The 70735-nt window shown below is 46.7% G+C and overlaps 1 protein-coding gene across 1 annotated transcript; it reads left to right on the top strand.

The window, feature by feature from the left end:
- Positions 1-14801: 14801 nt before the first annotated feature.
- Positions 14802-56004, top strand: RYBP (RING1 and YY1 binding protein). The gene is made up of 5 exons (XM_058032242.1): positions 14802-14988; positions 15803-15928; positions 47842-48018; positions 48133-48231; positions 52127-56004. The coding sequence occupies exons 1-5, from the start codon at positions 14957-14959 to the stop codon at positions 52377-52379; spliced, it is 687 nt and encodes a 228-aa protein (XP_057888225.1). The 5' UTR covers positions 14802-14956; the 3' UTR covers positions 52380-56004.
- Positions 56005-70735: the final 14731 nt, after the last annotated feature.

Raw genomic sequence — 70735 nt, forward strand, 5'->3', positions numbered from 1 at the left:
CAACACCTCTGAGGTTTGAAGGGTGTTTAGCACTCCTTGGAAGGTGGAGAGGGATCATCTGGGCTTGATTTAAACCTGGCCCAGGCTGTAGTTTAACAGCATCCGTGAGACTGCTGATGTGAAACTGCTCCTCATCTGGGAGGAGGAAGAGGAGGAAGCAGCAGCTGCCAGATGGGCACTGCCTGTCCTCTACAACCCCTGGGCCCTTTGAGGCGTGGTGCATCATCTGCTGGGGTTTTTGTAACTGCAGTTGAGTTGTGGGTGAGGTGAACAACACTGAATGGGAATGAGCAATCAAATGTAGCACTCCTTCCATGCTCCAGCCCCAGAATTTGCCAGCTGGGAATCCTTTCCCTGAACAATAATGGGGAAAAAGTGCCTTGGGGATTGGGGATTGTAGTGGGGTGTCACTCTATCTTGCTCTGGGACTGACACTGAAGAAATGTATTGAAACAAGTGTGTTGAGAGATGGAGAACCCTGGGATGATTGATAAACAAACCACACACAAACAGCACAGACTTGGGAAAATGTGCCAGTTAAAGATTTCCAGTGATATAATCACAGGATATTTAAAAAGCTTGATTCTCAGTAGGCCTAATAAAAGGGCAGCTCCTGAACCTCAGCTACAAAGCGAGACCACATGCTGGAACAACACGAGCACTAATCTCAGGCTTTAATAGACTACAAGAGCTAAAAAATGCTCCTGGGACAAGGGCAGCAGATACCTCATGGAGCGAGTGAGCAGCAGAGAGAAACAGGCTCTGGAATCAGCACCTCCCTCTCTTCCACCGGGTGCTGATACAGGAGATGGGGAAACACCAGTGGGATCTTCTGCTTCCAACAGTGCAGCCCCCATTGATTGCTAAAGCAATAAAATCGGCCTTTAGTCAAGCCCTGCAAAGTTGCATAAAGCAGATTTGATGGATTGCACCTATCAAAACTTTTAGCGAGAGGAACAGTTACAATTAACAGGCTGCGAACAGGATCTTCTCTGCAATTTTTTCCTCGACATCATCAGTAATTACCTGCACTAAGCGTGCTGCTGCTGCTTGGAGGGGGCTTGTCAATCAAGAGGAAGCTCAGACCCAGAAGATCATAAATTTGCTGTCGTAAACTTTGCTGCCAGACTGAGGGAGAAGCACTGACAGAAGGGTATGAAGCATCTGCAGGGCTTTACATTCCTCCCTGTGCCCTTGTGATTGAGGATGAGGAGGGAAGTTACTCCAGGGCTGTGCCACACACACAGGCTGAAAATGCCAGTTCCTCCATCTCTCCAGAAGAGCCATCCCACAATTACCTTCTGTGAGCCTGGCAGTTCCCTCCGCTGGAGAGATACAAGGTTATTAAGCAAATATGATTAATGAATAAAAGAACCTCTGGCATGCTGGAACGAGGCCTGTTGGGCTCCAGGAGGATTCATCAGCTTGTGCTTTGGGAACTGCGTCAGATTTCTGCAGTAATATGATTAACACGCTGTGTAATGGGCTAAATCCATCCCCAGCGTCCCTCCAGTTAAGCCTCTGTGTGGACACCTGGGATGAATTTGGCCCTTTTACAGTGGATGCACTCGACAGAGCTGGAAGAAAGGAGGGTACCGAGTCACTACTGCAGCTGGGAAGGGGGATGGCAGAAAGGATGGAGAGGAGGGATGGGTCTGGAAGGGATCGAGACCAGCACAGGAGGGCTGTGGGCTGGAGCAGATGTGTGAGGAGGGAGCCCTGCTCTGTGCCTGCCATCCCCATGGACACAGCCGTGTCCCCGCTGTCCCCGCCGTGCCCGGCCCCAGCAGGCGCGGAGCTGCCAGACCTCACCGGCGGCAGGAGGGGAAGGATGCGGAGCGCTGCCTCCCTTATCTGCCGGGCCAGATTGCGAGCAGCTGCGGGCAGATAACGAGCGATGGGGATCGGCTGCAGGGAGGCGTTCGCTTCCCCGGCACGGCAAACCCGCTCTCCCTTTTCCCAGCGCCCTCTGGCACAGCCAGGCTGCCTGCTGGGCAGGGAATCTTGTGTGCCGCAGGGGTAAAAGCTGGAGGGTGAGTGATGTAAGAGCTGCAACCCGAGTGAGCCATCTCGGTGCTGCTTTATCTCACCCTGCCGGGGCTGCTGCCGCTTCCTCTCCGCCCCAGGCCGGGATGGGTGTCCCCAGCACGCTCGCCAGGCTTGGCCACAGGTTTTGCTCCACTACTGGAATGCTCTTTCATAGGTAGGCTCTGTCTTGCTCTCGTATCCTGCACTGCATTAATTGCAATATGATACTTCTTACTTGTTCCAAGGTACCTTCCATTTTGGGTAAGTTCCATGTTTTTGAGCTGTTTTAATAATTTCCAGCCAGTACCTTTGTTTTCCATCCTTGGATGGTTTCATCTGTGTGTTCGCTGTGGTCTCTTAAAGTTCACTTTAGTCTTGTAATTCCTGAGCAAGGAATGGAACCTTTAGAGGAACTGCCTAGAAAGGGATTAATCGCAGCCAGACCTCGTTAAAATCCCGTTGCCACACCAATTCCCCACACTTACAGAACCTGACCACAGTGTGAAAATTGATATTTATGCTGAGGAGTGTCAATGCACTGCCTGTGCACCATTCCCTGATTTACTGTCCTCTGGGGGTGTGAGCTCTGGGGATGCTGGTGAGATGTGCTGGTTCATTTCCAAGCCCCCCAAAAATTAAATAACTGCCCACCTGGGCCCTTCAGCACCAAATGTGATCAGCACATTAATGCTGCTGGATTCTGTGGATGATCAGCCTCCAGCTTTATTGCCTGATTTCTTACAGCCTGGTTCCTACAACTTGTTGAACTACTGTTGCAGCAGAACAGCCAGATTTTGTGATAGGGACTGAAAATCTGCTTTAAATTCATTTCTATCAGCCTGTGGTCTCCCTGTGTCCTGCTGGATAAGGGGGGACAGCCTTGGCACATTGGTGGCAGATTTCCAAGGAGACCCAACCCATTGGAGAAAGTTTTTCCAGAGGGGACATGACCCTCCAGGATTCCTGAAGACCTGTATTTTCCCTGGACACCACATCCCATGGCTGGCTGAAGAGTGCTCCTTCCCCAAGGTCTGCAATGGCTTTCAGGGTTTGTTGAAACTGATAAAAATCTCTCTTAGCTACCAGGATTATGACACAACAAAATAGAAATTTTTGTGATTTTTCTCTACAGTGGAAAAACTCTGCAAAATAAGTGTCTGTTGGCTTTGGAAGTCCCTCTCTCCAATACTCTTACCAGATGGCCGGCGGCTCGCGGGGATGTGGCTGCTCTGTGCTTGCAACCCTTTAGCTCCCGTGGAGACCTGGCTGTTCTGTCAGGAAACAGCAAGTTCTGCCTGAGATCGGGGCTGGGGCCTCTGTGGCTTTTTGGGGTGCAGGAGGAGAGTGTGGGAAGCCCGCACAGCACACCTGGCAGGGCACAGCCTGCCCCATGAGATACCCGTGCAGCTTTTCCCTGTGGCCTGGAAGAGCATCCTGCCCAAAAGGATGCCGAGGCACTGAGTTCTCATGGTCCTGGTGTGACCAATAATGGATCTGTTAACACAGTGTCTGCAAGTAGGAAAGACAGGCTTATTTCTGTACCTCCCAGGAGACAGGCTGAAGCTATTATAAAGTTATTAAGCTATTATTATACACAGGTATTAAGGCTGAATGAAGAAGTCAAGTGATAGGAGGGCACACAAAAGAGAAACCTCGGAGGTGTGCAGCAGAGTCGGGGAGAGAGCTGGGGAGGCATTTGTGGTGGGAAGGGGCTGGTGCATCTGTGGGATCAGAGGAGATAAACTGTAAGTCACCTCTGAGCTCTTGACAAGGTGTGTAAACCATTTTCTTCTGCCATATGGCTGATTTGTGAGGATTCCTGCAGGGAGCTGAGCCAAAGAGCCCTTGTGCTGAGGACATCCTAGTCCTAAATGCTGTTGTGCTCTGCAGCATGAGCAGGGACCAGCCAAGCTCCAAAACCCCAGGGAAAGCCCACCTGGGACTGCATTTGTTATGGGTCTCTGCAAGGATTAGGTGTGCAAAGCTTGTGGTTTTGGTGTGAGCAAGTGTACAAAGCCTGTAAGGCCTGAATTCAAGCCAGCTGGAGGAGGGAAGCTCAGTGAGAAAGGAGGGTGCCTCAAAACCCAGCGTGGGTAGTGTCCTGGATCCACTCAGAGCTAAGAAGCTCTAAACACAGTGGGATACAGCAGCTGGATCTTTTTCCAGCAATCTGAGCATCCACCACAGGGAGCAGAGCCAGGGCTGTGACAAACAAGTGCAAAATGTTAGTCAGAAAGGACAAATGGAATGTGAAAAACCACCAGAAAGTCCCAAAGTGGGTCAAATTCCTTGATGCATCTAACAATAGATGTAGGGCGGGAAGGACAGGGTGGATTCAGTTGTGTGCCCTCCTGTGCCTCCCAAAATTCGGGCTGCACTGTGGGCCTGAGTCTGTGGTGGTGAAATTCAAAGCAGGTGGCTGAAATTGTGGAAGCTCTGCCTCCTCCACCCGGGCCTGCCTGGCATAATATTATCTTCACGCCTGAGCGGGGAGGACTTGGCTTATTAAACTTGCAAACCTGACTTGTGCTCACCCTCGGGTATCCAGGACTGCCTGGTCTCTGGGGCAGGATGCTCTAATGCTCCTTTTACGCCACGTCTACCGCAACGAGGCCTCCTTAATTGGCTTGTGGTTCCCACCAGCACTGCCAGCACGGAGCCAGCCATGCAGGAAAAGCTGCCAGCCACAGCTCCCGCTCGCTGTTGGTGCATCATTAGCTCGCATGTTGTCTCTCTCCCCAAAGACAAACACACTGGGTAGCCAAAGAGGTCTGTGGGGAGGATGCACACCAAGATCCAAGCACAAGAAGTAGGGGGAGCACAGGTAGTTCTCATTCCCATGCCTCATTTGGTTTCTCTGCTCTGCCAAATCCCAGATTTTCAGTAGCACGGGGGAAACTTGCAGTGAAACATCCTTTTTTTCCCTCTCCTATTTTAAAAAGGACATCCTCCCCCTTCCTTGGTTTAATCACTTTAAAACAACCCTAGAGGAGCAAGACTTGGGTAAATAAATGTGGGAACCAGGGGAGTTCTTGAACTGTTAAAGAAATCAATATAAATCAGAGTAACCTTGCCCTGATGTCTTCCTTATCACCTCTGAAGCTCTACCTGCCTTTGTCTAACAACAATCTCAGTTAATTAGATAATTAATCTAATTATCTAATTAGGTGGAATCGCTAATAGCTATTCCACCTAATTAGGCCAGTGGCTGTATCTCAGCAGTGGTGGTTCTCTCTTTCTGGCTAACCCTCCACCTTCTGCCATGCCTTGAAACCAGGCTCTGACACAATTCACAGCTCTTTGTTTGCTTTAACCAAAACCACCTGGAAGCAGTTTTACATTTTTTACTCAGGCTTTCCTTGAATGAAAGCAAGGTGGCCAGTTGGAAAGTAGAAAAGGAAGCTCTCAGAAGATTAATTTTTTTAGCAATGAATGCAGGAAGCTCTTCATTGTTTTAATCCATTCTCCTGATGTAAGATTAATTTTAGCCCTGAACACAACAACCTGTTATGAATTGATCCTAGGGAAGTATATTGCTCTGAGGCTGGGGAAACAACACAAGTAGCTTTTCCCTCCCTTTATTTGGACAAGTTTAGCTAACTCATGGCTGCAGTCCTAACTCCAGTCTCTTCCCTGCGGAAATGTGGGTTGTGCTCCCGCTGCAGCTTTCCCAATCCGTCCTCTGCGTGACAGCACCAGGGAGCTGGCAGGAATTAAAAGCAGCCCAAGGCCATTGGTCCCCTGGCAGCAGAGTCCCACTGCTCCTCTCTGCAGGGATGCTGTGCTTGGCAGCACCACCGTGCTTGCTTTGGATCACCTCTGTTCCTTCACAAGCTGTAGGTGCCCTCAGGGCTGCAAAGCTGCCATAAGGCACTCGTGGGGAATTTTCCCTTTAATGCCTCAATTGGATTTAAGGGTGTTTTGGTGCATTCCAAAACAAATCATCGTCTGTCTGCAAAACAGCCAGACTTGGCCCTGAGAAGAGATGGATGTGCTCATCCCTCACACCCAGAGCTCTGCTTCCCTGGGATCCCACCTTATGCACCAGGAAAAGCCATTCGACATCTGAGAGGTCAGGAACTGAGACTCTTCCAGCCCCAGGGATGTTTCATGGCTCACTCCATCCCTACCTGTCACAGCAGAGCACTGCTGGATCCCCTCTGGCACCCACAGCCTTAGTGGGTACAACTTGGAGCACCACTCTGTTGGGCTCAGAGTCACAGAGACCATGGGAGCCCTGGCTGCAGTCTGGATGAGGTCAAAGGGCCAGGTAGGTTCTGCAAGAGCATCTCTGCAGTGAACCCCTTCTCTCACCTGGAAATGCTTCCTTCCTGTAGAGCTCTCAGGTTAATCTGCTGCAATAGCATCCAGATCTGTGATCTGGTTCTGGGGAGTCACCTGTTCCTGCCTGACTGGAATGATGGGCAACTCACAAATCCACAGCTTTTCATTTTGTTTTATTCTGTGTTTGGTTGGGTTTTTTTTTCTATACGTATATGTAACTGAAACACCACAAAATGTCTCCTTGGGGTAGTTGGATTTTTCTTTTAAAAAAACAAGTTATGTATTTCATACATATATATTTTTGAGCAGCTTGGAGCAAAGTTGTCTCAGCATTCTCATTTTGAAACCCCCATATTGAGGTGTTTATTACAGAGTCGTGAAAATCCACATTTAGTTGAACTTGGCAAATGTTTTTTGGCTTGAAGCAAGTTTTCTTTTGAAGGAGTTTACTATTAAGTGTTTAAAGGTTTTTTTCCCCTTTCTCTCTATTTTTCTTTTGAAAAAGCAACACCTTCCAGAACTGGGTTCAGAAGCAGAAGGCCAGCTCTGCAGCAAGTGTGAAATCTGTGAGTTGAGCACAGAGCTGCAGCCATTCATGCTTTTTTCTGACATCTGTTAAGAGAATGGGAGGAAGGGAAATCAGCTGTACTCCACGAGAAAAGAGGCTTTTTTGTTGTTGCTGTTTTGGTGAGTCCTGAGTAGCTGCACTCCCCCAGATGCTGCTGATCCCAGTGCCAGCTGCACAGAGCACAGCATCTCTGGCTGCCTGGAGCTGGTGCTTTCACACACCCCAGAGCAAGCCAGATCTGCTGTACCTGGGAGAAAACTGAGCGTGCAGCAGGCTTGTTGTTGTTGTGTGACTTAGATGTGTATTGAACAACAACATTCCTGACAGGGGCTGGGATCGTGTTGTTACAGTTCCACTGGAGTAACACAGCTGCTGCTGCTCTGCTTTGTGCTGTGGCTCAATATCCATGACAGTCCATACTTGGCTTTTCACTCCCAATTTTCTCTGCTTTTTCAAGGTGTGCAGACCCATTGTTTCCAAAGTGGGGCTGTGCAGGTGGATAACCAGGTTTATGCAACCCCTGCCAGCAAACTGCTCATCCCACAGAGGCAGGAGCAGCAGTCACTGGTGGGAAATGGCTGCTGCTGTCCAGGGGAGCCCAGCCAAACTCCTGTGCCCCTTTTCAGCCTGCGAGCTGGGAGATGGGTGAGCATGAGGCTGGCCAGAGCAGACAGCCAGATCTCAGGCTGCACATCAGCAGGACCAGCCTTAGTGATCTTTTGTTTGCTTATGGAGGTGGACAAACATCTCCATAGAGAGCCAGCACCTCCCTGCTGCCTGAGCTGCCTCCTGAACTTGAACCCAAACGGGATGGCTTCTGAGATTCTGAAATACTGTAGACAGAGCTGATTGAGGGTTTTTTTCCCACTTTTTCCCCACTTCCACTTTCTGGCAGCAGCTAGAAGCGTGAATACCAAAGTCTCCAGAGTGAGCCTGCTTTCTCTGGCTCTACCTTGCAAAGTCAGGAAGTTTGAGGAGGTCTGATAATCACCCTTACCTTGCGTATTTACCGGCTTAGTCTCCACCCGAGGGCGTTCCCAGTGCCCTACCTGAGCTGGCTTTGCTCACACCATCGTGCTGGCTGGCTGCCACTGCACTGCTCGCTGTGCTAGGATACACAGCATTGGTACTTTTGGTCCCATCCTCCCAGGCTTTTCCCATTTTTGCTCTCCCATTGGAAATGCTCCAACAAAATGGTGTTTGTGCTGTGGAGATAGCAATGGACTGCCACCACTTTGTATCACAGACAGGACAATTTCACTGCAGTATTTAAGGTGCCTGGCTGGAATACTTGTGGTTGGACAAGTGTGAATTTGATTTTACCTGTACTGGGGCTTTTCAGCCCCTTCCACAATGCATAATTCACTCAGGTGATTGAATTGCAATGTTGACTTCCCTCACTCATGTCATCCTAATATTTAAATACATTTTATCAGGAGTTATTTTTTGACACTGGTGCTCCCACATATCATTGCTATGCAGATGTTACACAGATCTAATGACAATTTTCCATTTGCTGGGTTTCACCAGTCTGTCCAGCAACTTTGTGTGTTTCCTTATCACAGGCTCCAGTGTCCTAGAAACAGCATGGACCTAGGAGATCAAGGTGCTTCTTCCTGGTTGCCAGCATCTAGCCCAAAGGGGGAGGCAGATTTGGAAATGTTGCTTGTTTCTATGGATAATAATCAATAAGACCCATTAGGGAGACAAGTACATACATCACTAAACTTTGACCTCTGCTCTCCAGATCAGTCCCAAGATGCCTATTCATATGCTGGTGACATCCAGATTGTGCTGTTGCAAAAGCCTCTTTGCTTGGGAGGGGATTACAGATTTAAATTGCACAGCCTTTGCTATCTGTAGAGTACAGCATGCAGGATGCTTAGCTAGAGCCTCTAGTTTTTGTTGGCTTTCTTTTCTACTCAGCTGAGTTTTATATTTTTTTAACGCTGTTGCATGCAGAGTGTTTTATGCCTCTCTACCTTTCAGGCTGTTTTTCACTCCAGTCTGTCTGGCATTTTAAGGGTTTACAGACCCTGGAGATTCCTGGCACTGGCTGCTGCTTGCATATTGCTCCTCATCTTTCAGATCCTTTTTCTCCTACGTTGCTCTTCGGCAGGCTGTTTCTGATAGAAAGTTTTTGGCTTGCTTTTTGAAGTTCCTGATAGTCGGCATTTGATCACTTGCTAATTCAGTTCTACAACTTTTTTCCAAAGAAACCATGAAAGACTATCTAAAAATAGATTAAAAAAAAAAAAAAAAAGAAAGAAAACTTTAAAAATACCCTTATTTTGCTGAATACAGGAAGTTTTAAGTGTTCTGGGAGGAAAAAACCCACATACCAAATTTAGAAGCAAATCAGAGATCCCAGGATGTTTGAGAAATCCGTTTCTCGGCACAAAAGCTGGATGAAGAGTTTTCCTCTCCCTGTACGTCTTCCCTTCCCTTGAGAGAACATCCACTGAAATCTGCTGGCTGGGAACAAGCCAGATGAGATCCTTTGGTGTGGGTGGGTGAGAAGGGAGAGACAGGGCTCTGGTGACAGCATTGCGGTCTGACCTCAGCGGGATCACAGGGACTGAGCTGCTCTGCTGGGTGATTCCTTCTGTGAGTGATCAAGGTCCATCTTTACATTGAGTGCCTCTGCTCCTCCCACTGCAAAGCTGTTTCTGTTCCGTGTTCCTCTGAAGGTTAGAAACAGATGTCTAGTTTCCATCCCACATGTCCAGCATGGATCAGTTGTGCTCTTCATTCTTGTCTAAGAGCTCTTGCATTGCTGCAATGTGCTGCCTCCTTCCCCAGGGCATTTTACAGTGGTCATACCTACTCCTTTGTTTCCCCAGGCTGAGAAAAGTTGAGTTTTTAGAAACTCCTTTCATACAATAGGTTTTCCATTCCCCTGACCATCCTAGAAACTCTTCTCCATGCTTGTCCCTGCTTGAATGCATTTTTGTCTTCAGCTGGAGAATTCCAACAAGATCTCGCCTGTGCACTGTTCAGTGGTGTTAAATGCTTCCCTGTCTCTATTCATTGGTACTTCTGACACCCCTGCTTGGCATTGGCTTTTCCAGGAGCTGAGACACCATTGGCACTCAAACACCTGAGGCAGCTCTTCTCCCTCCTGTGTGCCAGACCAATGAGCTTCTGCTCCAGGTGAGAAAGGCTGCTACAAGCAGCCAGCTGCCAAAGCCAGTAACAGAGTATTTCAGCCCATTTCCATTTTGCTCTCTCAAAGTTGCTCTCTTTTTTCAGTGTGACATTCTCATCTTCTCATCTCCTTTTCCTAATGGAGTCACTAAAGGAAATATCAAGTAGTGCTCAATCCACAGGCAGTTTTATGAGGACCTCTACCAATTATCTCTCCAGCTTCTTCTTGCTTCATCCCTTGCCCACTTTGCTATGCTTGTGCTCCCAGCACAACTAAAAATATCCCATGTGACCTTGCATCCAACTCATTCCTGAAGTCTGGAAAATGGAACACTGTGTGGTAACTTCTGCTTATCATTTCCCCACCCCCCCAATTATCAGTAAAGTCTCTGAGTGTCCCTGTATTAAGCCAAAATGGTTGTTAATTCAGTGAGTTTTGCTGGAGCGTGCATACATCTCTGCGCTGCACCAGGGCCATCCATCAGCCCGCTCTGTGTTTATACAATCCCTAGCACAATGCTTTTCCCAAAAAGCTTATGAACTCAGCCTGGGCCATATATTCAAAGATGTTGTCAAATGCTATGTGAGATTTCCAAGAGTAGTTTCCTCCTGACTTCTCTCTGGCATCAGCACCCAAACCCCATGGCAGTTAACGCTGTGCTTTGAAAGCAGGAGAGGGTGCAGTATGTTGGCCACCAGTGCCTCTGGGCAATGCTTGTTTTCTGGTTTGGTATTCTATTTTGTGGTGAACACTTCCAGGCTCTGAGCACAGGCTCTTGCCTGTCTTGCCAAGGATGCTCTTATGTATGGCAAATATTATGCTGCTTTCAGTCTGCTGGCCTTCACACAGCTTCTTTTTCTTCCACTCCTGGACAGTTTCTCCTCATGCTGGAAACCTGTGGAGGTTAAACACATTTAACCCTCTTCAGGAGGACACAGCAAAATGAATGCTGGTTGTCAAGGCGCTCTTGTGTAGCTGGTTCACCATTTCTACCCTCAATTGCTAATTTCCCTTTCTGCCCACTTCTACTAAAAGGTGCTAATTGTGTGGTGATACGCAACTTCCCTGCCCCGGAGAGCGGCAGCATCGCTTCTGATCCTTCTAGGTCTGGCAAAATTAATAGAGAGATCTGTGTCCTGAGCCTGATTCCAACTCCTATATAACAAATTCCTTATTAAATCCACAGCAAAGTAATTTACTAGTGGTTAGACTTTGGGCTGTTCAGGGCAGCAGTCACTTCTGAGAAGTTACGCATGTCTGATGCAAAATTAAAAAAATGTGTATTTACCACAGTGACCAAGGGGGCTGAGAAGCTCAAGTTAATATTTATATTTGGCATTGAACCCTATGCAAAAATAGTGACTTTGGCTGGGTGCAGCATCCCTGTTTATTTTAAAATCCTTTTTATACCCATGGTCCAGGTGCAGGGAATTACCCCTGTGCTCTTGGCACCCACGTTTGGAGGTCTCACTGTGCTGAAGAAGCTGTTAACAGGGTGTTTATCTCAGGAGCACATCTGGGAGCATCTCTGGCCAGTTGCTCTGGGGAGGGAGATGGACTGCCACACTGTGGGTTTGGGCGGTTGCCTGTTTTTAGGGCTGAAGCAGGAGTAGCTGCAATGCCATTGGGGAGAGGGGATGCTGCAGAGGGGAATGAAGCTCCATCTGTTCCATCCCAGCATCTCTGTTCAGATATGAAGGATGTACTGAAGTTTGCTCTGGACCTCCCAGCACAGGCTGTGGCTGCTAGGTTGGCCCAAGAGGTTTGTGGCCTGTTGTGAACCTGCTCTCCCCACTGCTGTGCCCTGGAAACACCTGCAGCAAGGTCTCCTTACAAGGATTTTGTCATTAAAAACCCACGTGGTGAGGGAAGGGTGGGAAGAAGTGGATTAACAGGATCCTCTCACAGATGAGAGTACTCTCAAACAACACATTTGGCATCAATGAGAAAGTGGCATCTTCTGTAGGCAAGGGTGGGAATTCCTTCAGGCGGATTTAGGACCTGCTGAACATCACTGTGAAGTTCAAACCATTTAGCTGGAATGAGTTAGAAAACTTGTGCCATGTGGGAGCCTAGAAAATTCATTCCTTACAGTTTTGAAATCCAGACTACTGGAGTTAAGGAGAAGTGTTAATTAACTTGCCCAAGGCTGCCTTGCGAGGACATGAGAGCCCAAACTCCATTAAAAATCCTCAGATGCTCAGAGGGGTGCACTACCTGTGCCACCTCGGTGAATTTTGAGGCTGGCAGGAAAATTAACTGAGTGTGAAAGAAATACCCCCACCAAGGCTCTTGCCCTTTAGCTTGACTGTATTTTCAGCCCTGACTTCTGCCAGTGGTTCCTGTCTTGGTGTGTTGGTGTCTGGAGATGCCAACAGGGAAGTGCTGCTTGCAGGACACAGCACCCCAAAAGCTCTGTCTGGACCAGCCCACCAGTGGCCTTGGCACTCCTCTGGAACCCTCCATGAAGGAAGAGACCCCAAACTGTGGCTTGAAGGGTGTTTAACAAACTGGGAATGATCACCTCCTGATGGATGCACGGGATTATATGAAGTCATGCTGTGCTTGGCTTGCCAAGTTTTTAACACGTGATGTTGAAAGGGTTATTTGTCAAGGAAGGAAGGTTTCCAGGGGAATTGATAACGAAAGATGTAGCAGGTTTTTGGAAAGAAAACAACTTTTGCTATGAAAACAGCAACCCTGAAACTTTTTTGTGGAGATAAACTGCTTTCTAAAAATGGGCCACAGCTCCATGCTGTTTCCACAAAAACTTACTTTATGCCTGTGGTGGTTGTCACTCTGCTTAACACAACACTGTGGAGCTAAGGGAAACATCTGAGGCAGAAAATGGGAGCTGGACCATGCCTAAGTCAAAATTTCAGTGCTTTCTGCCTTTCTGTGCTTCTCAGATTCTGCACTGACCTTGTCCCCAAGAATGGTGCTGTTCTTGTCCCCACACTCTCCATTGTCACAAAGGTCTGGAAGTGATGGCACACCAGGTCTCTGCTTACCAGACCCCACAAGCACTGCTGAGTTCCTGTTCCCACACAGATTCCCAAAGCAAATGTTACAGCTATAATCTAAAAGAGCAAAAATGTTTGGAAAACAGCAGATGCAATGGGAAAATGACACTTCCTACATGTGATAATTGTGCAACCTTAACTCTGCCCTTGGAGTATGTCTGCATCTTGCTGTATTGTTCAGGAACTTGTGTGGTGAAGAAAAAAGCCAGTGGAAGTCTGTCTGGAAATGAAAGTGGTTGGTGGAGGTGACAGCAAGGGTTAAATTACCTGGGTGGGCATGGGGGGGGAGCTGGGTAGAGTAAATGGATTACAGGAAGCTCTTGAATATGGGAGGTGACTCTGTCAGCATGATTTGACTGTTAAAATGGGCATTGCTGGAGGGAAAAACCCTCTGTGGCTTGTGAGTCCAGATTCCTAAAGCTTTAATGCACAGGACATGGTTATGTTGCCTCTTGCTATTTAGGTGCCTATCCTGCTTTAAGCCACTTACATTGGTTTGCTTTCAAGCAATAATTTTATTTTTTCTCCTTGTACTCAGCCATGGATTAACCGTGCTCAGGCTGTCTCCACGCTCTCCCTGCAGCCCCACTCACCACTCTCTCAGGTACGGCCCTGTGCTGCCCACATCCCTCCTGTCTGCCCTGCGCCTTGCCTGGGGATGAAGTTTGCTGTTCATTGCTGGGAGATGTTTGCCTGGTTTAGTCACCACTGAGAAGGTGGGAAAGCACAGTGAAAGAATGCCTGCTCTGCAAGCTGTGTGTGGCTGTACCAACTTTTTACCCTTCACTCATCGCCCCTTGCGCCATGCTTGCTCAGCTGCTCACGGCCCCCGTCCCCTCCGGCTGCTGCAGAGGAAGCAGCCCATGTGAAAGGGGCTCAGCAAAGGCACTGACAGCTCATGCCTGCCATGTCACCATCCCATCCCTGCCAGCGCTTGCACAGGCCCCAGGGGGCCGTGGGGAATCTCAGGGCTGGACTGCTGCTTTTCGGGAAACGCCACTTTTTGAGAATGCCACTTTTTAGGAAAGCCACGTTTTGCCACCTCAGGAGTTTTGCAGAAGAACAGCCCGTGCTTGGTGGAGTCGATAGATCACTGAGGGACTGATGGGAACATTTCTGGAAGCAGCACTACAGCAGCGCTGTCGAAACACCTTGGCCTCTGGGCGGGCCGCTGCCCTGACCCCGCGCCTGAAGCCAACTCACGGAGGCGGCAGCCGAGGCATCCGTGAGGGCACCGGGAGCCCGTCCCCGAGGTCAGGGCACGCCGCAGGAGTTGTCTCCCTCTGCCCACCCGCTCTGGCACTCCCGGCGCAGCCACCGGCCGGGCGAGCCGGCTCTGGCCGCCCTTCCCCTCACGGAGCGGGCCTGCCGTCCCCCGTGCGCCGCCGTCCCGCCCGCGGCAGCCCCGCTCCCCAGGGGACAGGCGGGCGACGAACCCTCCGAGAGGGCAGGGACGGGAAGGGGCCACCCGCGGGCTGCGCGGAGCCCGAGCCCTCACGGCGCGGAGGGGCCGCGGCGCGGGAGGGGCGGCCCGCGGGGGCTCCGTGCGGCCGGGGGTGGGACCCGGCGGGGCGGCGCAGGGGGCGCTCCCGGGGCGCTCCCGGCTCCCCCCCCGCTCCCTCCCCGGCAGGGCCGGCGGCGGGGCCGCCCCCATTGGCCGCGGCGCGGCAGCAGCTCCGCCCGCCGGAGCGGCGCGGCGCGGGGAGGGAGAGAGAGGGAGGAGGAGGAGGAGGGAGGGCGCCGGGCTGCGCTGCGCTGCTAGTCCGGAGCGGAGCCTGGCAGCGGCAGGATCGGCGGCGCGGGGTGCGCAGCAGCCGGAGCCTGCTGGACGGAGGCAGCCCCGCTCCCCCGCCCTCCCTCCCCTCGCCTCTTTCTTTGTGCGCAGGGCAGGGGCGGCCCCGATCCATGGTCATGGGCGACAAGAAGAGCCCGACCAGGTGAGCGGGGGCGCGGGGGCGGGCGGGGAGAGGCGGTAAGATGGAGGGAGCGCGGCGCGGCCGCCTCTGCCCCGGCCCCGGCCGAGGGGATGGCGGCGGGTAGGCCCTGGCTGGCAGCCGCCGGCGTGTGCTCGGCCCCGGCGGGGGGAGGCGGCGAGGGGCGCCTAAGATGGAGGGAGCGAACGGGGAGGGGGCGGCGAGCCCGCGCCGCCCCGCCAGGTACGCGGGGGGCCGGGGCGGAGGGGGGGCCGCGGGCGGGGAGAGAGTGAGGGAGGCTCCTAAGATGGAGGGAGCGTGGAAGGGCAGCAGGAGGAGGAGTGCCGGTGTCTCCCAGCCTGCCGCCGGTGCCAGGGCTGGTGCGGTGCGAGCGCAGCCATGGCGGCTCCGCTCGCTCGCACTCCCCGCTCCGCGCACTCGCCGCTCCCAGACAAAGGGAGGTTTAACAAGGTGGAGGAGGGAACGCGCCTCCCAGCCCGCAAACTCGCCCACCCACCCTCCCGCCGCGGGCGGGGGGACGCGGGCGGCCCGGCCCGGCGGGTTCGGCCCGGCGGGGCCGGGGCGGAGCTCGGCGCCCCCCGCACCTCTCCGGGCCCGGCCCCGGTCGGGGTTTGTCGGCTGCTCCCGGCCCCGCGGGAGAGCGGCGGTGCGAGCAGGCGCTGGGTTTCGGGGCTCTGTAACATGGTTTCTCATGTGTGTGTTTTCTTTCTCTCCTCCTCCTCCTCCTCTCTCTCTCTCCTCCTCCTGCCGCCTCTCTCCTCCTCCCCAAACACACACGTACACACACACGCTTCCCCTCTCCCTCCCCCTCCTCAAGGCCGAAAAGGCAAGCCAAACCTGCAGCCGACGAAGGCTTTTGGGATTGTAGCGTGTGCACCTTCAGGAACAGCGCCGAAGCCTTCAAATGCAGCATCTGCGATGTCAGGAAAGGCACCTCCACAAGGTACGTCCGCACCTTTGGACGCGGCTCGTGTTCCGTGCTGGGCTGCGCCGACTTGTTGATTTTTTTCTCTGTTGCCTGGATATCGGCTGGTTGCATCCCCTCTCTCCCCCGATGCGGTCCCTTCTGTCCCTGTTCAAAAGCTCACGGATTTTAAAAATTCTCTTTCAAGCGTTTAATTGGAGCTGGAAGACATGTTTCGTGGATGTGGCAGCAACCTGGATCTTTTTGTTCTGTGCCTTTTTTTTTGTTGTTGCTGGTGTACAGAGATCCTTTTGGAGATGCACAGCCAGCCAGAAACGCTCTGACTCGGTTTGGGTCAGATGGCTTTTTGTGGTTTGGGTGGAGGTTTACCTGTGTCTCTAAAGGAGTGGAAATGATTTAGGATTAGGGAGCGAGAAAGGAAACGGCTGAAACTAAAGATGCCGTGAGAACAACTCTCTCCCTGAGATGTTGATCTCTCGGTGACTGTTGTCATCAGAAAGGAATCGGCTTTGTGCTCAGTGTGGGAATGGTGCGGGTTTTTGAAAGCTTTAGCTGTCAGGTCTCTGTGATTGCCTTGCTCTGAGAAACTGTGGAGGTCTTTGTGAGGTGGTGAGTCTGACATGCAGTAGTTAATTTAATCTCAAGAAAGCCCCCAAACTTGCTATTTCTCAGTTAGAGGGTTCGGAAAGTTTGTCCTGCCAGTATCAGTTGTCGTTAAAACAGGCATGTGGTGCTGTGCTTTTCCTTTTTTTTTGGTGTGATTTGTTCTACCATGTTGATTTCTGATTTTGTTCATGTTGTACCTTCCAAATTTGAGTTGCCATTGCAGTGCTCTGCCAAAGAAATAGTCTGGGAGGTTTCCATTGTGAGAGGCGTCGTTTTCCTTGAGTGCAGCTGTGTATTGAGGTGCTCTCATCAGCAGGCTGTTTGCATGACTTGGCTGTCTTGGCTTGATTGACAAAGGAGGTGAAAGCGTGTTGGATTGTTATTGTTCGCACTGTGCTTTAGACAATGTGAAGTGCCTACATTTTTAATGGGGAGCATGTTTTCGGGCCATTGAAACTCTCTGAGTTACAGTAACAGAGCGCTGAAGTGCTTCACTTTGCTTTTTGTGATGCACATCAGCTACAAGTATCTGTGCTTTTTTACAAAATGTACAGAGGTGTTGAACTTAAACCACTCAATAGCGTGGCTAGAGCATTGAGTTAGGTGCAGCTTTGGGACAGCGGCGTTCTGCGCGCACCTGGAGCTCATTCTTGACTCGTTCAGTGTTATTTAGTCGTGCAGCTGAACCTTCCCAGCACGTTTGATTGCTGTGGGTTTCTGCTCCTTGGCTTCCCGGCAGGCTCAGGTGGAATGTGTTCCTCCTGCACTTGCCTGGTCCTGGACCGCTCCTCAGGAGCGTGGCCATGCTGTCCCCAACGCTCCCGGTGTCACACCAGTGCCCGGGTGCCAGTGGGAGCACAGCCCTGATGAGATGTAGGAGCCCAGATGGGATCTATCCTGTATCAGACACTGTTATTTTCGTTGGCCACCATGCTGCTGTTCATTTGGAGAGCAGCAGCCTGCTCGCACAAGCCTTTGCGTTTTTATTTTTTGAAGAGATAATTTTCCAACTGTTTGTTGCAGTAGTAGGATGGTTTTTCTTTTAAAGGGCCATTAAGAGCAATAGCAGTCGATGATTTCAGGTTAAGAGCTGTAGCCTTACTTGCAGATGTGATCCTCGGGTCTAGAACATTGTAATTCTCTTTAGCTTTTAATGGACCCTTATGAATGGCTTCTAATTTTAATTCATTTAATTCATCAGCTTTCTATTCATTTTTGCTGCTTTTAAAATGGCTTTTGTTTGTAGAATTTGAGAAAGTATTTAAAATATTCAATGGCCCATCATGTCTTCTTGCATATTTGTATAATTTATGAATAAATATAACAGAAAGCAGGAGTGATTGAGTGTTGTGAGAGAGCATTGTGTACTGGGAAGTTCTGGGAGGTCAGAGCTATTTGTGGTGGTACTTTGAATTTTATGGTATGTGATGTACGAGTCAGTGCTTGGAAATTATTCAGAATTTTTTAAATAAATGACTGATGTAAAGATACATAATGAGTTATGATTGATAATTTATTACTTGAAATATAAGGTGTCTGATGAGCTTGACTTTTAAGTTGCAATTTGACAAGTTGATGACACTTTTCCACAGTTAAAACTGCCTTGCTTCATTGTGACTTACTTCAGTAACACTTACGGAAATTTATCAAACTCACTTTAAAAAAGAACAAAAAACTCAACCAAGTAGTGAAAGACATGGTGAGGCAACTGTTTTTCATCAAATTATTGTGTGCAATCACAGCATGCCCAGGGATTTTTTTTAAGATCTGGTATGACCTACTTCCCCCCTCCCTCTGCTGTGAAGCCAGTTATTTGTTGTGGAATTTACTTTGGCTGATAAATATTCTCTTATTTAAGAACTGGTGAGGCCCTGAGCTAATTCTCACCGTGTGTATATTTTTTCAGACTCAATATAATCTGTTGGTGTGTGGGAGGGGTGGCTGGCAGCAGTTAGAAGTTTTATCTCCTCAGATCCAGCTATCTCCTTTCCCTAGGATCTTGTAAAAGGAGCTTCAAACAGCAGTGAGTTTTAGAGCTGACCTGCCAAGTCAAAATCCTTGTAGAGGCTAAACAGTTAAATTGCACTCAACTGTTTTTTTTCAAGGAGCTGTTTATAAATATTTCAGGTGCACTTTTAAATAAAAATTAGGTCAAATCCATCTCTGAAGAATTGTTGTGCAAAGATTATACTAAACCTGTAGCACTTGAATACTGGATTTGTTACAGTATGTCACTAACTTCCTTTTCTCACCTGGATTCTTGCTATTTTATGGTTAAACTTTTATTACTTTCTATTTAGGCAAGTATGATGAGTTTTTTACTGTTTCCCTTCTGTGAGGATGATGGCACAGACACCAGCTCTGTTCAGCACAGAGCTCAGCTGGGTGAGATGATGATTGAGCTGGCTGCAGAGTGAGCAGTGGGGAGCTGTTTGCTGGGGCTTGCAGTGCCTTATTCCTTTCCTGGAGATTTTTATTGGTGTCACAGCACAGGGAACTGCTGCTGGTCACCACTTTCACTTGTGTCCTGTGGCTCTTGTGGTGGTTTGCTCTGGTGTAGCAGCACCAGCCCCTGCACTCAGGAGAAGACTGGAACTGCCAGGAAGTTTGCTGCACAGATGCAGGTTCCTTTCCAATATCCATTGCTCCTTCAAACACGGAAGGAAAGTTTACTTTGGATTTCCTAAGAATGTGAGGGCAGGATTTGGCCTTGTATTTCCTGTGAGTTCCTATTTGGGGGTAGGTGATGACTCTCTGTTTCTATTTGTTTTTCTTAGTGGCATTCTTGCTCCTCTTCTCTTTTGGTTCTCTGATAGTTTACATATATTGTGTTCCTGTACACCTCTTGTCACTTCCTCTCTCCTCCCAGGCAGGGCTGGAAGTGTTCCTACATGGGATTGTTTTCAGACTTCATTGTGAAGGTGAATATTTGCTCCCCTCCTCATGATTTCAGGGAAACTGGTTTTTGAAACTTTCTTTTTGGACGAATAGGCAAGTGGTGTGATGTGGTGGAGCTTCTCTGATGGTAATTGTTCTCTAAATTTGGGATGAATGCTTTTCTTTTCCAAACTCCACATCCCCTTATCATCAATGTGCCTTGAGTACAGAGAAATGCACTTAAAGTCAGTGGAAAATGTGAAAGCAACAAATGGATGTCTGATATGCAAATTAACAAAACAATGGGAGCTTTTACTACAAAAGTGAGTTGAAATATGTGTGTCCTCTGCAAGTAGAAATTGAGCGAGCATTTCTGTTTTATTTGTTGCTAATACCTGTATGCTTGAAGTGCAAGGTTTGGAGTTTGCATTAAGTGATGTGAATGTCCACTTCATTGTGGAATGCCCAAGGACTGATGACAGCAGTGCTTGACCTTCTTGCCATCCTTGTTTTTGAGGGGTGGCTGAGCTAAAACTTGATATTTATAAATGAATTCTTTTTTATGGAACAGACGTGTCAGATACTGGCCTTTGTTTCCCTTTAGTTCTGCAGAAAATTTTCACGTTTGCAGGATCTGAACTACCACCTTGAAGGATGCAAACTACTGTCCATGGGACCATGGAGAAGTATTCTCTTCTGCATCCAAGCTGGGCTGACCAGAATAGGCACCAGATAGTCCTGCTATTGCTGGAATGAGGAAGCAGGCTTATGATCCTGACCTTCATACAAATCATATGTGCCCTGCTTATTTGCCATGTGTTTGCAGGACTGTCCTGAAAACTCTTGCAGTGATGTGTGGCTGTGGTGTAGGTTGGAAGCCAAGTGGTTTAATTTGGTTCTCTCAAGTTAGTTAGCTTTCACTTGCATAAAGGTGGGTTTTATTTAGCATCATAGCTGGCCTTAAGATGGCCTAATTTCTATAAAAATGGAATATGTAACTTGTCTAAAAAAAGCTGTTGTGGAAGCAGTGTTGGTGCTTTTACTCTGGAATATTTCACTATTTGTCTGTTTAAATCTATTGTTAAATCATCCCTGTTTTTCCTGTTGATTGCTGAATTTAAGTGGCTGTTGGATTAGCAGGAGTGAGACATTGGCTGCACTGGAGTTGTGGCAGTGTTCCACTGGAGCATCCACATCCTGAGGATGTGTCCCCTCAGGGACTGCTCTTGGGGTAGGGGAGGGTGCAGTGGAGCTGCCTGGGCACTGCTGGAATGCACAGTACCTATTTGCAAAATGTTTGCCCACGTGCCAGGAGTTCTCAAGATCCTTTTTGTCTCATCCCTTATTCACCAGCACTGCCTAAAAGTGAGTGGCTGTTACTTAGTGCATTTGGGGAGTGCTGCTGCTAGCTCTGGCAAACCCACCAGGGCAGAGGAGCCAAGGGCAGGAGCAAACACCATCTGACAAGCAGACAATGCTGATGGTTCACAGCAAACCCTGAATTCTGGGGCTGTGGTTTGACAGCACACCAAGTTTGAATCTGTGACTTGTATTGCTTAACCACATGTGTCTCAGCCACATGGCTTGGAGTATTGATCCACTATGAATGACTTCTGGTACAGATTCATGCTACACTTAGTTTTTAAACCAGCTTAGAGTTAGTCTGTGAGTTTTCAACTGAGCAGATGAAGCTGTTCAGCTTCAGATCAGCTATTATCTGTCAGCCTGGTGCAAGCATAACCCTGGCATAAGAGCTGTGTCTTGTACTTTGGCTGTTTGAAAGAAGTGAGAGTTGTGTCCTGATTTGCTCTCTGCGGTGTTTGGCTCTGATTAATGATCTCATTACCATCACCCCAGGATTTCTCTTAGATCTCAGCACCTCTGGGAAATCATTCTCAGCAGGGAGAATCCTCAGTGTTGACATGCAGCACCAAGGCAATACCCCTTTGCTATGGTTGTCAGCTTTGGGTACCTGAGAAGCTGTGGGTGGCAAATTCAATAGGGAGTATGGTGGTTCCTGTGACTCACTTTGCTTCTATCATATTTTTTCTGAATGTCCTACTAAGTAACAATAACTATACCTGGTTGTTTTCCTTCTTTTATTAAGATAAAGGATCTTTTGGTTAAAATAAAGAATAAAATCTTCAGCATGAAAAAGGGGTGTTGATAATATTTATGTAGAGTACGTTCAGGTTAATTGTGGGTGGTAGGATTTAATCTCTGATTTCTTGTGGAGCCTCTCTGAAGATCTAATGGATAAACTGTGACACTGAGCGTGTTAATACATCACTGATAATATGCAGTGTGGATATTATTCATTTTTCCCTTCCTCCATAGGCTGCTTTTCTGGGAGATGGGAATCTAAATCAAAGTGTGTATGTGTGTGTAGGAGGAGAGGGCATGCAGCTCTCTTCTATTGCTGTGAACAGACGTGGAGTCCACTGGGATGCTGACCCCTGGCTCCCAACAGGTCCTTGTGGGGAACTGGTAGGCAGAGGAATGCAGAGCAACTTTCTCTGCATGCCTTTCTTAATTGCCCTGATTGTTTCATGTTGCCATCAGCTGCTGCTGCTGCCTTTGCAGCGCTGGTGGGTGTGTTTGCACCCTGATGTGGGGTTTGTCTGCTAAGAGGAATTGGTTGAACTGGAAATAAGACAGTGTGCAGTGTTGCCCAGAGTGATAGCTGAGAGGAGGGAAGTGGTGGATGCAAAATGTGGTTCCCTGTGGCATCCCGAGTGTCCTGTGCTCAGTGTTGGTGTTCCCCTGCAGTGTGCAGCACTCTGGGACTCTGTTTTGGCTGAATGTTTAGTTCCCTGAAGAAAATGCATGAGACCCAAGACCCTCATGAGGGGTGAGAGGAGACAAGAAGTGTGTGTGGGCTGGATGGGCTGTTTGGCTGGCTACACCTGGCTTTGTGCTGTGACTTGGGCACCCCTGCCATAACTCTGGGCGAGTTCACTGCTGGTCTTGAATCGGGTGTCACTCCTACTCCAGCTGCTTTGCATTATTGGTTGGCTTACTGTTCCTTGCTGTGGCCCTGCTCCTCTTCTTCCTGCTCCACTGTTCTTGAACAGACAGGTCCTTCCAGGGTCCCTTGGTGAGGGACACAGAAGTTCACAGCGCTTCTGGGGAGTCCTGCTGTCTGCAGGAATATGGCAGCAGAGTGAGACACAGCTCCTGCATCAGGCAGAGCATGTGCTCTGCTTGTCCTTTATTCCATGTGCATCTCTCCTTGTCTGGGGAGTTCTTCTTAGGAGGAAACCCACTGACCTATTTTGTGGGATTTCAGGTGGTTCTGTAGGTTAGTGGGTTCCAGTCCTGCAATGTAGGTCACTGGCAAGGTGTGCTGGAGTTTTGTAATGTACATCTCTGACCTGAAACAGGATTTATACAAACTCTCTCTGTGCCTGTGCCTTGCAGTGTACTTTGTCTCTTTGCACTGGGCTATTTCTTCACAAGGTAAAAGGAGAAATTTGGCCATTTCCAGAGAGAAGGAGTGTTACAGGAGGGTTTATGAGTGTTTATTTAAAGTTGTTTCAGACAGGTAAGGGCAAATTTCCCTTATTGCCACTTTGAAAAGACAAGGAACACTGAGTAGCCCATCCATGCTACCCTAAGCAGATGTCCAGGATTACAGGATACACCAGAAATAATGTGGAAATGCCTCCCTTACGTTTATGTAAGTTCCTTTTACAGCTGACATATGCTAAATACATTGATTGTCTCTGTGCAGACAGATTTCCTTTACATCAAGCAGAGCTCCTTTTTGCACTTTTTTGTTGCATCTGGAGGTACAACCAGATCCTTAACATTGCTCTTCCCATAAACCAGCTATTAATTAGGAGCATGTTCTTTGTAGCAGAGTGCTAATTGGTACACCAGCAAAATCACTGCCTGTTAAACACGGGAAAGATAGTAATTCTGACTGGCTCAAATATAAGTGAGAGAGAACAGCATCACTTCTCTCTGCTGGCCCACTGGGTTTTGTTTGACTGCTCACTAACTCATTGTATTCCAAATCATGTGAATCTCCCGTTCTTCCAAATTTAATTGCTTAAAACTGGATATTGCTTTGATAGTGTTTTATTCCTGAAGTTCTTTCTGTGTTTCTGAAAGTTCAAAGTACACCCCCAGCCAATCTTCTGTTAAATAATAGTAAAAATTCACAAGGAAAAGGGCTTGTAGGGATCTAAGATATGGCTCATGAAACCAGGAGACCTGATTTGAACTGAATGTGGTCTTTTATAAGGCACTGGTCTGGGATTGTGGAGCTCACTCACCCTTATGTCACAAGGATCAAGGCACTGAAAATTCAGAGAGGGAATTTTTGCAAGGGTGTGAAGGGACAGAACAAGGGGAATGGCTTCAAACTGGACAGAGGGCAGGGTTAGATTAGGTATTAGGAAGAAATTCTTCATAGTGAGGGTAGTGAGGTCCTGGCACAGGTTGCCCAGAGAAGCTGTGGCTGCTCCAGCCCTGGAGCTGCTCCAGACCAGGTTGGATGGGGGTTGGAGCAGCCTGGGGTAGTGGAGGGTGTCCCTGCCCAGGGCAGAGTGGTTGGAACAAGGTGATCTTTAGAATCCCTTCAAACCCAGGCCCTTCTATAATTCTCTGTTCAGAAGTTCCAAAAACTTTAGTTTTAGGATCTTACCAGATTGGTTGTCTTTAAATAAAATGGAAGCAAAACAAGTCAGTTTTGGATTTTATTTAGGGCTAAACAAGGAGTAAATGTTTAGACATGTTTTCTCGAGCAGATTGTTTATGGGGATTTCAGAGTTATAATGAATTGTTTGTAACATGCAGAGGTGCTAAGTGAGATGAAATATCTTGCCTGAGATAAAGCTGTCTTCTTCAGATTTATATTTTTGAGTAGACAGAAGTGAGACTGATCATAATCTAAAATATTTTATCTGAACTAAATTATTTTTGTGCATGTGGAACTGTGACTGGGTAATTCATGTGCAGCTTCACGTGGTCCATTTGGGGAGCTGGACAGAGGATTCAGAACTGCTGGGATTTGGTGGCTTCAGTGGTGTAAGGTTGATTAGAAAACTGCTCCCAATGGGTGGAGAGTGTGGGTTACTCCCTGCACCCCAGTCTCAAATGTGCAGTGTTTTAGAAATTATAGGGGTATTTATTAATGGAATAGAATGGCTCTTTTTTGGTTTTTTGGGCTTTTTGGAGGGTTGTTTTTTTGTTTGGTTGGTTGATTTTTTGTTACCTATGTAGTAAATAAATATATGTAAGGATTTATATTTTTTTCACTTCTGTTTGCAGGTGACAGGGACACTTGTATGATGTTAATGTGATTTCAGCCCTGTGTAAGAAATGCTGGAGTTCACCCTTTAGCAAGTCAGCTAGCTAAATATCCTCAGGATGCCATTTTTAATCTGTATGATTATATTCACTGTCTGTGTTATAATTTGATCAAGAAATTTATGTCTATGGGACGTGTTTCATTCCTTTGTTTAATTAAAAAGAAAAAAGATCTAGTTTAGCAGAAGGATGTAAATCTTACTTGTCCTGGGTGGACAAAGCATGCTGATCTGTTCAGATTGCTGGAAATGTGTGTCTCTGCTGAAATATTTGGCTCTCATTCTATATCTTGGAGCTCTTATTCTGAAAGTGCTTTCACTGTTTTTTTGGAAGTGGCACAGAGCACTTTCTCTTCCCGAGATGAGATTTCAATAAGAGAGGCAATACATTGATGGATGGTGGCCCTGTGATGGAGTCACTCAGCCAGTGCAGTCATTTGTCTCCTGGGGATCCAGGGTAGAGCACATCATTAGCAGCAGAAGGGGAGGCTTCCCTCTGTAATGCTAATAGGGCCAGGGAGCTGCTTGGTGCCTGTTTGCTGCCATTGCTCCGTTATTACAGGTGCCTTGAGGAGAAATAAAACCATTTTCATTTGTTATCTATGGGTGTGGATCAGTTTAACAGAAATATTTAATAAGCTTTAGGAAATGTTTGTGATTTAGCATAGCCTTAGCAAGTTGTAAACCTGCATCACGTAAAAATGGTGAATTATTCTGGGGGAATTGTGTGTGTCTTATTGGTTTTACACACAAGCAGCTTGAGTGGTGGAGAAGAGACAAGCAGCTGTCTGATTTGAAGGGCAGTGGGTCTTAATTGGAGGAGAGGTGTTGAAAGGGGAGCCCTTGGGTAGCAGAAGTTACTGCAGCAGTCTGGTGGCTCTGGGATTCTGTCAGAGCACCAGGGAGGGAGGGTGGCTTGAACAGAGACAGCTGGGGCTGTGCTGGTGTGTGGCAGCAGCACTGGGCTCAGGGTAGCTTGGTGTGCTGGGCATCACCCAGCTGTGCCCAGGGAGGGTGAGTTAACCTGCACACTGCTCTTCCTCCAGGGCTGCTTTGCTCCTTTCTGGGCTCTTGGGAGCACAGCAGTGATCCCATAGCAGCAAGCCTGGACTCCCCTCAGGGTGGGCAGGAGTGCTCCTGTTGTGGGATACAGGGCTGCAAACCTTGTGTAAGCACAATGTGTGTCCAGAGGTGGTCAGTTCCAACAGGGCACACATAGAAGCTGGGAAATGTTGGGAGGAAAGTATTGTTCCCAGTGGCTGGTGGGTGTTTCTGTACCCTCCAGCACTGTGAGCAGGGGCCTGGCAGCTTGGACATGACTTTTTTTCCCCAAAAAAAGTCTTAACTTACTGTGAATCTGCACATTTAAGTAACTCACCTGCATATATTTACCTGTCTGTAAAGAAATTGCACTATGAAGTCCACATACAAATTGTAGGAGGTAAAGTTCAGTTTTGGGAAACACTTTAGGTTCTGAAATGTCTTCTCCAAAACTGCATGTGAAGTCAGACTTAACAAACAGTGTTTATCTTCTTTCCTCTGAACTGTATAGATAATGGTTAAAAAAAAAGAGCAAGGGCAGGCAGAAAGCAAGTGATGCTGAGCTGCTGGAATGGTGTACTGGGTACTTTTTGTACCTTTATTTTCTCTTGAGTACAGTGATGTCTTTGCTCCTGAAGAGGAATGGCTCAGCTTTGTGGTACTAAAGGCATGGGTTGTCAGAGTTGTGCAATTTTACATAGGGGTTAGCAGAGCATGCTTTGTCATGGGTCTGGGAATACAGGGCTCTGGCAGCAATTAAGAGTCATTAATTAGGAGTACTTAGTGCCGGATGTGAGTCAAGTTAGTTGTGAGTTGCTTAACTTGTGAGGTCAGGAAGATCTGATGCATCTGAGCCATGCATCCATGGGACTGTGGGGCTGTGCACAGGGATGGGCTGGAACAGCAGAGCTCAGACTGAAATGTTGAGCTCCATGAGATGATTTATTGGCAGTGACAGTTTGGCAGCACCTCTGCCAGCTGGGAGCTCACATTTGCATTCAGAACCTCTGAAGGGTTCCATGAGGTTCCTGGCTTCCATCAGCTGGGAATGTACAAGTGCACACCAGGAGTTTACACTGCTGGGCTCAGACACCTGAATCAGCATTGAAAAAAGCAACAGAGAAACTTTCTGGTGAGGAAAAGCTGTTCTGTCTCTATGAAGGGGATGATTATTTTCCAATAACAACTTAACAAATTGATAGAAAAATCAATGACAAGCAGAACATGGGCAGAATATCATGTGTGCTCTGTGAGTGCATGGGAGATCACAGCTTCATGTTCAGCCTGTGCACTGACAAAGATGTAAAACATGAGGACAATCTCACTTCTTGTGCCTGAAAGAGGCATTGTGCTGCCAGTGGCCCAGCATGTCAAGGCAGTAATGGGAAAAGATCTGTAATAATGTACCTGTTATAGTTCTCAGGCTTTTCCCTAATGTGCAGGGACAGTGAAGGATAGCACTGAGCAGTAGTTTGGTTTTATTTCCATCTCTCTAGTTTTCCTGTCTTGCCATTTTTTGAGTTTTAAGCCAAACTAACTTTCCCACTGGCACTCTGCATTCAAAACTCTGAGCTTGTACAGCTGTGTACTGCACTTACTTGTTTATAAAAGCTGTCACAAGCATGAGTGGTTTGTTTTTTTTGCCCCACAAAGGTGTAGTGTGAGGAGCAGGTTTATTTAGTCACGGCTGTGGGAATACAGACATTGTGCTTGGAAATGAGTTTAATAACAGTTGGTGGCTCTATTTCCGAGTGTGCTGGCATCTGCAAGTCTGCCTTGGTTCAACAGGTAGCTGATGCTTGGGGAGAATGTGACCTTTTGCTCCTTGCATTGATTTTTTTGAGTCATTTCCAGAGGCTGCAGAAGCAGAGCACTTTGCTGTCAGCTGCAAGGGCTGGATCAGGCCTGTGGGATTGAGGCACTGAGAAGAAAGGGAATAAATTGACATGAAACTTAACGTGGTTGTCTTTTGTGATCTTGCTTTTTTTTTCTCCAAGACTCTTTGTTCAAGTAGATGTTTTTAATAGATAAAAAAGATTTGAGAAATGTGTTGAATAAAGTTCTAAACAAAGACTTCAGGAAATAGCATTTTCTGTGTCCATGTAAGCAGAGAACTTCTCAGACTTCTCTTTGGTCTTCCTGGAGCCTCTAAAGTCTGGACAGACTGAGACTGCTGCAATTCTGGATCATGTTCTTTTCTGTTTGTTTTTGTGTTTGTTTTTTTTTTTTTAAAGAAAGCACCTCTGTTACCAAAGATTTCTTGTTTTCAAGCAGAATGTAACAAAAACCCAAGAGATTCACCAAATTTTGCAGAGCTGCAGTTTTCAATGAGCCTAATCCACGTTCTCACTTGTATCAAAAAGATGAGGTTCCCTCTCCCTGGAGTTGTAGCCATGTCTTTGCTTGTGTACCCAGCAGATTATTAGTAGGTAAGACAGGTTGATTATCATGACTTGCTGCTTTCCCTGCTTGTTCCAGTTCAGGGTATTATTGTTAACAGCTTTTAAAGTCAAGTTTCTCCTGGAAGAATTGCTGGCTTCAGGCAGAAAAAGTTTTCCAACCAGTTCTGAACTACTGGGACTGTTGAATTTTTTGAAATGCTCTTAACTGCTGCAAGTACACCTTGAATCATGTATAGCCTGAAGAGCATCCTGGGGGTAGGGAGACATAAATAATTGTTTAATTGCTCTGCTGTGCAGCTTACATCATGTTGAGTATATAGGAAAACCTGATTCTAAACAGTATTTTATGGTAACAGTTCTCTGAGTATGAAGATGAGCATTTATCCCAGTGAAGTTTAATGTGATGGTAAGCAAGACATGCAAATATGTCTTGACTTGAATTTAAGTTTGTTAATAAAAATGTTGCCAATCTCTCAGCTTTCAGATGTTTGGTAATTATGCTAACTGAAGTCTTGAAGAGTTTTAAAAGGAAAACATCATTCTATTAGAAGTAAAAACTTTGTCATTAACATGTACAAGTTGTTAATAACTATTTTCAAATTTCATTAGAATAATGAATAAACATGTCTTCTGTGGTTGTTAGCAGATACAGCAGAAATCAAATAATATACTAATATTGTTTTAATTAAGAATACATTGATAATTCTAAAAATTCACTTTTGACATCCAGCTCTTAGGCTTGAAAAGAATCAAACTTGGGCTTTTTTATACTCCAGGAAAATATGCTGTTTTCTCAAAGCATGCAGCAAAAAGCAGCAAAAGCAAGCTCATGAAAATCAGTATAACAGAGTACAGCCACTGCAAAATATCATTAGAATAGTTAAGTAATTATCTCACTGCATGACTTAGCAGGAGGGATAAATAATGCATGTGGAATTGTGTTGGAGCTTGCAGGGAAGGTCCTGGCTGGCAGTGGGAGCAGCGCAGGCAGAGCCCTTGTCCAAGGAGGGTGTCTGCTGGGTCCAGGAGCTGACAGGTGAAACCTTGCAGTGCCTCTGAGGAAATGCAAACCAGACCCAATTTTCTCTTTTCCCTAGAAACTTGAAGGTGGCCATTGGGAAGAAATCCTCCTTTGCTGTGCTAGCAGAGCTTGGCTCCTGCTGCTGCCCAGAGCTGTCCTGTGAACCGTGTGTCCCAGCCCCTGATGGAGCTGTGGGTCTGGTCAGCAGGAATATTGGCTCCTTTTGCAGCAGACAGATGAGGAGTTTGATTTGTCTTCCTTTCAGCTAGAACTGAATATTCTGAATCTGTCAGTTGCTGTCAAGAGGATTGTACTTTGGATTAGTGAGCTCCTGGAAGCAGTTTGAATCATTGCAGTTAAAAGCACGCCGAACAGCGGTGTAATTAATAGTTATATAATGTACCCAACAAGCTTAGGAAGCCAGGATGTAACTTGGAAAGAAACAGCCCTGTGCAATCCCTGCATTGCCTGAGGACCACTGTGCATTTCAGGGGTGATGCTTTTTGTCCCAGGACCATTATGGTCAGGGCAGGTTTGTTGCTGATGTGTCAGTTCCCTTCCCTTCCCTTCCCTTCCCTTCCCTTCCCTTCCCTTCCCTTCCCTTCCCTTCCCTTCCCTTCCCTTCCCTTCCCTTCCCTTCCCTTCCCTTCCCTTCCCTTCCCTTCCCTTCCCTTCCCTTCCCTTCCCTTCCCTTCCCTTCCCTTCCCTTCCCTTCCCTTCCCTTCCCTTCCCTTCCCTTCCCTTCCCTTCCCTTCCCTTCCCTTCCCTTCCCTTCCCTTCCCTTCCCTTCCCTTCCCTTCCCTTCCCTTCCCTTCCCTTCCCTTCCCTTCCCTTCCCTTCCCTTCCCTTCCCTTCCCTTCCCTTCCCTTCCCTTCCCTTCCCTTCCCTTCCCTTCCCTTCCCTTCCCTTCCCTTCCCTTCCCTTCCCTTCCCTTCCCTTCCCTTCCCTTCCCTTCCCTTCCCTTCCCTTCCCTTCCCTTCCCTTCCCTTCCCTTCCCTTCCCTTCCCTTCCCTTCCCTTCCCTTCCCTTCCCTTCCCTTCCCTTCCCTTCCCTTCCCTTCCCTTCCCTTCCCTTCCCTTCCCTTCCCTTCCCTTCCCTTCCCTTCCCTTCCCTTCCCCTGATGTCCTTCTCGTCAGGCCCTGGTGAACCCCAGAACATTGCTCATGTTAGGCTTGTTGGGACTATTCTTTGCCTCTGTGTCTGCAGAAATCTTTGGCCGCTGTGTAATTATGGATGCCACATGAAAAACTCGCCAGCTGCTGAGAATAATGCACATTTCTGTTGTGGAGTTTTTGAATAGACATCTCAGGGCAATTATGCAATACCTTTCTGCTATGCAGTACCTGTCAGCCCTTAACCACTTGTGTTTTTAGGGGAGCTGAAATGGCTATTGAGCCTTCCAGAGTAATTTCTGCTTTGTGACAAGCTCAAACCTGTCAGGCAAAGCTGTGCATTTCAGCAAGGCAGCAGGTGAGTCTGTGCACCTCAGACCTCCTGTCTTGTAGGGATTGGATTGGAGGTGTAATGCTTTCAAGTTTTTTATATTAAAGTCTGTGAATAGCTTATGCACAGAGATGGTTATCAAAATTTTGAGGTGTTGCTCTAATTCTGGGTGAATTTGATTAAAAAATAATGTAATTTTCTTCCTTTAGCTGACTGCTGAACACTTCAGTTGTCTTAAACCTTTGCACTCCAACATCTAAAAATGTTTTTTTCTCTTAGCTGATGTGTAGGTGTGGTGTTTGGAGACATGGTTTAGAGATGGACCTGGCACTGCAGGGTTGGACTCTGTCTTAAAGGTCTATTCCAACTTATGTGATTGTGAGAAAAAGAGAGAATTTTTCTGGTACAGAACTTAGTATTTCTGTTTCTAAGAAGATACCTTATCAAATGTGATTGGTGATTGGTTGGTTGGTGATTGATTAGTGGTTAATTAGAAGGTAATTCTCATCTCTGAAAAGAGCTACTTTATTTTAAAATGGAATGCTGCTGCTAATCAAATGTAAGGTTGTCTGCCCTCCTGGTTTCTATCTGCATTGTTTCCCCAAGTCAGTTTGCTCAATATTCACTGCCACTGACCTTGGATAATTAAGAAGAAAGCCTGCTGTTCTGAGATGATAAATGCAGCTTCTCTTTGGGATGAGGCTGATTAGCTCAGTTGTGAAAGTGTCATTTAATGTCTGTAGTTTCTGGTGGGATGGATGCTGCTTCTGCCAGGCTTGATGTCCCTCTTTGCTCCCTGATACCCAGCTGGGGCTGTTGCTGAAAACCCCCTGGGCTTCCAGGATCTGAACTTGCAGTGCACCTCTGCAGTTTTCAATGAGAAGGAATTTAAGGCTTCTTTTCCCTTCTGGCTCGCTGACACTCCCAGCATATTCCCAGTGCAGCTCCAAGGCTGCAGTTGTGCCCTGGGTGGGGGTTTGAGATTCCTGCTTGGAGCAGGGCTTGGTGCACGAGGCTGTTCCTGTTCCACAGCACTGGGGGCTGAGTGGAGACCAGGGAAACACCAGTGGAGAGAAAAGGCCAAGTCATAAAAACAACAAAAAAGTTGAGAAGAAAAAATTTTTTCAGACCTCTGAAAATATTTGTCAAAATTTTGGTTGGACAAGTTCCTTGCTCTCTTATTTTTCTCTGTGCTGCTGCTTGGGCTTCATTATTTACTTTTGTTTTTGTTCTCTGTGTTACTTGGATTGTTTGTGACTTAAAATACCTGCTTGTTTACAGTGTGAAGGCTGTTTGTTTTTTAAACATCTTCATGTTGATCATTCAGTTGCATGGTGTTTTAGTGGGCTTTTTTCTTAGTCTAGGCTTTCCACATGACACACTCACTACTGTATTTGTTCTGGCAAAGTACTCCTGGCTGAAGATGGTTCATAAAGTTGTGTTTTATTGATCTTTTTTTGGTTTTGTTTTTCTTTAGCTGGTGTCAGCCTCTTCTTGAGAGACTATACTCTGGGGGTAAATTGTGTATTTTGTCAGGTTGTCTTTTGTTATTACACAGTGGGGGACAGTTCCTGATGGGATCTTTGGGTGCTGATGTGGTGGCAATAATTATCAGTAAGATTTTGAATGGCATGTGGACTCTTAGCCTTTGAAGCCAAATCTGCAGCCTTGAAAATCTTCAAGTGATCATAATCTTCCCCCCCTACAAAGGTAAAAATTTATTTGGGAAATTGCATAAGACTTGTTATGCAAGCAGTCTCTTTTTAGCCTCTGTGTAAAGTGTATTATAGAAAAAGGTGTTATTTTTTTTTTTCAAATTCAGGCAGCAAGTGGTACAAAAATCTCACAACTGAGATGTTTTAATGAAGAGAGGTTTTAATGAAGGTTGTGTTGTGTTGGAACAGAGGTAATGAAGAAGTGCACACAGCTCCAGCAAATGCTCACACCTGTTCCCACAAAGAGATTCAATTCCCACCATGCATCCAGTTCCAAGGAACACTGACTGAGTGGACAGACTGTGGATAAAATCACCATAGGTCTGTTCATTGAAATACATTTTTCCTGGAATGTTGCTAGTAAACAACTACTTAAATCCATCCATACCTTACTTTACATCTCATTTAAGGATTTGCTGCTTACTCCAAGTTCTAGGTCATTTTTCACATGTCTGTGCATGTCCTGAAGCAACAAATTTTGTAGACATCTCTCCCTTTCCTCTGCAGGCTGGTGCATGGCTTTGTTTTTGATTATCCCTGAGAACCTGGTTTTAAATAGAATGAATTGATACAGTGAGGTATTGCTGGGGTTGTAGGAGGCCACCAGACCCCTGGTCCCCTTTCCACCTTTAACTCCACAGCATTAAAACACAGTGTGGCTGCTTCCCAACACCAAGGGCCTTATGGGTTTTACATTCAGGTTGTAGCTATGTGCCTTGAATAAATGTGTTTAGTTGAGGAAGGGTTGTTTCATGTAATATGTCTGAGTGGAAGAGTTACTTGAACAAAAGAGACTTAAAATGAAGCTGTTAATTGTCACAGCCAGTGACTTTTTTCTATGCATTGCTGCCAGCTGAGAGCACTTTAAACTCCCATCTGAGGTATGAGCAGGCCCATGCCTCTTATCTGCACCTCCCTGAGTAAGGAAAGCAGTTGTTCAATTATTCTCTATAATTAGTGTGCTTCAGTGGGTAGGCAGGTATTGGTTATTCACAGCCTCTTCCACTCCTGCTTTTCCAGGAGTGTTTGCCTTCCAGTCTGCTCTGTCCTGAGGCATCTGGATGCACCTTACCTGCCAAGACCTGGGCTGTTCCTAGCAGCTGTGAAAACGGGAAAGTTCACATCAGTACAAAAATCAGCCCAGCTGATGTAAGAATGTCTTACCTAGGTTGAAAGAATTTAAGAGATGCTGGGATTGCAATAATGAATGAAATATTTAGAATAATTTTTCCAGTTCTCTGTGGGTCCCTTGAAAGGAGGCTTGTCCACTGCCTGTGTAAGGCAGAGAAGTTTGCTTGAACCTGTTGGAATTGGTGTCACTGAGGTTTAACTTCATTGTGGATGTATTGTTTCAAACACCACCGGAGTGCATTTGTCTGTGAGCTGGGGAGCCAGATGCTTCCCAAGCCTTTGGTATCTGCAGCAGCATCTCTGGGAAATGCCTGCAGCCTCCAGGGAAGAAGCAAAGGATTCTCTTCCAGCTCACTCAGGTAGTTTTTTAACCACCATGTGAGTGGCATTTAAGCTACATCAGGCTCTGACTGTGTAACTCCTTGGCTTTTCCCTCTTCACCTCCACCACCTTCTTTGAGCTTAGTGTGACACTTGGGCTCAAACCTAGGAATTCTTTTCAAGGAAGCCCTGAGGTGATTTGCTGCCTTTTCCTTTAGAGGAGACTTGAAGCTTTTTCCAGGTTCCCAAGGACACTGGCTATCTGTGTTTAGAGCACATGGAGTGGCTGTCAGCATCAAGGGCTGCTTGTTGGTTTTGGATGGAGCTTCCTGCCCATGCTGCCCTGGCTGCCACCGGGAGAGGGAAGAAGCTGAATAAACAGGGAAACTGTGAAATAAACAGAAACAAAACCAAACCAAGCCCCTGCCTCGGGGCGTGGGCTCAAGTCAGTCAAGCGGACTTTCTTTTGTTAAAAGGAGACACATAAAAGCTTTTCTGCTTTTGTTTTTGTGCCATAATGATAATTTCCATGCGTTTTTCTGTGGTGTTTGATTGCTTTCAATTTCTTCTGAGGAAACTTAGTGGAAAAGCAAAAATTTGTGTTAGTGCAGATGAAGGGCTTGATTCAACCTTTCCTGCCATACATACCCCAGTGTTTTTAGTAGAAGTGACCAATTTCAGGCAGTCACCTTAAGCCTGCATGTTTTTCCAAGTTGCTTCTCAGCTTTTAAAGATGTTATTAGACATTTTAGATTCCAGGTCAGGCTGTAAATACTCATTCTGGGGCTTCAGTACTCAGAACCTTCCTCACTGTTTACTGTGAGTGACAAAGCTGCCACTGCACTGGTGCCAGCCCCTGTGGCTTTGTGGCTTCATCAAGGGGGAATAGGTGGCTTTGGGAAGCAGGAATGGCAGGAGCAGGCAGGGCTGTCTCATGTAGGCAGTGCAGACAGATGGGGGAGGTTTGTTTGGTTTGAATCCTGGCACTTGCTGCTGCTCTAAGTGACTCCAGGCATTATGAAAAGAGATGGTGAGGAAAAATATTTTCTTGTTTTTCCTCTAGATGGTTCATATGTGTGTAATTGCTCACAAAGTTATGCTAACCCAAAGCTTGTGCTCTTTTCCTCCCCAGTTTGGTGCAGAGTGCGGGTAGGAGCTCCTTAGGAAGTGGTTGCTCAACTCTGTTTTCCGCCATGCGTTCGAGTAAAAACAAGGTTCTGTTTTTAGCTTGCTTTAACTTGGAAATTCTAGTGATAAGCATTTAGCTGCACAAATCCAGTAAGAAATTAGAGGAAGAAGCAGCATAACATAGTAGAATCCCACTGAGTCATTTTTGTAAGTCTCCAGAAGCGAGTAATTTCTCTAATCTGGTAGATGTGTATCACCAGTGGGGTGTAGTCCCAGAGCTCAAAAACCTTCCCCTGTAGTTAAATGGAAATAAACCCTAACCAAGGGGTATCTTAATAAGTACACCTGAGATTGAAGTGCCTGGGTATTGAGATGCTGGGAGCTGGATGATTCACTTGAACCAGAACCCAACCCAATGTAGTTTAGTAGTGTCAATTATTTTAGATTAGCAAACACAGTAACAAAGTTGTTTTGTTAACAAAACAAGTTTTTTGTTACCATGTTTGCTAGTCTAAAACAACTGGTATTTGTTTATTAGCACAAAAAAAAATTAATATGTTGTCTAAAAATCCCTATATTTAGTTACATAGTTAGTACTTTTATCTTTCCCTGCTCATATAATTCACAAAATCTCTGTAACATGACATCAGATATAAAGTAGAAAGTGTTGGTGTGTCAGGGCAGTGTGTGTTGTCTGAGGAGATTGTAGAGGATGTGCCATGTGCTCTTCTTGAGCTTTCTGTTCTCTTTTGTTGTACAGAGGAAATGAAACTTCAGCTGTGTTCTGAGTATTCTTTTCTTCAATTTCCAAGTAAGATCTCTGACGGCTTCTGTATTTCATTCATCTACAAACCAGTTTCACTTTTAGTTACACTTCTTAGTTACACATGATGGTAAATTTGCATTTATTTGCTATTTGCACGTTGCATGGTATTTCCTGTTGTATATTCATCCTGTCAGAATTTACAGTGGGATTTACAGGGCTGATGCATTGTCTCACACCTAAAAATACCTCAGTATATCTTTTCTACAGAAAAATGCCCAAGCCTCATTTCTTTCTGTCCTGACTAATTGGCAGACGTAGGGACAGTTTAACAACAAAACCTTAAACTTAATTAGTGGCAAGTGACTTGGTCACAAATAATTTTTGAGTCTGTGGCTTTGAATTTTCACTGTCATTATTTAGTTTAACAGAAGGTAGGTCATATAAAAAGAAATTACTCAGATCTATATTCTTGATGTGCAGATTTTGAGTCATTGCAAGACAACAGTCAAGCAAGGATGGATGTTTTGTACGAGAAAGCCTCGTGTTGACTCTCCAGCCTTTGGGTAAAGGATTGTGCTGGATGCTGCTGTTCTTACCTCACAGAAATCAAACGGTGGCAAACACCTAGACACTCACTTCTGAAGCTCCTTTCCCACCAAGGCTGGGAAGTGAAGTAGCTGGAAGTGTTGGGAGCCTGGGGCCTGCTTCGCCCCGAGCCTGTGCGGATGACAGAGTGCATTAGGCTGACAAACCCACACGTGTTGCGGGTCAGGCAGGCTGCCAAGAGCACCGTGCTCGGCCAGCGGGGAGAGAAGCATTAGGAATCCCAATAATCCACACATCAGTCTCTGTGTGCTGCCTGGGCAGTGGAGACCGAGCGAGTGAGCTGTGGAGAGATTGTGGGTATTAAGTGGGATGGGTAATGAAAGACTGTGCTGGCGCTGATGTGAGAGTCTTTAAATGGAAAATGACTTTAAATGATGGTGCCAGGGCAGTTGGAGTGATTTGCCGCTGGCGCAGGATCACAGTGTAACCGGTAGTTTTCAGTGAGACTAACCACTTCTCCAGGGTGGAACACCAGGGTTGTTTGAAGAATTAAGAAGTGGGGGGAAAAGGGCTCTTCACTGAATTTGCCTGCTTTCCCTCCTTGGGACTTGTACCAGACTGACGGCGATTCAGGATTTTGGTTGGGTGTGTTCATGTACATACAGATAAACACAAGCCCTGTGAGTACATGCAAAGCTGCAAAGTAGGAGTCATCAGGGTGAAAACAGTGGTAGGAAATAAAATCAACATTTAGGCTCAAGATTATCTTATCTGAGAACTTTCTTGAAAAATTATGGTTTGTCTGGACAAGTAGTTATCATTGTTATCCACAGATCAGAAGTTGGCTCGCGGAGAGCTCGGAAATGTTTCTGTTGTTGTAATTAGTTATTCCTGGCTTTTTGTTGTGTAGGAGAGCACTCTCTGCTAGTCTTATTTACAAAGGTAGCTGTACCTACATCGTGCTAGGCACAAACAGGTAACTCACACTGGTACTCCAAGTGGGAACCAAAGTTTACTAAGTAGCTTCTTCTAAGGCTTTCTAGCCTAGTGGGAGGAAGAGCTTTCAAACTGAGTATTGTAATATTGTTTCCTGGCAAATTTTGAAACCATCTGGGTCAGTTCCTCACGCCCAGGAGTAATAATTGTGAAAGCAAAAGTTTCAGGGCTCTGGGGCTGTGTTGTTCCCACGGTGCCTGCACAGCAGCCATCGACGGCAGCCTGGTTTTCCCTGCGGCTTTCCCGGGCAGCGGCAGCGTGTGCAGGATTGCTGGAGCTGGACACCCCCAAATGTCACTGGTACATCTGTGTTCACTTATCACATTGTGTTCAGAGAACACAATGGAGAAAAAGAGCTCCTCTGAGCACATGGTGGCCTTTTGAAAACGCATGTCTGCCTGCCCCGTCCTTCAGAGCAGCTTTTATTTCTTGGCGTGTTTAGAAAAGCAAGCTGGGTTATTGAGCAGTGGGGTTTTCTCAAAACCACTGGCAGTGACCTTTAGATTGCTGATGGTGCTGGGACAGAGGTGTGAAGGGGTAGGTGGGGTACCACTCACTGGTACCAGTGGGACCAGCTCCCTGCACCTTGGAGCAGCCCTGATGTCTCTCTCAAAGTGCACGGCTGCTGCAGGCTGGGGCTTTGTCATGAAGCTGCATTCCTGCCTGTTCAAGGGCTCTTGAAATGCTGCTTTCATATGAAAGGAAATCCTATCATTGATGTTCTTTTAATAAAAAGGAGGTTTGGCTTGCTGGAAAAGCTCAAGTTTTGCTCATTTAGGTAAAGCCTGCAGTGTCTGATGTAGCTGAATTAAAATTACTGCCTTGCTCAATTGGTGCGTTTTTTATTTTTTATGGCATCCCTAGAGATTTAGGGCCTATTAAGGTTATTCAGAATCTGTGGTAGAAATGGTAGTTTGTCATTTTGCTTCTATCTGGACTTATTCTGGTTGGTAAATGATAGAGAAGCCTTCATTTTTAAGTGTACAGTATTCCAGTGTCATGCAAGTGTAGCAGAATTTTGCTCTGATAACCCAGCCCACGTATTTTGAGGGCACTTTGCAAAAGTTGCGTGGTAGAAATTCTTTCATTGTTTTTAAGAAAAGCCTCTCTATCCATTGGTTGGGTATTCAAGTGATTTGCATTTTTCACACAGTAAATATTATGTGCATTTAAGCACTGTTCTCCAAATTCTGGACTAGTGATAGGGGATCAGCTTGAGAATTTAACTGACATATCTTTTTTTTTAGTAGGGAGGATATTTTCTATGCATCTCTCCTTTTTGTTCCTTGTTTTCCAAGTTTGGTCTCTCTTCTGGTGTGATTTTGAAGTGTGAGACTTGAGTATCCCAAAACCTGGAGGCAGATGCTCACAGATGGGACATGTCAAGATGGATTATATGTGACAATTTCCATTATTGGTCAGGATTTCAGTGTCTGAAACAGAAAAACATATATTGGCTCCAGTGATAAGGTACTTCTGTAACACCAAGCCTGGTGTTCCTAGTTTCTAGCTTCACTGCTAAAAACTATTATTTTCCTCATATTTTTGTTATTTGAATTTATTATGCAATAACCATGAGCAGTTGCTTTGAGGAATCTACATGCTAAATTTTTATCAGATTCATTTATCTCCTCGTGCTGCCCAAGTGCACTTTGTTACTCACCAGGAAGTTTTGAGCCAGTGTGCTTTTCTCAGGATTACATGTAACTTAATAAACAGTTAAATAAGAAGTATTTTAAGTAATTTTTTTTTGTTGTAAATCCATGTATTTTATTATACACATCCTGGTTGCTGCCAGCTTTATGAAGTGTTTTTGAATTTTTGCTAGTGAGAGCAGCTTATTTTTGTCAATCAAGTAAAATGGCCTTAGTTTTATCATCATTCTGGTGCTTGTAGGCAAGTAAATTTTGTGCTGAGATCTGTGATTTTCCATAACAACTTTGTAAGTCCCTGTAAATCATGGAACATTTGGTATTTTGCAGTAAGGTATGGCCATAGATGAAAACACCAGAAGCAGCTGCATGATAAATTCTCCTCTTTGGGAGTGCAAAGTAGCGATTGGAATTTTCAGTGATGGATTAAACTGAAGCTCCAAGTGGATCTGGGATGGGTCAATAGCACAAGCAGGGCAGTTGCAGTGAGTTTCCAGAAATTAAGTTTGTGCAGCACTTGCAACATAGAACTGAAGTTATTTGTGACTAAGGAAATTGTCATACCTAAATGGAATGATTTTGGAGTCTCAAGGCCATCTTTTCAAGTTTGGGTTTGGGATGATCTTTACATTTCCAGTTACATCTCATTTCGTTGTGATTTTTGTGTATAGTCACACAATTTTTCTGTTGCTGTAGAACTTCTTCCCTGTAAATGCAATAATGGTTAGGAAGCAATGCTCTTTCTGGAGTGCATAGGCCTGTTGGTGGTAGAGGGCAAGAAGGGGAGTTGTAAAGTTGTTTTTATTCAGCTGGAATTTAGGGTGATGTTGCAATTGGGAGTTGATGCCGCTTTAATCTATTACATATTGCGAGTTTTGTTTTAAGCAGAGGAGATGTATTGTGCTGTATTTTCTTAATTTATGATATTTTTAAATGGACCATTAAAAAATCTTAATAGAAACTTTTTTTTTTTTTAAAGTAAAATAATGGAGCAAGGAATAATCTGAAAAGCTGTATTTCTGGCTATGTACTTTGGTGTTACAGTCTCAGAAAATCCTGAAATGGTGTGAGTGGGAAAGTACCTTAAAGGTCATCTTGTTCCACCCCTCTGCCATGGGCAGGGACACCTTTCACTAGGCCAGGTTGCTTAAAGCCTCATCCAACTTGTCTTGAACACTCCCAGGGAGGGAATATTTTGCATATAGCCATGAATCAGAAGTAGTAATTTTATAGTATTTGTAAGCATAATGAAGTTGTGATCACTTGGACAGTTCTGCTTCCCCATCAAATGAGACAAAAATGGTCTTAAAACATGGTAAATTTGGTGTTTTGCCAATTCTTTACTAATTTTATACTCATTTAATTAAGGGTGTTGAACCCCTTATTTAAGGAAATGTTACTTTTTAAATGAAAGCAGAAAAAGCAATTTCACACATTTCCCCAGTCCAGTCCTTAAAAGATGTTCCTACTGGAAGCTAATTCCAGCAGATGAGCACAGAACAATCCTTAGTTAGAGTCCACAGCTCTTCAGCCCTGTCCTGCTGGGTGTGGTGTGTGAATATATTTATTTATATTTATTTTATTTATATTTATTTACACACACCCAGAGCTCCTGCACTGCCCACTGCCAGGGAGCTGTGGGGCTGCAGCTCCAGGGCTGAGCTGGGCCTGGCTGGGGACACCCAAGGAAATGTTTGCCAGGGATTTGGGCTGTCAGACATCAGCTGTGGGATGAGCCTGTGCTGGGCAGCCTCGGGGCTTTCTCTGGCACTCATTAGCACAGATTAGATAGGAAATGATCTGCTTAGATGGGTGTGCAGGTGAGCAGGCAGGTGAGGCTGCCAGCACTGGCTGTGCTTCCAGGCAGGCAGAAAGGAGACACAGCAGCCTTTCTTGCAGAACTTCAGCCTGACTTTTGTTTTGCCTCCTGCAGACACAGTAAGTTACATTTCACGGTATTAGCGCTTAAGTAAACGTCAGGCTCTGTTCCAATAACTGATACTCAGCGTTGTTACTCATCATCACTGCTATTTTCAATCCTCACTCTGGTAGCAAAGAAGCATGAAGAACTTCTGTTTAACTCTTGGTTTTGGCTCTCTGTCCTCCAGAATGTACAGAAGCTGCTGTTTGCTGCTGTCTTGAAACTGCTTGGTGTCAGGAACCCTCCGCAGAGGATTTAACACAGGGTTAACCCTCCACAGGATAAACCTGTGCTCCAAAGCACATGCACCATACAGTGTTAGAAATCTCTTTTGGAATGATTTTATAGTGCTGTGTGATAGGCATGGACAAGGAGCACAGCCCATGGGATTTGGTAGCACAGACCCAGGTTTGTGGACACTCAGGTTTAGCCCTTTTTAACCAGAAAACCCACTCTGTGATTATCAATTTCCCAGTGGGGAAAAAACCCCCAAAACAAATGAAAAGAGAGGCCAAGTGCTTGCAAAAATGCAAACAGTGATGCTTCCCTGCTGAAAATTTTCCAACAAAATCCCAAATAGCCCCATTTTCTGGCTCAGGGCTCTTTTCTTGCTGGCTTCCCACCAGGTCCTAAGTCCAGCTGTGCAAGAAGCACCATATAAGATGTTTCTTAATTTGATAGGAGGTAAATGGTCCAGGTTTACTTTCATGTTTGCATTTCATTTGGAGTTTCTAGTTCTGTACTGTATTAGAATGGGTGTTTTGAGGAGTTCTGTGACTGCTTTGTTTTGGGGTGGCAAAACTCTGGTCAAACTATTTGCAAAAACTTCTTAGAGCCCTGACTTCAGATTTTTGTAATGGGATTATATGGAACAATGTATATTAAAAAAGAACTAGAAAAGTATTGAAAAACCTATTACACTGTGCTGTTGAGCAGTCATAGTGGAATAGTTTATAGAGCAATGCTGGGACTCTCTTAGAACTGTTTTTGCATGTTTTCACTTAAAAAAGTCAGAATCATGAGCTGCAGAATATGTACAGTGACAACTCTGGGAATAAACCTCTTTTATTTATACACTTTGATTCATAAACATGCCCAAATATTTTTTAAAAAGTAGTGCTGAGGCTCCTGCAACAAGCAAGAATGGAGTATTTTTTTACAGGCATCATTCAGAGTCTCAGCTCTCCTCTGGTGGCACTGAGCAGACACTTCCCAGCAGCCAGGAATGCCTGTCCTGTTCTGTATATGCCAGTGACAGCTTTCATTTCATTTAATAATGTTCTCATTTATATTTGATTCAAAAGAAAATTGGGAAAAACAGAAGAAAAGTAGATTTTCATCCAGAAAGGCGAAGAACTGGCAGCTTTGTGTGAGCCCAGTAAATATTAACTACTGCAAATAATTTTGAACTTTCTAAAGTTTACAAACATAAGTATGGGATGGTGTGGGGGTGGAGAAAGATTGTTCAGTCTGTGAGAAGTGACCTGAAGTCTAAAAACTTCTGGTGGAGAAACAAAAAGTTTAAAACATTCTTCTGAAATGTGAACAGCTCAAGGTTTGTAGTCATGGCCAGAGTTATCAGCAAAGCTGAGGCTTCTTTATCTCTGTTGCCTGTTCTTGACTCTTGCAAGGAGGTGGAACACAGGGGCTGGGTGGTCAAGGAGGACTGAACAGTTGAACAGTTTTTGGAGGTTGCTTTCTTTGTGTGAACCTGTTCTTTTCTTTCATGTTTTTTCTAAAATATTCAGACTTGACACTCAGAGTCTTTCTGTTGCTGTGCCCAACACCTGGGGCCCACAAGTGGGTGTTCCTTAGATGGACTTCTGTATTTTCAAATGTGTCTTCTAAATAAAAACAGTGCTGGCACATCAGTGTTAATGGAAAAATCTGTTCTTCCACCAAAATATCGCTCAGTCGCATATTTCTCACAGTTTGTCCTTCTAGTCTGCTGTTGTTATTGTTGCTTTGTTTCCTGGATCACGTGGGGAACTGGAGATAAATGTATACAGCTTCCATACTGCTTGCAGTTCTGCTCTAAGGACAATGTGTCCGTTCATCCTTGTTCTTGTTGCTAAAAAGGACCCTGTGGTCATCACAAATGAGCTGGAAAATATTCATGTAGGAATGGGGGCTCACCCCATCATGTTTACAGCTTAATTTCTCCAAAGCTTTGCTTCTTGTGGATGTAAAATTCTTTTGAGGAGACGTTAATTTAGTTTGTGCTCATGGGTTAGTTTCTAATCCTGCTTCACGCTCAGAAGGATGCTTGTTTTATAAGTGTTTTGGCGCTAACTGTTTTATAAACACTGTAAATACTTTTAGTTTTGTTTTCTTGTTTTTCTTTGAGCAAAGATATGTTCATGTGTGACTGGGGTTATTAAAATAGTCGTGTACTTCTCACTGCACAGTGCATGAGACACATTTTCTGAGAGCGCCGCGGAGCCGCGCAGAGGTCGGCCGGTATCACCGCGTGCATCAAAGGCAGAACAGCATGAAATTATCCAAATCCTCCCTACTTCACGTTACATGAGGCTTTTGACTCTGAAATCCCACTCGATGCCACTTTCATTCCTCTGATAACATAGTTGTAGGGAAGTCAGAGCAGCTGTAATTAGATCCATGTTCCTGGGGATTGCCGGGGTCCCTCCGGGGCTGTGGTGCTGCAGGGATAAAGCCCAGGCACTTCCCTGTTCCTGGTGTCTGCAGGAGACTGGTGCCTTCCCTTCTCTCAAGGCAGCAGGGCCAGAGAAATCCCAGACAGAGACAGAACTCAGCCACATGAAAAATGAGGTGCAGCTTATCCTCCCGTATCCCTGCTGAAATCCAGGTCAGAGTAACTCCTGGGTTGATGTGTGGTGATTTGTGCTGCTCCATCCTAAGCCTGCTTGCAGGGGTTGTGAGGGGAGCAGCAGAATTCCTTGGTGTCCCTGCTCTTGGATTTGGTTCTGAGGCATGATTTAAAGGGAAGCTTTGAGATACAGAAGGAAATGCAGTAGTGAAACACTACTTGGCAGAACCTTTAAAGTTACACTTCGCTTTTTAATTTTTACTTAATTAAAAGAGCACAGCAGTGTAGGTAGTGAGCCCTTCAGAAAAGTTGTGCATTTATTCCACTTCCCATGAGTGAAACATCCCAGTGTCACTTCACATGGCAATCTGAAGGTACAATATTTGCATATAGTGTGTATTTATATATATGTGTGTGTATATTTGCATATAGTTTATATTTGCAGGCACAGTGTTTCTGTGAAATCTGTTACTAAAAGGTATTAAAGATTATTTGTGTGCATCATTTACGGGAGTTGATGGTGAAGAGACCCAGGTGCCACAGCCATTCTTAGAGCAGACAGATATATTTCAGTTTTTTCATGCAGCAGTGTGTCCTTGCTGCAGAGGTCATGAGTTGCTGTGCAGATGTCTGCTCCTGGGATGTAAACTACCTTTCAGTTAATGTGGAACAATTTATTTGTCTGTACATAACTTTGAAAGCACAGTTTAATTTCATTTAATTGCTCTTAGTTTTAGAGAGGGAGAAGACAATCCTCTTTATGTTGTAAAAAGAAAAATGATGTGCATTTGTTTGTCACATCAGTGCTGGATCTTTACTCAGGTTGTCACCTAAATTAGGGGAAAATTACCTAAGCATAACTTCACTATCATAAAGAAGTTCAGATAGGAGAGAGCACACCTATTTCAGATACTTGCATTGAAAATTCAAGAACTAAGTAAACACTAAGTATTGCATCTCTTCAGATAATTTTTGGGAAGTTGAGGCTTTTTAGCTCTGAGTTGTGAGTGCTGTTGATACTTCAGACCCAGTAGGTTACAACACAATTTTTCCTTAAGCATGAGTGCTGGTTAGGAAGCCTGAAGAGCTGAGCCAGGGTTTGATTTTTGTCACTTAGAAGTATTCTCTGTGTACCTGAACTCTTGAATGTTGCAGAAAGTAAACCAATGAGAAGATTTTGGGGCAAAAAAATGGTTAATACTTGTTTCTGTAGCTGTTTATTCTTAAAAATAAAGTTTAGAAGTAGTTGCAACTTCCTGTTCACATTGTTCTGCTTAAGTGATAACTACTTTAATATAATAGTGGTGTATCTGGGTTGGAGCATTCGCTTTGGAGGTGGCCAAATAAATCATTTTTGGTAGGCAGGGAAACTTGGAGTAAGTTTTGGATGTTGCAGCTGCTTTACTCAATCGTGGTTCCTATGGTTATAGTTTGCTGTGGTTAAAAATGTGCTGCTTGACTTGCTTTGCTTGGCTTTTCAGTAAAGGGCTTTTAACCAGTGTGTCCTGGCTGTAGTGGCAGTGTGGGCCTTACTTGAAGGATTTTATTACTCCTATTATTATTACTATTACTCAGCCAGTTACTTAAATTACCTGGTTTTTACCCTCTTCCTAAGCTTGCTGCTGCCATGGGTGAAACAGTCAGATTAGGAACTGGAAAGTTGCTGGGTTATTTGCATTATTTTTTAAAAAATCTGTTTAGTAGTGCAGCAGACCTTGAAAGATGCTCAGTGGTGACCAAAGTCTCAGCAGCTCTGTGCTCCCTCCCTCACAGCAGGGCTGGTTCTCCTTCCCACTGGTGCCTGCCTGCTTCCTGCTCTCTTCCCTTCCAGCTTTGCCTTTGCCCTCACCAGCAAACCATCCTGGTAAGAGGGAATCTGCAAATTGGGATTCTGGAGAAGCTGTGCTGGTTAGGTCAGTGACTGGCCAGAAAATGATCAAACTCAATAAATGCAGTGTGCTGTCACAGGTACAGATAAGGGACAGAAGAGCATGGGGCAGTGTCTCCACAGGAGTGCTTCAAGGCTGGTCCTTTTGCCATTCCAGCCTTCTCTGGGGAAATACAGTGGGACATATTTATGCAGGTTTGGGTTTTATTTTAGTTTACATTTTAATATTTATGTCTCTGTTCAAGCAGTGCAGCACTCCTGCAACAGGAAGGGCAGCTGCACAGGCTGGGCACAAGGCTTGGAAATCACATCACAAGGAGCAAGTCAGAGTTGTGCAAAGTGGGAAAACCTCTCAGAGTCATGAATTGGGATTTCCTATGAATGGCTCAGGTTTCTGACTTACTTGTTGTGTAAACAGCAAATAACTGAGTCTGGGCAGAAGTGACAGTGTCAAGCAGTGAGTTAATCATGTATAATCATGCAGGGAGATGGTATCTGTCCTCTCTTTGAAGATTTCTTGACATTTTATCTTTTTTTTAGTAGGTGGTGAGCAGTTGCTTGACACAAGTTACTGTTGTCAGCTTTTAGTGTGGTTGCATCAATCTGAAAATCTTTTCCATGTAACCAAACCTCTTCTTTTTACGTGTTTCTTCTCAGTCATACAGACAGAAATTGCTGTATAGTGGTTTTCAGGGATGCTAAATGTCTTCACTGTTCTGTGGAACAGGTAACTGCTTCATCTGATCTGCAAAACGTTTCAGTATCACAGTTATTTAAGGTTGAAGAGCAGATCCTTGTTCACTCAGATGTGTATGCAGATTGTAGCATCAGCTGAGTTACAGTTTCTATGTTGGGTGAAAAGTCCGATTGCCAGAGGTGTTGAGATGGATCAGGGGTCTGATTTCACCTTATTGCATAGAATTTATGATAATCTGTGGTAGAGAAATGAAATACTTTGGTATATCTGATTTAGTAAAAATATCTTGATACCATTCTACAGGAAACCAGTACCAAGAGAGGCTTACAGATACTCAGATACTTGGATTTTCCCATGACAGGAGTAGAAATTCTCTGGGTGTTCCCTTGTGTATATAATCTCTCAATGCAAATGTTATGTGTGAGCAATTAATGTTTTAGACTTTTTTCAAGACATCACACCACTAAGTAGTGCTTGAAACCTCTCTGGGTGTTTGCAGTAAAAGCTGGGTGCAGGTACAGAGCTCTGCAGCACAAAGCCCTGGGGTTCACCAGCTGTACAGCTGATGGTACTTGGGTGCAGCTTTCACTGACAATCTGTTGTAGTCTGATCTGTGTGCAAATTTGATTTGAATTTATGAACAATTTAACAGCTCTGGACAAGCCTGGGCAACTGTTGCAATTAGCATTTGGTTTATTATGGTCTAAGGGAGTTGGTTACCTGGTTTTGTTCCTCTCCCACGAGCTGTGTGGTCACAGGGAGTACAGATCTTTCTGGAGTGTTGAAGGGATCAAATCAATCATGAATAGCTGAAGTATTCAGAGTATAAATTGTTTTGTGATATGCCAGGGGGGAAAGTTTTGAGTTGCCAAAAGAGAACATGAGAGTTTGGATGAGGAATGCAGGAGAGACAAAGGTACCAGTTCCTGTGGGATATGAGAGGATCAATAACCAAGACATTGTTTTCATGCAAAGCTGCTCTCTGTGTGAGCCATAACTTGCAGTGGAAGCAGCCTTTGGAAGCACTTGCTGGTGTTTTGTGTCAGAGCACACTGGGTGTTGTGGGGGACAATGGTGTGAGGCCGCTGTGTCAGAGGCTGGCACGGCTGTTCCCAGTGCCACTGTGAATGCCCACTTGTCTCCTGTGCTCCTGCCAGCCCAGCCCTCGGGACAAAGTCATCTCAGTTACCTTCTCTTGTTCTTTGTTATTTGTGCAAGGTTTGCTGCTGCTGAACCAGAAGCTTATTTGAGAAATTAAACTGAAGGATATGAAGGAGGCTGATGTTTATCAGGAAACTTTTTTGTCACATTCTGTTCCTTTCCTTAAAGTGTAGCCACACTGTATGGCTGGCAGCTTCTTGAAAGCTGATTTTTCACTGCTGTTCCCCCCAAAATTGGCTGTGATTTCATGACATAGATGAAGAAAGGGAGCATTATACTTCATAATGTTAGATACTAAAACCTGATGAAACAGCAGTTCAGAGTATTTCTTTCTTTTAGCGTTTCTGTCTTGTTTGGTAACAGCAGTAGTACTTCAGATCAAATAAGGACATCCATTTGGTTCTTTAAGTGGAGTGTTCTTCCCTGGTTGATGAAATAAATCTTCATACTGCTCTCAGCATAGTTATTTTTACTGTGTGAGACTGACTATAGATCTCTCTTTTCATTGTCATTATAGAAAACCTAGAATAAACTCTCAGTTGGTGGCACAACAAGTTGCCCAGCAATATGCAACCCCACCACCACCTAAGAAGGAGAAGAAGGAGAAAGTGGAAAAACAAGACAAAGAAAAACCTGACAAAGAGAAGGAAATTAGTCCAAGTGTTACAAAGAAGAACACTAACAAGAAGACTAAGTGAGTTTGAAGGATGCAGTATTAAATGTGATGTGATTTCAGTAGCACTGTGCATTGGTTAATTGTGCAGTTAAACCAACATTGTAATCTCCCTCTTCCCTCCAATTCTCACAGACCAAAGTCGGATATTGTGAAAGATCCTCCTAGTGAAGCAAACAGCATACAGTCTGGGAATACTACAACAAAGACCAGCGACTCAAATCACACTTCAAGGTAACTCTAGACTAAAGTTGAGCCTGTGGTATCTGAGAACTGTGTTAAAAAGCAAACACTTCTTTTTTTGATGTACGAGCACTTGAACACTCTGCTAGTGAGGACAGATTCAGGCTTTGGAAGTATTAATTCTGTTGTCCATTCTGTTTTCATTTCTCTGCTAAAATAATTGTATTGTCAGTTGGGTAGTAATGTTTTTGACTGTAGACACAGTGGGGGAAAAACATTAACCAGCAATGGTATCAAATTCTTATCATCACTTGATAGCAGTAACAAAGGTTACTTTTTTACTTCCTTATCTGTAATTCAGTCACTGTAATTGTCGAGATAATTTTCCAAGTATACAGGAACTAAGTATACATGAACAGATTTGCTGGGATCTTGCTATCAACAAAAAGCACAAATGGCTGGTTTGATATTTGGCTAAGTTTGAAATGAGTGTATGGAGAGAGGTTTATTCCTAGTCTTGCCTATACTGTTCTTCCATTTTTTAAAATCAAAAATTCAGCTTCACAGAACAGTTTTTGTATTATTGAACTTGAGAGCTACAGGAGGCAGAACTGAACTGGGTGCTTTGTCTGTGTGGGCTGTATAAGAACTGCATCTCTCTTTAAGAAGTGCTGTAATAGGTGTTTTACAGTGAAGCCACATGAACTGAGGCAGTATTAGCTGCAAACCCTGGTAAAACACATGGGAAATACGGTTGGCACTGCTGTTGGCATTCAAGTTGGCAAGGTGTGACTACAGAAAACTCTTGTCTTGGAAGTTTTCAAATAATAGCATGAAAATCTTGAAAAAGAGGGAATATCCTTTGCACAGTAACCCCCTGGAATGCAGTGAGGGCAGTGTGAAATCTGCTGTGCTACAAGACTGAGCTGTTTGCAGGGACTGCTGTTAACTCTTCCTCAGCCTCCAAAGAGAGAAGTGTCCATTCCCGATTTGATTACAGAGAGGCAGCTTTATTGCAGTGACTCTTTTCTTGTCCTGTTCCTCTTTAAATGGTACTTATTTTGAGACTTAGGATGCAGGAGACCTGATGTACTTGACTAATGACATAATATTAAATTGAGAGATTACATCAAATAATTGTTTTTACTCATTAAAGGAGTCACTCTGTCTACTGCAAAGTCTTTTAGTCCGTGTTTTGTGGCAAGCTTTTGCCAGGCCTAATTAAGCCTTAATAGTACCAGGTCTAGCTGGGTATTTTTAAAGGATACCTCATCTCCTTTACTTCTTAAAACTGTCTTTTAAAGTTTTATTTAGTAAAATTTTTTCTTGCAATTCTCAAGAATGCTGTCAAGAGTATTTTTCTGATTTTTACAGAATGATAAGTTTTTTTCATGCCCAGATTGCTTAACAGTTTTTCTGGGTTTTTTTGTAAATTGTCTTTTAGGGCTCTCTGGATTTTTAAGAAATCCTGTTTAAATTTCTTGGATACCATGCCTGTTTCTGACAATATGTCTTGATTTATACCATGCCTTCCTGTGTACTTTCAGATTGAATGTTTTGAAACACTTCACTTATTTGGCCATAAACCCTTTTGCTATAAACCTGAAGCATCAGGGTGTTTAATTTTGCAAAATAACATGAGTGGGCCAATCCCTTTCTTCTATAAGAGGCAAAAATTGTATGCATGTGCTGAAGAGATTGGTGGTTTCCATCTGTGCTTAATCAACTCTTTGTACAGGGGAAACCCTGAAAACCTCCCAGAGAAATGGTTGGGAGGCTCAGTTCTAGAAGTGATAATGTGAATGTTTGTGAGTGGGACTGTGGGGAAATCCTCTACCTCAGCCCTGCTTCCCACACCCTCCGTGTTACTTTCTCCTGGCATTTAGAGATGCATGGGCAGCTCATTTTTTTATTTTTTTAAGCTAATTCCACCTCTCAGAGCTGCCTTTAACGAGCAATAGCCAGAGTTCGTGTCCAACCCTGTAGGAAGGCGGAGGCAGCGGGCTCTGTTCCGGTATCTGGGCCAGCATTTTGGCTCTTTCTGAGTACAAGAGGAAACAAATGACCGAGGCAAATTCCAGGAAGGACTGGGTTTCCTAGAGGAACTCGGGGAGGAAAACACGTCCCCGTGCTTGGCTTCCGGGAACAGCGGCGGCCGCGCGGGGATCTGCCGGGACGGTGCCGAGCGCCGCGGAAACCTCAAACCCTGCTCAGCCAGCCGGCCTTTCTTGGAAGCCACAAACGAGGTGGCATCATTTCACCTCCCCGTGGCTGCCTGTGCAGCTCGGCAGCTCCTGTGAGTGTGTGTGTGCAGTGTGGGCGCCTCTCCCTGCCCCGGGAATCCAGAGCGCGGCTCCGGGCTTGGAAAGGCCGGTCCTGGAGCGAAGGGGCTGCTGCAAGGAGGAGTTTTACTGACCCCAATGCAGCAGTGTTTTGGGGTTTTGTTTGTATTTTCTGTCTGTTAAAAGTGCTCTTCCTGTGGTACTTGTTAAAAATTGCAGCAACCTCCTAGGTTAGATAAGAAAATACTATTTTTGGTGCGGTAACTTTATTTTTGGTGAGGAAGTTTGCAGAAATACAATTGTTCTATTTTGGAAGCTGTGCATCTGTCCTCAATGCATTTTTCTGTTCTGATTCTGGAATACCACTTGGATAACTGCTGCTTAAGGACTTTCTCCTTGTTAACTTACCACTGCAAGCCATTGAGTATTCATGGCGGGTAGAAAATGAGCTTAATTCCCTCTTTTTCTGTTTTACTGCACTAGCCTTGTGTGCTGCAAGTGAGGAGGAGAAAAGGCAGAGTGGTTTAAAAGCTGAAGCTTGATCCCAAAGTAAATTAACCTTCCCTCCATCCCTCTCAATAAGGCAGCTCTCAGCAAGCTACTTTTCACTGATGTATAAAGACTCTCCTTTTTAATTTCCCTATTGGGAATATTCTGCTGCTTAAGTCTGACCCTTAATTAGGAGCAAAAGCTGTAAATTACAGCAGTCTCTGCAGCTGACTTGGAATTTGCTGGTAGCTGGAGGAATGTCCAAGGCTTGTTGAAGCAGAGCTTTGGACCAGCCCGTGAAATGTGCTTGAATGTCAGCTTCCTAGAGCTTCGACCCTTATTAGCTACATTACTAATTGAATGATAGCACAGCATGCAAATTACTGAGATAATCCTGAGCAATAAATACCAGTGGGTTCTTTTCGGGTGATTTGTGGTTTTTTCTTTCCCCTTTTCTTTTTCCCCTATCCAAAAGCTCTGGCTGCAAAAAATACCGTTGTACATTTTGGATTTTATTTACAATAGCCTCGATTCCAGAGGGAACATTATGGGCTATTTTATCCATAGGCTGATTGGGCATCTGATTTGTATAAGCTCAAAGCAGCTGAAAGAGAAGCCAAGTTGTCCCAGTGCCTGTGTTGTTTGCAGCTGCAGAGTTCCAACATGGGGAATGAAAGAGCCGTGGCCGAATGCTTTCATGTGGTTTTGTATTGCAGAGTCACAGCCTTGTCTCATAACATCAGGGCACATGATGAGATGGTGAATTTAGATAAGAGAAGTCTTTCATCTGCCCCTTGGGGAGGAGATCCTTTGCTCTGTCTGGCTCCTGCCCTCTTGGCTCTGCTGTGGTGTCCTCCTTTCTGGCAGGGTTGGAGAGGGAGAAGCCTGCAGGAGACTCCCTGTGCAGAGCTGTGAGCCAGGTTGTTCTCTGGGGCTGAGTGTGCCCTGCAGCCCTCAGAGGCACAGGGAGCCTGGCTGGCACAGGGAGCGGGGCACACCTCCATCCTGTGCTCTGCAGCACTCTGCTTGCCTGGCTTTTCCTCCCAGCCACTGCCAACTGCACAGGCGAGGGAGCACAAGTCACACCAAGTTTGTTTTCAAATGCTTTTCCCAATAAACTTCCCCTTTCTCCTTTATTTTTATCGTTTTAATAAATATCTTCTCATTCGTTTTAGACCCAGACTGAAAAATGTGGACAGAAGTACCGCACAGCAGCTGGCAGTCACAGTGGGAAATGTCACAGTAATTATCACAGACTTTAAAGAAAAGACTCGCTCTTCATCCACGTCGTCTTCTACAGTGACCTCCAGTGCAGGATCAGAACAACAGAATCAGAGCAGCTCGGGCTCTGAGAGCACAGACAAGGGCTCGTCCCGTTCCTCCACGCCCAAGGGGGACATGTCGGCAGTCAACGACGAATCTTTCTGAAAAATTGCACATGGAGTTGTGGAAACTATGAATCAGGGTATGAAATTCAAACACTCCACCTGCCCACGCTGTTCAAATCCTGGAGAGCCTCTTCTGTGCTTGAACACACTTTCTCGGACATCGACCTCTTACTGATGCAACCAGGATAATTTCTGCTTGCCGTGGGCATCTGGCCACCAAGGAATTTCTCACCCTAGCGATTACTCTTGACACTTTTATGTATTCCATTGTTTTATATGATTTTCCTAACAATCATTTATAATTGGATGTGCTCCTGAATCTACTTTTTTATAATATCTGCTGTGCACAATTTTCCATGAACATGACAACTTTTTGTTTTGGGGTAGGGAGTGGGTGGGGTGGGAAGGGGGCTTTATTTATTGCATTCACAAACTCCATCCTCTTTCAACATATCCTTTTTAAGTTCAGTTCTTCTTCCAGTTATACTGTGTACTATCAGTTTTGATATAAATTATATATAAATATATATATAAATAAATATATATAAAGGGTTATTTGAAACCAATACATGGAAACGCTGGTGCTTGAAACACTGTGAAGTGATAAAACAAAATAATTGAACCGTTCAAGATCTGGGACAGTCCCCTTCTGTGAAAGTACTGAAACTGAAATGGAACTGGTCTTAGGTGAAAAGTGTTCCTGAGGGTTTGAACCTGGATGGGACCTGTTCTCTCTATTGTTCCTTCCCCGTTTCTTCCCTAAGCGATGGCTAAAGCGTACTGGACACGGTTTTAATTGTTACAGCTTGGGATCTGAGATGAGAGAGGATTGCTCCAGGTAGCTGGTGTTTCCCCTAGGGTCACTCAGGTTGGTGATGTGCAGGTCCATGCCCAGCTGGAGCAGAAGCATTCCCAACTAGACTGCTGGTGTTACACCCCAGGTCCGTGTATTTGGTTACATGAGCACGGCTGTGTCCTGCACAGCCAGTCCCACACGTGTTGGTGTTGTTAATGAATTGCAGCCAGCAGCCTCAGTGCCCCAAGTAACTGGAACTGGAGTGGTTGCTGTGGGTTGAAGGGAGCCTGGGAGCATTCCTGAGCTCAGGAATGGAGCTGGTGCTCGCTCCAGCCGCGTGTGGGTCGGTGCTTGTCAGCCCTGTCCCATCTGTCCCGTCCACGCCGTTGGGGTGGCTCTTCTCCTTGGCATCCATCTGTGTCCCAAGAGTGGTTTCTGAGCAGCATCCTGTCCAGTGATGGGCTTGTCAGCATTCAGACACTTCCGAGTCTCCTGCTGTGGGAGCAAAAGTAGGGAAAAGTTTTGTGCTGGCAAGTGAGCGACGTGTGGCTCATGCTCATGACCAGCATCTCCTTCATTCTTACTCTAAAGCTATCCAGACTATGATTTCTTTTCCTGGCCTGTTAGTGTTGCTTTACAGTTTACCTTCCATGCATTATCCTGCTAAAACACTCGGCTGAAGAGGTGAAACAAACTTTTGTTAAAAAGCAAAACAAACCCCAAACCTCTTTGGCTTTTCATCTTTATTTAGTGGCCCCAGGGTGCTTTGCAGTAATTTCAGGCACAGAGGCTGTGGCTTCATCTGACATCAAATGCATAACTTTTGGGCATGATGAAAGAGGGCCACATTTTGACAACTTTGTGCCTGCTTGTTATATTGTGAATTATTTGCTTGGCAAGAGAAATTTCTCTTTGTGAAGGCAACCAATTTAAGATTTCTTTTAAAATCTGTGTGGTTTTGAGTAGCAGATGTAGGTTCCTTTCACACTGGTGACAGAAATGTGTGAGTAAGGGATCTGGTAGGGCCCCTGCATGAAGGCATGTGCAGTGGCAGTGCCTTGGCAGCAGTGGTTTTATTCTGAACGTTAGCATGGGCACCCCGACTTAATTCTGCTTATATTCACAGTATAGGCTGTCTTTTGTAAGCATTTTTAAAAGTATTAAAGAACCAAAGGAAAACAGATGCTTCCTATGAGCATCAAGACAATTTATTATACATAGTTTTAAATACTATGAATATCTCAATCCACATTTTAACATTAGTGGGATATTGCAAAGACATTCCTTTTCCAGTTTTTACTATTCCTTTAAGGGTCTCAGGGAGGGTAAACTGGTCAGCCATATTTATTTATTTTACTGAAATGTATTGGAATAATTTTTTAAGAGAGATTTTTTGAAGATGCCCCTGAACTTGTATATTTTGCACTGCTTTATAAATGATCCATTATCAATTAGGCTTGCGTGCATCTCGGCCGTGATCCAGCCAAGAGCGTGAGCGAGTGGCCGGTCCCGCTGGCCTCAGCAGGGCTCATTCTGGTGCTTCAAGTCAAACCACGTGCTCACCTTCTTTGTTGGATCTGGGAATTTGTGCAAAAAGAAAAAAAAAGAAAAAAAAATAGCATTGTGTGTACCAGGAAATTGCTTCTTTTTCAAGTGAAACTAGACCTGTAGATCAGTTGAAAAGCTTTAACGCCATACCCAGCTACTCGTGGTAAAGTCGGTAACATCTGTCCCTTTGGCGTGCCTCCTCGATGAAGTAGCTTGCTACAAACAGATGGGAATATTTCTTTGGAACGAGTGACCTGTAATTCTGCAATCAGTTGGGAAGTGCTAGCTAAGCATTGAAGCCCCAGCCTCACCCGTAGCTGTTGTGGTTGGAAGGACAGCGTTTGCTTTCACCATGCCGGGAGCTGGCGTTCCCGCGGCACCGCGGGCGCGGTTCCCTCCGTGCCCTGGCCGTGGGCCGGCCCGCCCTGGGTGGGGAAGGTGTTCCAGAGCCACAGCAAGCAAACACTAGCGTAGGGAAGGACCAGATTCACGGTGTTCAGTGGCACAGAACGCAGGTAAGTGAAGCACAGTGTTACGATGGCAAAGTTTGGACTCTTACACAGACACACACACACAGACACCGACACAGCTTGCCTGACTCGCTCAGTTGACGTAGTTCTGCAAAGGAAAGGTGACAGCGTTTTACACCACCAGGCTATTTATTTCAATTGGAACTTTGCTTCAAATTGGACAGACCCAAAATTTGGCAGCAGCTTCTGTGAGTTTATTTCCACTGAGATGTTTTCACCTGCCTTACCAAGATCATTCTCAGTCTACTTTTTTAAGCTCTACCATAAACTTAAATTATTGAAAATTTATTAATTGCTGACTATATAATAACCTTTGCTTGTATGTAACTGAATGGTTTTAAGAGCCAACATTTAGAGTATGACAATGGAGCTGAACAGTTTTTAATGCGCAAGCAGTTCTGTTCTTGTGTATGACTTGTAACCTTAATTTACTGTGTAAAGATGGTTACATTATTTCCTTAGCTTTGTTTGTTGGAGACAAATATAGATTGCTTGTTTAAGTATGTCAAAACATAATCTTATCTTGTGGATTTTTATGTTAATGTATTATACGAGCTCTATTTTTCATTTGCCCAGAAAGACAGCTTGTATAACGCTTCTGAAAGTTTTTCCGCTCTGTAAAGTCTTTAGAGCTGACAGTCCTGTTAGGTTTGTTTTAATCTTCATGCTAAAGTGTCAATGGTGGTTTTGTGAACTGGTCAGAAATTCACAGGTCTTAAATGTTTTTGGGAAATTTATATTGGACACTGCTCTTTGTCTAGCAAATAAAAGATGTTAATATATTCCTGTTACTGGCATGTGCACGACTGTTATTAGAAGCCACTTTATCATTTTCCTGCTTTAAATAGAAATGTCTATTTATGAATTCTGCTTGTAGTTTTTTCACAAATAAAATAGTAAAATTTAATTAAATCTGCAAGCTCTCTTTTTTGGGAGATGCCAGTATTCAGAAAAGGTGGAGAGTCCTCTTGTTGGAGCAGCTCCTCAGTGTGTCTTGCTCGTTCCTGAGCCACTGCTCAAGCACCCACTTCTGCAAACACAGGTTGTGCCCATGGAAAACCTCAGTCAAGTGAGTAAATCCAGTTTGTTCCCTGGGGCTCACGACTTGGGGGAGACTTTGTGGCAGATGTGTCTGCAGAACTGGGGTTTCTGGTCCCTGGAAATAATTTTTCCCCTTTCTGTAGCTGCAGGAGTTGCAAGGCTTAGTGCGGAGGATTTAGTGAGAGCCCTTGGGAGTTCCTTTGCCTGTCTTGCACTAACAAAGTCCCAGGAGTAAATTTAATAAAATGTAATTGAGAGTCTAATTGTATTTTTGTTGCATAAAAATACTGGTATTTTGCAAGCAGTGTTTTGGTCTCTGCCTAGGAAACAAGGTGATGTGAATTACTGTGCTCTTTCTAGCTCATATTTCCCCTCCACCACAGAGATGGGAGATGTGTGATGTAACTGTTCAAATATGAAGTTGAAATTTGAAAACAAAGCCACGGATAAAATGCCAAGGGGACAGAATCTTTTTCCTGGGAAGAGGAAGGCAGTTCCTAAAGGAAAAGGCATTTGGATACTTTTAGGTATGCTGAGGGAAGTGTGTGTTCCAAAGAGAGGTCGCTTTAGAAAACCCCATGAGCAAACAGACGCTTGAATGCTTTTAACCTCACTTGGAAGCGATTCAGGTGCCTTTGTGCCAAGAATGAGAAGAAACAGGAAAGGTAGTGGTTGTTCTACAGCCCTGAAAAGCACTTGTTTGGCATGCTGAGGACTGAGGAGAGGAACAGTCCTTGCCTTGAAGAGTGTACAGTCCCTGTCCTCAACCTGTGACCAGCCAAAGCTGCGAGAGGGGCAAAGCATAAGAGCTGCAGGGAGAGCAGGAGGCAGCTGCATCTTCATCACCTTGATGCTTGAATATGAAGGTAAAAGCTTGAATGGAGCCAGCAAAAGACTTCAATGGCAGTGTTGTCTCCCTCAGAGCCTGCCCAGTCACCTTTGCTGGGATTTCAGGTGACTGGAATGGAAATTCCTTGCCTTGGAGCCACATGGGCCAAGGGCCACCTTGGAGCTGCAGCTGTCCCTGCCACTGGCTGTCAGTGCATGAAGAAGATGCAGTGCCACACTCACGGATTTGTGGATCCCTCCAGGATGCACATGCACGGGCTCAGGCTGGTGGCTTGCCTGGCATCAGGCTGGATGGATTCCTACAGCCCCACTCGGTTATCTAAAGGCAAACCTGAGTCTGTAATGCTTTAAACAGAGCAGAGCTGTGAAACTTCACTTGTGATTCACAAACTGATCAGATTAAAAGGAAACCAGAACAAACTGATCTGGAGAGCCAGCAGGATCTGGAAGGAAGAGGGAGACTGGCTGCATTTTGTAACACCTGGATGCCCTCGTGCCTTTTGTAGTTGTAACAAGGAGAGGGAAATGTCAGGTCTTTCTGCCTGCCTTTCTCTTGGCTGTTCCTTGAATATTTACGTGCCCAAGTCTTGCTTGCCTTTGCTCCTGCTGTCAGCAGACACAGCAAGGCTTGTTCACTGTTTTCCCTTACCATGATGGATTGCTTGATATTTGTGTGGAGCCTTTTTCCAGACAGGGTTGGGGCTGATGCTGATTCCAGCTGAACACATCTAATAGGAAGACACTGGAAACTTCATCTGTGTTTTCTCATTGTTTATTCTCAGCAGAGAAAAACCTGCATGCAGAGATCACCAATAACATCAAAAGCTGTTTCAGAATTTCCTCATCAAAGCACTTCACACCACTGCAATTACCCCTCTTCCAAAACTTCCCTGTGGCAGAGCAGGGAAGCCTGTGACAGTGCAGAGCACTGTGTGCCTAGCTCTGGTCTGCAGTTGGCATTGACAGTAAAGGTAAAAATGCTGCTTTCCTGCAGCCAGTGCTGCACAGCTCAGCATCCCCTGGTGCTCCTCAGACAGGGATCACTCCTCACTCAGCAGGAGCTGATCTGGCAGCCCTGGCTGTGCAGGAAGCACAGAAAGCACGAGCCATTTTGCTTCCCAGATGAGGAATCAAGAAACAAATACTCCCTTGTTCTCCTCTGTCTCCATACAAAAAAAAAGGAAAAAGGAAAGAGAGAGGCATTGCTCTCCACCATGACTATTTATTATTCCCTGGATACTGGAATTTCATTACTTTCTAACATCCTTAATTTTTTCCAACCTCTTTTCCTTCATTGTTAGGAGCTGTCAAAAGTGCTCTGACATCCTTTAGAGACTGTTCCGCTTCCCCCCTTCTCCAAAGCCGTTCTGAGAAGGGCTGAAAATGGCCCAGTGGCAAGTGGAGAGTCCCAGTGTGAGAATCCCTGCTGCTCCACAGCCCTGCCTTGGCAATCCTCCCTTCCTCCTGCCAGCAGGTGAGGCAGAGCCATCCAAAGCTGATATTCCCTGAAATACTGTGAAATTCCCAGTGTATGCACACTTGATAACAGCACATCAAAAGCTTTTTCAGGCAGCTTTAAATTGGCCACAGCTACTGGAGCTGGACAGAGTTTGAGCGGGGAGATCTGAAGCGTTGGAAAAAACCAAGTTTGGGAGCTGAATTTGGGTACAGAATATCCCTGTGAGCAGGGGGAGGCTGGAATGCTCTAGGAACAGCACACAGTGGCCCAGGTGAGTAGAATGGGAATGGATAAAGCTGATTTTGGTTCCTCCCCATGCTGTGCTCTCTGATTCATGTTGCCCAGGAGGTTTGGTGTGGAGTTGGCAGGAGGAGTTTTCCATGTTTGTGTGTGTGTTTTAGGAGGGATTAAAGCTCACAGTAGAGAAGCAGAACCACTGAAATTTTAATTCAGCCTTCACCCAGGAATTGACACCTATCTAATACATACAAGCTGTAATCTTAAATATAGATGGTGTATTTTTACATAGGTTGCAGAGATATTCTATAGGACAGACTAAAAGTGCAGTGAAGTTTAAAAGCACAACTTGTCAAAAGTCCTCATCCAAAGTCCTCATCAATCACGAGATTGGGTCAAAGGCAATGAGTTAAAACAAGGGGGAGGTGACTCCACTGAGAGCAGTGAGGAGCCCCTGTGGAGCACCCTCCTGGTGATTCCCCTGAGCTGGGTGTTTTGTCACTCTGCCCTCTCTGCCAGCCAGAGAAATGGGATTATCTAAAGGATTTCATCAGAGTGGTCCCTTTCCCCCCCACATCCACACACTGTCTGAGCAGCAGGAGCTCGATGGAGCAGGGTGTGAAGCTCTCAGACCCCTGGCTGAAACCAGAAGGGAGACCACCATCCATCCTTGTCCCGGGGAGGAGCCTGCCCTGAGGCACTGGAGTCATTCCTGCTGAGGTGTTGAGTGCTGTGTTTTACACATGGCCGGGGGTGACTCTCCATGCAGGAAGGGAGTTTGTGCCTTGTCCTGCTGGACACTGGGAGATGTTTTTCCCCAACAGCAGATCAGAAGTTTATTTGTAGTGGGTTAATGACTCTGCTGGTGCTCAACAGGTTCTCCTTCATGTTGGCTTTGCCAGAAGGGGGTTGGCATTCCCAAAAGCTGGGATGGTGGAGTGGATCTCAAGCAGCACTAAAATCCAGCGATGTTTTTCTAGCATTAACAATGCTCTTGATATCTGCACTAGGGTAAATAGAGATTTTTTAACTGTATCTCTGCATCTGGATTTTTTCCATGTTGCTGGCAAAGCTGGAGGTAATCTGTTCCTGCAGGGACCTGGGATCTGGTCACAGACCTGGTGGCACAGAGAAGAGGAGGGTGAGCAGGGAAAGCTTCCTCTCTGCTCCAGTCATCCCTGGCTTGTCCTGTGTGTTTGGACCCTGAGATGCTCCTGATGAGGCTTTCACAAGCTCTCTCTTGGGATTTTGGCCAGTGCAAGTAATTCCACTCGGGAGTCTTAAAACTGCTGCCCGGGGAGGCAGAGCTCAGCCTGCAGCTCTGAGCGCATATATCCCTGCTATTCCGTGGATTAAAAAAAAAATAATAAAATAAACAGTGGTGCTCTTACCTCAGGCTATCCATTAGGAGTGTGATTTAGTGCAGGGAGGGCTATAAAGGCAGTTGATAAATCTTCTGTGCAGCACAAATAAAATCTCTGGCGGGAGGAGGAAGCGCCCTGGATAACGGCGCGGGGAGGGAACAGCCCTTTCTCCCTTGTCTAATTAGGCTGTCCAGGAGGAGTTAATATAAAATAATAGATCTGGAAAGCCCGAATCTTCACAGCCTCAGGAAGGACTTCATCCCCTTAAATTACGAGGCTAAGACCTCATTCAGCAGTGCTTTGAAGGAGATCAGCTATTCACGGCGGCTGCGGGCGCGGGCGCTGCGTGATTGCAGCATCTTCTGAAGAGAGGAGCTCGCTCCTGTTCCCATTCAATGCTACTATTTTTATCCTCCTTAATTTCTAGAAGGTATCTCCAAGTGGGAAGCAGAGCAGAGAATAGCAGATCTTAACTCTGCCCCGTGTAACAATTGCTGTAAGAAGGAGGGAGAGATGTTTGAAATAGCTTGCATCTATTTTTGGTGCCACCGATGTGGCAGCAAAGCTCCTGGGGGTGTTTGCAGCCCTTGGCACCCTGAGGGTGAGGGGGAATGGGTGAAGGGGTCGGTGTCTCCCAGGGGTCACAGGCTCCTGACTCTGGGGCCAGGAGGAGTCCTGGCCATTCCTGGGGATGTTTTGGATGGGCCATGGGGAAGGTGATGCTGGCAGGGAAAAGGGGGTGTCTCTGCTTGGCTGTATCCCCTCCCAGCCCTCCTGGGCCCCCCTTGCCTTTGGAGAGCTTTGATCCTTTTCCATCTGGGAGGCAGAGGAGCAGAGGGACTTAATTAGGTGCAGTTACCTCACCCACCGCAGAGCAGCCAGGGCCGCTGGCAGGAGGTCAAAGAGGAAATCCCAGGCCCACCGGGGCCAAAGTGGAGCAGTTTAGGGGGATGCCTTGGACCTTGTGCTCTCTCCTGCTGAGCTGGAAAAGGCTCAAAGTCTTCCAGCATCCTGGAAAGGCTGGAGAGCTCAGGAACAGCCATCACTGACCCCTGGATTGCTTTGGGGTGAGGGGAGTGCTTTGGGAAGAGGATAAAGTAGGATGGATCCTGGCTGGAAAATTGAGCATTGTGCAAGGGGGCAAATGGGGACAGTGATTTGTGAGTCCCCATTTCAGTTTGTGACCCTGGCCACGCAGTTTTGGATGTGTAACAGGGCTTTTATCTGGTGATTATCCCTTCTGCAGCCACAGCTTTTGCTGCTCTCCATGCCCAGGTTCTCTGAAGCTGCTGAGCACAGCGTTGGCACACACAGCCCTTGTGCTGGACAGAAGCGTCCTGCTCCACTTGAACATGAAATATAAATCAGAGATCAAGTGAATTACTGTGCCATGCTGCTGCTCAGGCAATAGGGAGTCTTTAAATCAATCAGGGCCCAAATAAATAAATAAACGTGCAGCAGACATGCTGGAGTGCATGTCTGATTCCTATCAGAGCAGTAATTCAAGGCAGATGCTTGCAGTTCTCTGCTTCCCGCTCTGTTACCTGGGCTGCTGGACTCACAGGAGACAGAAAGCAGATTTTTTTCTTTTTCTCTAAGCTTTCATTATTGTTGCCAAAGAAACCATTTCATTTGCTTGCCACGTGTGCAGCAAATCTGGTTCAATCCATCTGGATGCCGAGGGATGGAGGAGAAGGGCTCTGGGGAGGGAATTCTGCAGAGTGCAGCCACCACAGTGCCCATGACGGGCTGTGAGCCTGGGGATGGGGCTGGGAGTGCAGCAGGGACAGTGCTGCTGCTGCTGCTGCCTGGCGAGGCTGCCAGGGCCCCACTCCAAGGGTCTGACCTGCACGAGCATCTCCACAGCAGCTTGGAGAGCTGGGTGAGCTGGGGCTGCAGGGCTCATCCCTCAGAGAGCCTCCAGACACTGCCCCAGGGAGCAGCACCAGCCCTGGCAGTGCCTGCCTGGGAGATCTGCCACCCTCAGGCTCTGAGAGCTCCCTGGTTCTCCTTTCAGCTCACACTGGCACTCGCAGAGAAACATCTGAGGTGTTTGATCTTTCTGGGCTGCTCTCTCCCTCCTGCAGGTGCTGGGCTCAGGAGCAGAGATCCCTGGGGTTCTGAGTGTGCCTGGCACCATCCTGCTTCCCCCATGGCTGGCACCATCCTATTCCCTCCTGGCTGGCATCATCCTGCTCTCCCCATGGCTGGCACCATCCTGCTTCCCCCATGGCTGGCACCAGCCTTCTCCCCCCATGGCTGGCACCATCCTGTTCTCCTCATGACTGGCACCATCCTGTTCTCCCCATAACCAGCATCACCCTCCTCTCTCCTGCCTGGCCCCATCCTGCTCTCCCCATGGCTGGCCCCATCCTGTTCTCCCCATAACCAGCATCACCCTGCTCTCCCCATGGCTGGCACCATCAGAGGCTGTGAGGTGGGTGTGCTGCCCCAGGAAGGTGGCACTGGGGGCTCAGTCCCTTTTCCAGGGCAGTTTTTGTCACTTGCAAACGGTCCTGGGCCCCTGTCCTGTGTTTGGATTTCACAGGAGCTTTGCCTGCAGCTGCATCCCAGCCCTTGTGTGCCCAGTGCTTTATGAAGGCAAAGGAGCCCTGATGCTGGTGGGAGGCTGCTGGCACAGCAGGGTGTTCCCTCACACCCTCTCACCTGTGCTGAGCAGCATCAGTCCAAGGTGATGATATTTCACCAAGTCAGGGCCTCCTCTCCCTGCAGCTCCCCCAGGAAAGCGTTGAAAGCGAACCTTGGACCAGAGGAGCTGACACTTTGTGATAAAAGATAAAGTGATTGCAACACTGGGGATTCAGCCTGGATTTCTGAAGGTTTATCTCCAGGGGAGGCAGAGCTGAGCTGATGCATGGGTAAGGTTTTCCTCCTCAAACTCCACTTGTAAACCCAAAAGAATAAAGATCAATCAGTTAAACCCACTCAGCACATAATCCTGTGCCCTCCTGAGTGAGCACAGTCTGTGCGGAGCAAGGCAGGCTGACACACACTGTGGTGCTGGATTTATCCCACAGCAGGTTCTGAGTGCCATTCCCGGTGTGTTCCTGCTCCAGCAGCTCATCCCAGCCCTGGACAGCAGTGTAAATCCTTCTTTGCAAATCATTGACCCAATAGGTCATAAAAGTTCCTTTATGGCCTGTCAAGAGCAGCGAGGTTCTTTACGTGCACCCTAAGTCAGCACAGTAAAACTTTTATGGTGTTTTCAATAACAAGAGCTACTGCACATGAGCAGCAACTAATTTTTAAAGCCTTGGTATTTCAGCTGAGATGAGGTTTTTTCCTCTCTTCTGTTGGAAAAACACTGAGATTAGTGTGCTCAGCAGCCAGTGCCTGGAGCTGACCCCTCTGCCTGGCGTGGCGCTCCAGCTTCCACAATTCCTGAGCACCCTTAGAAAGGAGATTCTGCAAACCAGGCTGCTCCTCTGGCAACATCTGTGCAAGTGGAGGAGCTGAGCTTCAGGCTCCCAGGTGCCTTTGGGAAGCAGGAACCCCCAGTCCCAGCCACTGCTGCACCCAAGGGTTGACTGTAGGATCCCCAAAGGGAGAGGGCAGGGGGCACAGGGGGGCACACACCACCCTGGGACAGCTTCACCAGTGAGTTAACAGGGTTTATTCAGAGTGCTCTGCTTGCTATAATCATGATTTCAGCCCTCTGAGGTGCTGTTGTGGCCAGGAGTGCCTGCTCCACCCCAGGGTCCAGTCTGGGCCGAGGTGATGGGGCTTGCTGACCTGGACAAAGGAGTTGCTTTTTTTTTTGTGGTGTTGTTGTTGTGTTTTGTTTGTTGGGGATTTTTATAAGAGAATGACATTATTTTCTGAGCTCTGCCAGGCCTGAGCTGTCCTGGCTCTGCATCTGACCTGAGATGTCCTCAGACAAGGTGTGATGGATGCTGTCCCTGTGCCCTTTGATTACCTGGTGCCCTAAAGCCACACTGCAGCAGCCAGGGCTTGTAGCTTCTCCCTTCCTCACTGGAGCCTCAGCCACCTCACTGCTCCTCTTCCCCCCTTTGCCTCAGTTACAGCCTTTGCCTCTCTGGACTCAGGCTCGCTCGAAGCTGTGACCCCAGAGTGGGGATCCCCACGTGCCCTGGCCCCAGTGGGTTACAGGACTGGGGTCTGTGGCCCCATGGCAGCAGGGGGGTCCCTCAGTGCTGCTGATGCAGGATGAGCAGAGGAGCTCCAGGCACTGGGGTGGGGATCAATGCTGGGACAGCCAGCACTGATTGCCCAGCCCTGACAGAAGCAGGGAGCAGAAGGTGACAGAGCTCCTGCTGCTGGGGTTTGGTTTGGCTTGATTTTACCACATTTTCACAGATGAACTCTCTGGGTTTGCTTTCTTTTTTCTTTTAAAAAACCCTCCCTTTCAGAACCATGCAGACCTGTGGGAACCCTTCCTCCCTCGGGTCTGTCCCTGACCAAAGGACGTGTCCCAGTTTGGGGGCTGTGGGTGCTGCACCGGGCTCTGCGCTCTGGGGTGCAGGGGGTGCTCCTGCTGCTGCTCCCAGCTGTGCATGGATTTGCTTCTGATCTCGTTTGGGTTCAGCTGTGCCTGCAGCAGGACAGCAGCCAGGGCAGCCTCCCCATCCGGGTGCAGAATTTGGCCTTGTTCCCTTCTTGCCCGTGTCAGGAACGACAGAGCTGCTGGAGCAGCAGCACAGCAGAGGCTGGGAATGCTCAGGGGAGCTCCAGGGAGGAACTGTTGCTGTCGATCTGTTAATTAAGATTAATGTGCCAGCTGATAAGGATGACTCTGTGCCAATTGCTGTTAGAGCCAGCATCCTGCGAGGCAGGAGCAGCGCATTGCTGCTTCCTCAGCAGCTGCAGCCTCTGCAGCCGGAGCTCTGGGGCACCAAGGGGGCTCTGCAGGGCTCCCCAGGGCCCCCGGGCTCACCTGCTCTGCTGCTGGGATTCCTGAGAACTTGCTCTTGTGCTCTCTTGGCAAAGGAACAGTTTCAGCTTTCCAGAGGGTGCTAGGGCAGAGCTCTGCATCCTCTCCTCCTAGGATTGGTGTTGAAATTTCTCCACCCAAAAAGTGCCTGAAATGAGGGGCATCATTGAACAATATATGTGTGAATATTTTTTTTTTTGCCCTCTGAGGATGCTGGATGTGCCTGGCACAGTAGATGTGGTGAATTAGGGCTTGGTTTGCCTTTGCCACAGCTGCCAGTGCAGGACTTTGGGGCAGAGGCTGCTTGCTGAGCACCACAGCTCCCTGCCCCACCTTGGGAAGAGCCTGCTGAACCAACAACCCCACAGTCCCTGAGGGAACCCCAAATGCCAGCAGAGCCACTGAAACTGGGACAGCTGCAGGGGACAGGACAGCTCTGTGCTCAGAGCTTCAGAGCATCACAGATTGTTGAGGAGCTCATTTTAATGTTCTTTGCCCACTTTGCTTTAACAGCCTCCCCATTCCCTTGGTTTCTGTGTCTGGTTCCAGCTGCATTCAAGGGCAGCATTTGTGTAACCAGCCTCATGAAAGCAAAGAGGTTTGCCAGAGCCTCAAAGTTCACCTTTTTGGATGGCATCACTTTATCAGTGAAAGGCAGCAGTGGCAGGAGTGCTCCCTGAGTCCCAGGTGGATTTCCCTCTCAGTCCCCTCCTGCCCTGCCTGCTCCTGCTCCACACTGCTCTCATTTCCCTGCTGTTCCCCTCAGAGGCACCAGCCCCAATGAGCAGGGGTAATTAACCTGTGGCACATGCAGAGCCTGCCAGCACCGTGGGCACGGGGACAGTGGCCATCCTGCCCTGCTGCAGCCAGGCAAGGACCAGCCTGGGCTGTTTGGGGCATCACCCTGGCCATGGGCAGTGTCTGCTGGCATGCAGAACAAAGATTTTGCTGAAATTACTGCCCTGGGGGAGGAAATGCCATTTTCCCTGCCATAAAAGCAATTCACCTTACATCAAAGGGGGAAGCTGATTTTTTTTTTTTAAACTTTGGAGTGGGATATGATTTTGAAGGCTCTGCTGTCCCACAGTTTGTTTTTCCTTACAGGCACTGCTCAATGGCCTCACCAACATCCCCTTCCCACCCTGCTCCTGAGCTCCATCACTTTCAGAGTTGGGCCAAAGTTTTCTTGCCCTGAGGGTCTGGGGTCTGCCCAAAGATGCCCAAGTCACACATGCAGAAGGAAACAACCTTACCACAGCAGCGTGCACCCATCAGTGCCTGCTGTGACTGTCAGCTCCTTGCAGACACAGCAATCTCCTAGCAACCTTGCACTGGCTCTTGGATGCAGCCTAATTCAGTTTCTGGTCATCCAGAACAAAACCTCATGAAGGCATCTGGCAACCAGAGTGGCAGACAGGCTGTGCTGGAGTGCTGGAGCATCTGGCACGGTGATTGCTTCAGCAAAACCCCTGCTTGGGGCTGATTTTGAGGTTTTTATAGTGACTCTGAGTGAAACATTCAGGTGAGGGCTCTGCAGGATCCTGCTCACTGCTGGGTCTCATCTACCTGAGCTGAGTGCTCCAGGAATGATCCTGGTGCTGCTGAGGATGCTCCTGCTTCTCCTTCTTCCATCCTTGCTTCCTGGCAAAAAGGAAAGGAGTGAGAGAATGTGCTGATGGTTGTGATGGCAGCAAAAAGAGAGGAAAGAGAGGAGGAGTGAGGAATAGAGTGGCATTTCTCTAGCCTGGGGGAACCACACATCCAGCTCAAAAAATCTGAAAAATTTGGCAGCCTTCCACTGCCAGTAGGTTTGTTTGTGAGTTGCAGCAGGGAAGGGTTTCAGCCACATCTGCTCTCGTGTCTGTAGGTGACTCACAGCGATGCCCAGCGACATGCTGGGCACTGGGACCTGCTGCAGTGGAAAGTTTGAGAGCACTGCTGTCTCACAGTGCCAAGTCCTGACTTGGCAGGATGGGTTATGGAGCCCAAATCTCCAGCATTTACTGACTGGCTCCGGGATCTGAGTGCTCCCCGTGCAGGATCCATACAGGCAAAGCAGTAAGTCTCGCTGAAATAAATTAAATGCTGCTGCTCATTTAGGAAGGATTTATAGGAGGCAGTGTGTGGCTGCAGCTGGCAGTGCAGGGATGGAAATGGAGCACGAGGCAGGGATGGGGGCAGCACTGGGGGCCCGGGGTCACCCCAGACCCCACGGGGCTGTGGCTGGATGGTGGCTCTGTGCCTGCACCCTGTGGGGACAGAGCTGTGCCATCCCACAGGTCCTGTGAGCAAAGCCCAGCATTGCCCAGGTGCCTGGGAACTGCCTGCAGTGAGTGCTCAGTCTGGGGATGTTAAAATTTAAGTGTAAGCCATTTCCTGTGAGAGCCTTTACTGCTGCCATTGAGCTCAGTGTGACTCCCACCAGGGCTGGCTCCTGCCACTGCTTCTACTCCTGGCCTGGAGTCCCTCCAGAGGTGCCCAAATCCCAGCACCAGCTGAAGATCCAAATTTAAGATCCAAATCTAAATCCACACAGAAAATTTGGGGGTGCAGGGTTTCCCACGGGCTCATTCCAAACTGAAACCTTAACCAGGATTTGAAGGTTGAAGTTCGCCTTTACGGATGGCAATATTTTATCCAGCCAGTGCTGGGTGTCTGGGGAGCTTTGTGCCCCTCTGCCCCAGCTCTGCCAGCCCCCCATGAGGTGGCTCCAGGTCCAGTCCTGCACTCACAGAAACCCCTGGAGCTCTGCAGGGAGGGCTCTCCCCGTGCCCTGGGCCAGTTTATTCTCTGCCTTTACCCTGCCCTGGCTGCTCACAGAGGCTGTTTCAGAGAACAAGGGGCCGGTTTCGGATCTTGCTATTACAACCTCGCATTCAAGAATTACTACTACTATTATTTCCAAGGAAACAGGGACTCACACTCGTATCTTTTATGTGATTTCTCACATCCGGAGGTTCTCACGTGACTTTGCTGCCTATTTTTAGCTCCTCAAACATCTCTGCCAGGATGAAAGCTTTAAAGAAAACCCACCCTTGAAAGGGATGAAACAGGCGTTTGCTTTAGTGGTAAATTTGTGAGTGTGACCCCCCGAATCCCTGCATTTCAGCAGCCTGGGGAGAGCAGGCAGGAGCACCAGGCTGCAGTTAACTGTTTCTGTGTTTGCTGTTACACCCTCCTTCTTCAAACAGCAAAGGCTTGTTGTAAAACAGAGCTGTTTCTAGAACCAGATCCACCTACAAGTCATTTAAAAGCCTCCTACCTCAATTTTGCAGGTAAAATGTTAGTCTGGCAGGAATTGAGAGGAGGGATTTTCCCCTCCATCTGCTTCCTGGCTGGTTTGGGGGAGGGAGAAAGCCACCCTGGCTGATTTCACTTGCAGCACCCACCTTGGGGTGGGGTGGGTGAGGATGGGACCCCTCTGTCCTCGTGGGACACCCACCTGGTCCTGCCCATTCCAGCACGCTGGATGCAAGGCTTGGCATTTCCTCTGGATGCCTCACAGGAAGCATCCTATTTAAAAACCCCAGCCATAAATAACACACAGTTGTACCCAGCTATTAGAGCCAGAGGAAAATTGTTTGCATTGTCACAAACTTTCATTTCCATTTTTGTCTCCATTTCAGCTTCATTAACACACGCTGACCTGCCTTATCAATTACAGCTATTTCTAGTGTGGGCATTTTGGTAATTGGCATCAAAATGTCAGGACAGCCAGCTGGAGCTCTGTGGGTGCAGAACCCTCAGCAGTGCCCCTCGCTGATTACAAGCTCCAGTAATTAGTGATGAGCAGATCCCACCCTGGCTGCCACAGCTGCAGAGTGCCCATGGTACCACCGGGGAAGCAGAGCCCCCTCTGGGGTCCCTGGGCACAGGTCAGGGTGGCAATCAGCCCCCACGCAGAGCTGTGCACCCCAAAAAGCTCTGCTGGATGTGGCAAATTTACCCTGGATGAGTCAGGGCTGGATCTGCTCTCCTTCCCCAGCTGGCTCTGCTCTGGCTGTCCCTTTTCTCCTTTGGCTTTGGGTCAGAGCCCTGGAGCTCTCTGAGCTGCTGGGGTATGGCAGGGCCTGCTCCTGGTGAGGAGGAGGAGGCAGGAGGGGCTCAGCATCCCCAGGGATTTGGGCAGCTCGGGGTGCTGGGCTGTAGGAGGGATGAGCTGGAACTGCCAGACAGCTGATGGAGGCTGCTCCAGCAGTGGGAGGTGCAGATTTTACAGGGCCTCTTGGTGTTTGGTTTTGCTTTTAACTGCTGGTCTCCAGGGCAGAGGCTCTCAGAGCAGAATGAGAGGAGGGAGGTTTGGACCCTCCTGCCTGCAGCAGGGTGAGGTTCAGGGCTGTGCTCCAGGCAGGTCCTGCTGAGCATTGCCTCTGCCGGATTTTCCTTTCCTTTGGGAAGCTGTGTGACCGTGTTCACAGGGGTCTGAGGATGAGGGAAGAGATGAGGATCTGACTCCATGTTTCAGATGGCTGATTTATTATTTTATGATATATATTACATTAAAACTGTACTAAAAGAATGGAAGAAAAGGTTTCATCAGAAGGCTGGCTAAGAATAGGATGGCAAAGAATGATAAGAAAGGTTTGTGGCTCGGATGTCTGTCTGAGCCAGCTGACTGTGATTGGCCATTAATTAGAAACTACCACATGAGACCAATCACAGATGCACCTGTTGCATCCCACAGCAGCAGATAATCAATGTTTGCATTTTGTTCCTGAGGCCTTTCAGCTTCTCAGGAGGAAAAATCCTAAAGAAAATATTTTTCATAAAAGATGTCTGTGGCAAAGCTGGGACGAGGAGAGGCTCTGCCTCCATCCCAGGGTTTCACTGCTCTGTGTCCCTGCTCCTGCAGGGAAGGGGCAGCTCTGGGCACTGCAGATGTATTTACCCTTCCAGATGTATTTACCTTTCCCTGCTGGAACCACAGAGCTGTGGAGCCCTGGTGACCCCGTGTCACACGCTGCCCTGCCAGAGGGACAGGGCTAATTGAGACGTGACAGCCCGTGCAAACAAACTTCTCCTCAGAGGTCAGGGAGGCAGAGCTGACGAACAGAGGCAAAACCTGACACTTTGAGGAGCCCCTGGAAGAGCAGCACAAACAAGGGAAGGTGCATCCCAGCCGTGGCTTCACTGGGCAGGGAATTTGGGCAAATGTCTGGAAAAACCTTGGAGTTTTTGGGATGGCTGGTTCCTGGGAGAAGCCTCCAAGGGCAAGGAAGGGCTGGAGGGGCACTGCCTGAAGCAGGCAGATAACACAGAACATCAGGTGATTTGGGAGGGAAGGATGAGTGAGTGATGGGAGAGCAATCCTGAGCACCCAGAGAAGCCCTGAACTCCTCATGTCTGAGGTAAATTAAAATGGAATGAGAAGAGCTGCCTGGCTGGGGTGGATTAAGTGTGTGCGCGTGCATTTCCCTGCAGGAGCAAAAAAGCATAAACAAACCGGAGCTGACAAAAAGCTGCCAACATTTTGCAGTGAGGCAAGGCTGTAATTCTCAAAAACAGCCCAGACCATGGGGTGCAGGGGGGACTGTGCCAGCTGCCCTCTCCCATCAGCAGCAGCAGCCTGAGCACAGCCGGTACCCAGCCCGTTATCAGGGTGACATCCCGAGATAAATGACTCCCATTATTGCCTTTATTCCCTGAGGCACAGCCCGGTG

This window comes from Melospiza georgiana, chromosome 11 (genome assembly GCF_028018845.1).
Source record: "Melospiza georgiana isolate bMelGeo1 chromosome 11, bMelGeo1.pri, whole genome shotgun sequence".
Classification (NCBI taxonomy): Eukaryota; Metazoa; Chordata; class Aves; order Passeriformes; family Passerellidae; genus Melospiza; species Melospiza georgiana.

Bases quoted from the DNA above. Each gene is read 5' to 3' on its own strand.
- RYBP (XM_058032242.1), top strand. From the start codon at position 14,957: ATGGTCATGGGCGACAAGAAGAGCCCGACCAG. The intron at 14,989-15,802 runs GTGAGCGGGGGC...CCCCTCCTCAAG, and splicing joins GACAAGAAGAGCCCGACCAG to GCCGAAAAGGCAAGCCAAAC. The intron at 48,019-48,132 runs GTGAGTTTGAAG...CAATTCTCACAG, and splicing joins AACACTAACAAGAAGACTAA to ACCAAAGTCGGATATTGTGA.